Source organism: Panicum virgatum, chromosome 3K (genome assembly GCF_016808335.1).
Source record: "Panicum virgatum strain AP13 chromosome 3K, P.virgatum_v5, whole genome shotgun sequence".
Taxonomy (NCBI): Eukaryota; Viridiplantae; Streptophyta; class Magnoliopsida; order Poales; family Poaceae; genus Panicum; species Panicum virgatum.
In genome coordinates, this window is record NC_053138.1 from 44,993,990 (window position 1) to 45,065,597 (window position 71,608).

Consider the following 71,608-nt stretch of genomic DNA (forward strand, 5'->3'; position numbering starts at 1 on the left):
CCGTGTAAATTTCAATCTGGACCACTTGATCAACATCCAAGGGGCATGGAGGACAATTAACTGCCCGCCTCTAATCACATTTCCAAATCCCCCCTCCCACTCCCCCTGTGCACCCCCTTGGATGTTGATCCAGTGGCTCAGATTGAAGTTTGCACGGAGGGATTAGTTTTCACCTGATATATTCCCTTTTTCTACACAAAGAAGCCTTGCATTAGGAAAGAGAGTATAAAACGGAATCATGTGAATGTTTGAGGTGATAGCCGTTGGTACAATTTTTACTGCCCGGCCGGTCCGAGGGACAGAATATAGAACCTGGCCTGCTTCCCCTTTTCTGCGTCTATTTAAAGGATCATCTCCATTCGCGTTTACATACTATGCAACGGGAGTCAGGATTTATTCAATACTTGTTTTCTCCCTCCACAGACTAAGATACATGGTAACTAACTTAGATGCAGCTAGATAATAAGATACAAGATCTCAATACCATATAGATGCTTTGCTCTTTCAATAATACTTACTGGTGGTTGCGCTATGTTATGGATGTCCAGTACATGTAGATATATTGATGTTGCAGCTGTTCTTTCATCTCCATCCTCCTCGATCTTTCCCTTACGTCTTTAAAAACTTCTTAATGTTCAACTAATGATCATATTAACATGACTGAATTGTTTCGATATATATGTGTATGTGCACTTGGCAGGGTGACATCAAGACCGACCTTCTGGCATGGCGGCAAATAACTTATGAGCATCTTGACCCGAGGGACCTTGCTACTGCTATCAAGCAAAGGCTCGGTACCGGTAAGAGCAAGAAGCATCCCCATCATGTTCTTCCCCAGCTGCTGCTCACAGTAGCTCACAGGACCCAATTAGTCCACGCCAGCCTGCTCGATTATCCGTAAACAGCATAAGTAAATATTTGTTGTTACGTTGCAGGTGTAGAAGGTCACCCTGTATGCACAAAACTGGGCTCGACTAACGGTGAGGTTCCATACAGGGTCAGTGTGCGAGGGAGGGTGAACTTGATGAGGCTCTGCGAGTGCCTGAAGGAAAACAGATTCCATTTTGTGGAAGTTGAAGCCTTTACCCGGGTAGACACCATACGCACCCACACGCACATAAATTTTATGATGTTCTTTGCTTCATGAAAACAAATTACCTTCGTGTGTCATGCATTATTTGCTTTGCATTTCAGGGACAGGCGGCATCATCGTCGTCGGTTTCAGGTCGGACCGACTCCGCAACTGTGCATTTTGATGTCAATATCAACTATAAGTAGCCCCAGCACCGTATGAAGTGCTGGCCCTGCTGTGGTTTGTCAAAGGTCTTTCCATGATAGATATCTATCTACATCTAGCCCTGTGTTGTGTAGTACTATCTACCGAGTCAGTATAGTCTAACAAAAAGCTATGCTCTGATGATGGCTTGTCATCTGTGCAATTGTGTGTGCTGCAATATCTTATTAGCTTGTAATTCTTCCGGGGAAGGAAATTATCAAATTATGCTAGTGACTGCTTGGTCGTGTACTCGACTACATGCATGTATCAGTTGTAACTTGATATGATCAAATAAAACCGCTTGAATTCCCCAAAAGGTGATGTCAAAGTTTGGTGTCCCTCCTATACATGTCTTTTTTCTGTTAACTTTTTGTTTCTTTGAGGGCATCATTTTCCTTCCCCCCGTCCCCCCCTCGTGCTTACCTCCAAGCAATACTTTACTCTAGTGAGTGAATGACTTGCGCCCTTCCGCACATATATTGTTTTGGTGATGATTTAACTTTCCTAAATTATAGTTTGTTTCCAATTTACTCAATTCCTTCCCATGATTTTTGAATCTACCTCCAAGTGGAAACCCCACTGAAGGTGCTCTCAATAAAAATTGAAGACAATAACATCCTTATTCAATTTTTTTATTAAACCCGGTGGTATAGTAGTAGTGGTGGCTGTGGCAGCGTGCTACAACTTATGCACTTGATGGGGAATGGGTCCCAGAGGCCTTCTCATTACTAGCATAATTGTCACATTAAAGACAACGAGGATGCTGCAGCCATAGAAAAAGGAGTGAGGAGATTATGACCTCACAGTGGTGCCCTAAGGTACACGGCTTATATATAGCTACGGGAACAAGGGCTTCTAATTTTGGCAAGCATTTTGCAAAATTCCGGTCATCCTGGTTTAGCGATTTAGGGTGCATCAACAGTATTTTTCTTATTGATGTTCTATGGCACTATTTACCTTAGCGAAAGACAACTATTATATCACTCTAGTCTTCTTGCCCTAGTTATGAGATTATTGCTTGGCGGCAGTGATGTGAGGATCTTCTGGACCCGCTGTTGGGGGAATGATGACCTTCAGAGCCATGCCGAAGAAGGTGTATGAGGAGCCTCGGGGTAAGAATCTAGGTTCCTAGCTATCTAATATCCCAAGTTGTTGCTCGGTGGTTCGTGTTTTTAGGTTCACCGAAGGTTTGAGTGGTCCGAAGGGTACATGGTGACAAGACCAAGTGGGGGCCTAGGAGCGCGGGTGTGAAGGGTCAACACCGAAGGTTGTTGGTTGGACCATCAAGGCTTGATGGAAAAGTGGGAAAGAAGTGGGTGCGGGGGTCTTCGGGGATGAATCACTTATGAAGGGCAATGAAGATCTGAATGTGGAGTTCGATCGTGAAAAGTGAGTGGGTCACAAGAAATTACATAAGTGCTCTGGAATCTTTTGGAATGTAGTGGTTGACATGTATTAAGATGTAATTGTATGCATGTAAGTGGCAGTTAGTCTCCCTATAAATAGGGAGCTCTGGTAGATGAAGAGATGACTTACCTTACCTTAGTGCCTTCGTTTTGACTTCCTACTTCTAACGTAGTGGTAGAGGTAGGCATGGAAGAGGGGGAACTCGGAAGGGGGTTGAAGTGTCGTGACCCTTCATTCCTGTGTTAGCTGTTGTGTCGATCCACCACCACACACCTCTAGTCTTTGTTGGGGGCAAAACACTTTATTGAAGTTTGATTTAATTATGTAGATGAAAACATTTTGCAAACTTATGGACCTTCTGCGTCTAATTTTGCCAAATATTTTGCAAAGTACTTACAAAGACATGATGAGAGCACTATTATGCAAAAGGTAATCTCAAACTTTAGTAAGATTATTGCTTGGCCACACTGATGGCTCATTGTCTTGGCCTCTTCCTTAATCCCTGCCACCATGAAAGAATATGCAGAAATGATATGGGTTTTGATAAGAAAAATATTTATATCCTTCCCAGGTTATATACTAGATTATTAATCTGTGCCTTTCCTAGACTATACTACGCACGCTGGGTTCAAAGGAGTTATCTCAAGATGGTTGTATCACTTTAGCTTGTAATTATCTTGACTTCAATAAAAGCTTGTGTCATGAGCTGGGGGGGGGGGGGGGCGACCAGCAATGCATTTGGCTGTATATCTATATATCGTAGTACACTTGATTTTTATGCTCTTACAAATATTAAGGTGTGTCTTCCTAACTTAATAGAACATGAAAAAAAAACAGAGTATGAATCTATCTCTGCATTAAACTAGCTTAGCCTAATGTTGCTCTGGTGATGACTTTCGCACTAGTGAACGAAACACTATATGCCAGGCGGTGAAAAAAAATTAAATAGTAGGTTTCAGTGTTTCCACTGTTTAGAATTTTGGAGTGATGAAATGCGTTCAAAATCATTTCATTGGCTCTTCCGAAATTTGGTCAATTGTATATCAGAATACCAGCAATATCTATTCCTTATGTTTTGGGGGACCTGAACTTGAATGTTAATGTCAGCTAAACAAAGAAAACCTTTGCCTTGGCTTTGCTCACCTAGCTTAAGCCATGCAAATATATATTTTGCCTGGCAACACTATTATTGAAGCATATGAACCAAGGTTTTAAATATCCGGCTATAGCTTTCGCTATCTCCTGCTATAGCTGTTTGCATTGAAGAGAGATTTAGCTAAATTTTTCATATACAACTTAGCTCTATGTCACACCCTGAAATTTTTGAATTTCAGGATGTGATTAAAATTAAAAATAAAACAACAATTTTCTCATAATTTTAAAATTTTCCTAACATTTGTTTTCTCCACAGAATTTAGTAAAAATAAATAATGATTGGTTGGTTTTATAAAATTAAACGAAGTTGTTTTGTTGTTGTGCATCCAAGCTACCTTGCATTGTTTTAAATGTTTGTGGTTCAATTTGAATTCAAATTCCTTGAGTTTGAATTTGATTTGAATTTGTTTAAGTGAGTTTAGAAAAAAAAAAGAAAATTCCGTTTTCGGCCCAAGATCTCAGCCCTGTCCTTTTTCCTTTCTTCTATTCCGCCGGCCCAATTCCCTCCTCCCGGCCCAGTCCGCCTCCCCCGCGTCTCTCTTCCGCGGCCGCTGCCATGTGGGCCCCGCCCGTCGGATTCTCCTCTTTCCCGTGGCCGACCTGGACTCCAGAGTCCGGCCGCACCCCGTGCGTCGCCTCGACGTGGCCCGCACGCCAAGGCGCCTCCGCGCCCCTATAAAAGGGACCTGCGACCCCCCCCCCCCTTGACTTCCCAAGCCGCAACCGCCGCCTCTCGCCCTACGCTAAACCCTAGCCGAGCTTGCCTTCGCCGCCGCCATTGGAGCTCCGTTCGAGCTCGGGTCGATGCGGACCTGCTGCTCCGCCGTCGCTCCTCGAAGACCACGCCTCCCGGAGCTTTGCGTGGTGGTGAGCTTGTTCGCCAGTCCATTTCCCCTCTTCCTTTCCCTCTGCGCCATGTGTTCATGCCCACCGTCGCCGGTGCCCCGCTTCTCGCCGTGGCGCGCCCCGTCCCGGCCCTGCGTGACCACGCCGACGTCGCCATCGCGTTCGCCACGGTCCCCTCGTCCTTCCAGTCCCGAACCCGAGCCAAATGCGTACCGGAATCGCGTTTACGCGATACGCCGGTGACCCGCCGCCGCGCCCCTCACCGCCGGCGACCGTGCGTCGCCACCGGCTCCACCCAGCGTCGAGCCGAGCCGCCGATCCGCTCGATGAGTCATATCTCTGTCTGCAGTCGAGCCATCCCGCCAGCTGAGCCGCGAGCCGACGCCCGAGCCGCCCCAACCTACTTCGCGCCGTCGGATCAAGATCCAATGGGCGAGATTAGATCTAAACCCGAGTCAACAGCCTGCATACCGGTCAACCCTATCCAGTTTTGCAAAAGAGCCCCTCACTTTTCTAGGAATCAAGCCGCAGTCCATGCCAGTTCAAAAGTATTTATAAACCAGCCCTGTTTATTTTGTTTTAGCCCCTACACTTTTATAAATTTGAACCCGCCATCCAGAGCTCGAGTTTTTGCATGTTAGCCCCTGCATTTAAGGTTTAATTATGTTTAGATCCCTGGTTTCTTCAGATCTAGTCCCTGGAAGCTCTGTTTCTTCACAAGTGAGCCCCTAGAACCCTGTTTTGGCTATAACTTCTCTGTTTTAACTCCGTTTTCAGCGATTCTCGCGCTCACGTGATCCTTGCAACGTGTGCAATAGCTTTATGACCTTATTATCCTCTGTGAGCATAGTTTTTTGTGTCTTGCAAATCTTTTCCGCTAGCTCTTAACTCTATAATTAATCACGACTAAATTCATGAAGCACCGTTTATCTCATAGAATCGCCGTTTTAGCTCTGTTTTCCGTATTTCTTGCGCTCTCGTAACCATAGCAATGAGCCCTATCCTTTAGTACGCTCTTTTAAAGTCTTTCTTCTGTTTTGGTGTATTATTCTTAGATGTATTTTTTTTGTTTTGTATGGTTGCTCGTTGATTGCTCCGAGTAGAAGGATCGTCGTTTGAAGATTGAAGATCAAGAATTCCAAGTGAGCAAAAGCTGAAGAGCAGTAAGAGTAGCTTTTCGTTGGAGAAAGGCAAGTGACCCTAACCATACTTCTATCTATGCTTGTTTACAAGAATACTTTGTTCAATTGGAACATGGAGAACCACCCAAGAAAACCGTACAACCACAATACTATATGGCTCTGGTCTTGGCTGATTAATTAGAGACTCTAGCTTGTGACAATCTTACCAAAAAGGCAAGAGGGGACGCATCGACGGGGTATAGCTCAGTCCTCTTGGGGCAATTGATATTGTTTAATGGTTCTTTGGCAAGGTACCACCTCATTAGGATAGTGTTATGACCGCTTTGACTTGAAACCTTAGCGGATTGTCATGGGTTAGGGAATCTTTGTAAAGGCCTCGTAGCGTCCCTATGCAATCACACCTCGGAAGTGTGGTATTGTGCCTAGCTAGCACATTGCGTGGTTGGGTTCAAAGTTCTTCGGAACTTTTACGCGAATTGTGGTGAAAGTGTACAACCTCTGCAGAGTGTAAAACTGATATATCAGCCGTGCTCATGGTCAAGAGCGGCTTGGACCCACACATGATTAATAAACTTAAAGATGGATTTAAATCACTTTCTGGTTATTTCTTGTGGCCTTGCTGAGTACCAACCATAAGTGTACTCACCCTTGCTTACTGCTGCTCAGAAGGGAAAGTTGCTGTGGAGTATTTTAAAGATGATGCTGAGTTCTAGGCGTACGCAACCCCCAGTCGATTGCCTGTGAAGTTTGAAGCCTTCGTTTCCAGGATAAGCTGTATAACTCTGATAATCTTTTAATTATTGCTTTTACGTGATATTGTTACTGATTAATCACTTATAATGTCTCTATATGTATGAAACTTGATCCTGACATACATATAATTATGCATTCGGTTTTGTCCTTAAAACCGGGTGTGACACTCTAGCTACCGTTATAGCTCACTATAGCCGGCTATAGGCCTTAGCTGGCTATTTAAAACATTGATATAAATACATTCTTCATTCGGCACACCACAAGCACCATGCAGCAGAAGTGAACCTTGAGATTAAGGTATGGCCACAAGACAATAAAACACAATATTTGCTGTTACTGTTCACACTAAATAAATGTAAAATATGTTTTTCTGTTTAACCGTTAGCCTGCTAGCTGTTTGCTTAGGGGTGCAAGTTAATATCCTTTAGAGACACTTCCAACCCTCTTTAGTTCAAAATATTATACTAGTTTTTCAAAATATAATATTATTTTGAAGAAGTAGTACAAAATTTTGAACTAAAGAGAGTTGGAGGTGCACCTAAGAGTCACCTCTTTTCACCCCCTATGTTTAGCTTTTCTAGTCGTTGTTCTGCTTCTGCTCTGCCAGATGTTTCTCTGTTCTGCTAGTGCTAGCCTGTTAGCTTCATCGTGCTACCTGAAAACAGAGGCACAAGTCCATCAACAACACATGCTCCATCCATTCGTTTCACTACACACAAATAGACCCTTCTAACTGGAATTTCACAACCATATGCTGAATCAATGTTCCTCAAGCCAACAAGTAGAGGCTGATAGCCAAAACTCCCCTCATATCCAATTTCCCGTAAGTGTGCATATTAAACACCAAGTAATCTTATGGATTAGGCCTTTGGGGTTACAAAAAACACAATAAAGGTGCTGCCAGTGCCACGTGGCTGGCGCACCCTTTTGTCCCGGTTGGTAACAACAACCGGGACAAAAGGTCCCTTTTTTCTTATTTTCATTTTCTCAATTCTTTTTCTATTTCAATTATACTTTTGCATTTCAATTAAACTTATGTATTGGAATTCAGTGTGTATGATCTTATATATATATATATATATATATATATATATATATATATATATATATATATATATAGTTACTTATATAATATTTGTCCTAGATAGTTTTCATATATAAATTAATTCACTTATATATATATGTATACACATATCTATACATGTGAATTCCTCTACATATGAAAATATCTAGGACCAATATTATATATATATACACACACACACACATATTATTGGAGTGCTTATATATATATAATACATACATACTCATAAATAGAAATTTAATACATACACACACATATATATTTACATAGGTATATTCATTCTTAATTACATATATACGCGTATATTATCATATTTGCTGCGATTGTCAATATTAGATAGTCCATCATAGTAGAATTCACCTTTTGGATCGAGGACTTGCTCAACAATAAATCTGGACAATTGTTCTTGAATCGCCATAATCTTTTCCTCCGGTATGAGTTTATCGCGCATCTCCTCGACCTATGGAAAAAGGGGATAATTAATTTCGACTAATTAAAATACGAGTTCAAATATTAACAAGTTTTTTACTTACTTCCTCCTCCCAATCTGTCCAGGCCCTTGGAGGACCTACCAGACCATGAATGTTCTCGCATACATAGTATGCGCATAAATTAGTGTCTTGTTTCTGCCTCATACACTTTAAGAGAGAAGAAATTATCAGGTATTTACATGAATATATAATAAAACTAATGAATCGTGCAACGAATCATCCAAGTGTGTACCGCAAAATCTGTCTTGATCTTCAATTCCTTGTCAATTTTGCCTGGATGATTTTTAGCGAATTGTTTCCAAATCCTGTGCATGATTAGAACAATTATAGTAAAGTAACAAAGTGATTCAAATTATCGGTCATCGACGGAGTAGTGGTAGAATTACTTTTTCATCATGTTAAGAAGATTTTCGTATTGTTCTGGATTTCTCCTCAATTAGTCCATTACCGCGAGTAGGCTCTTCTCGGGAATTATGACAATTAGGACCCAGTGTTCACTGCAAAATTATATGGAGGCAGTTCTTGGTAGTTAAATTTTAAACAATTCGATTACAGAATAGAAAGAGTTAGACGGAAGGAATCACTCACGCAAAGTTGTAAGGAAACAATATCATTTGCTTGTTGTGATGAACGCTTATGTACTTGAACAAGTTTTGGAATAGCTCATCGGAAGTGTCGCGTAGAATCCTCCAATTACAAGTAATTGGGTCGATGAAGCCGAGGTGAGAGTATCCCTTTCTCCTGCAAGTTTGTATCTCCATTCTACATGATACCGAATAAATCAAGGGATCAGTATGATGAGATCATGTAAAATAATACGTAAGGAGAGTAAAATACTTACAGAACCCACAAGCCGACCATAGAGATGTCGAGGTCCTCCTGATGGAATAGTTGGTAAATTTCTTCCCAGTTTATCCATATAATGGCCTACCCCGTAAGAAATTGTCATCTTTAATCTTTGAGCCCTGCATGAAGATGCAATCAGCCATCGCACTCATGTAGTGCTGGTGCAGCTTATACATTTGCGTTGGAAGCACGGACACTACTTCGGGGGGTACAAGAGATTTTCCCAACTCATACGTCCATTTGATGACCACATCAGCCTTTGGAATATCTTCTCCCCCTGTAATCTGAGCCGCCGTCAGATTTGATTCTTTCAAAAATGTAACAAAGTCTTGTTGTTGCGTCGTCTGTCCCACTACGAGAGGCTCTATTGATTGTTTCTTTTGGCCTCCGAGCTGTGGAACGTCGGACGATGACGACTTTGATTGTCTCTTCTTTTTCTCAGTAGTTTTGATAATTGCGCGTTCGTAGTCTGAAGGCGGATCTCTCGGAATGAATTTTCTCTTATTTGCTTCGCACATTCCCTTAAAAAATTTCAAATCTACCGGATTTATCACTTTCTCGGGCTCTGGCTTCGGCTTCGGCTTGAAGTACTCTTTAACTCTTTCTTGAGTTATCCGATCGCATTCTTCAAGGCTCATGTCCCAGGGTTTAATAGGAGCCTCCTTGGTTTTCTTCTCCTTTTCCTTCTTCTTTGGTGGCTCCTTAGCCGGTGCAGCTACCTTCTTTGCCGGCGGCTGTTTCTGCTTCTTTGCCGGCGGCGGAGGGGGTGACCATGGAGGCGACGGTGACACTTGAGTGTTCATCGGCGCATGAGATGATAGTGATGGAGAATGTGCCGGTGAACCTTGCCGAGACAGTGCTGCCCTTGGGGAGTTTTGCGGAGATGCCGGCCTTGGATAGGCATGCTGAGATGCTGGTCTTGGTGTTCGATCATCCGACTTTAGGACAATGTAGCGCTTATCCCATAGGATGTAGCCATGAATGGCTTCTGCTAGTGTCCTCTCCCCATCGCCTCCAGGAATATCAAGCTCGAGCGTCTCCCAACCCTGGCACACCTGCTCCACGCCAACTCTTGTGTATCCTGGCAGAATTTGCTGCCCATGGTACACGTCGCGTGGTTGGGTTGGCATGGCAGTACCGTACACAACAGTGAACATTAAGTTCTTAATGGCAGTCTGCAGGTCACAAGGTGTCCGCTGGGTGATTTCATCCACTGGAAATCACTGCGGTGCCGTCGCTTCAACTGCGGCCTGGATCCCCGTTGGCTCGACGACGGCGACGTCCGTGGAAGCGCAGCTACTTTTCTGCTGAGACAGATGATCGGCTGCGACATTAGGCTCTGGAGGCACCGTTTGCGCTTGTTGTTGCTGGCTCATTGCTATGGCCACTTGGCGTTGAACCTCTTCCTCTAGTCTTTGATCGTGTGACATGAGCCGTTCCTCTAGCATTCGCAAGTGCTCCCGCTCATCATTTTTTCTTCTTTGCCGGCTTCTATATGATTCAATGTAATCCCTGAACCCATACTTCCATGGAACCACGCCTTTGCCTCTTGTGCGGCCCGGATGCTCTGGATTTCCAAGGGTGTAAGTCAGCTCGTCCCTCTCTCTATCCGGCTGGAATGTTCCCTCGGCCGCTGCTTGTATGGCCTCCTGTAGTCTCTGGGCTGCTCGCTGAATGTTTGGCCCATAGATGCAGTCCCCAGTCAATGGGTCCAAGCTTCCCCCAGTGACCATAAAACTAGGTCCTTGACCTTTCAGGCCAGTTCATGGTCGCAGGTTGGATGCCTCTGTCAAGCAAATCCTGCTCCATCATCTCCCATTTGGGTATTGCAAGCTTGTAGCCTCCTTAGCCTAGAGTGTGATGGTACACTTTCTTCGAGGCGTTGTCTTTGGCCTTCCGCACCTTCTGAAGCCCAAGCTCTGAAGACTTGTATTCCACAAATGCATCCCAGTAACCCCTGAGCATTTTGAGCTGCCGATAAATACGGGTGTGGTCCCGGTCTTGATATATTTCTTCGTCAAAATTTTCTTGAATGATTGCAGCTGTTCGGCCATCTTACTCAGGGTCCAGCGCTTGCCTATCTCTTCGGATTCAGCTAGAACCGTGAAGTTTTTCTTAAGCTCCCGCCAACACCATTCTTTTTCTCTTTCGGGTACCGCATCTCGTCCCTCGCTTGGATTGGAAGCTTTCCAGAGCCTGAAGCTGATCGGGATGTGGTCCCTGACAATACATCCGGATTGTCTTATGAATTTTTTGGCGGCAGCTTTTGGAGCGATCGGTTCGCCATCTGGACCAACTTCCGTTATAATGAACCGCCCTTCCAGTTTTTTTGTTGGGACTCACTTCGTCTTTTTCTGCTGCGACGATGATCCAGCCGGCTATAAAAAAAACATTCATAGTATTCATATAGATTCAGATGAAAATATGATTGTCACTACAAATAAGTATAGTTGTGATATGTACATTAGCACTTTGTTCAGCAGTAGCGTCATCTTGAATAGATGGTGGCTCAATTCCATCACCGGACATACTCAAATATATGTCGGTATTGCTGCCATCATCAGCTTGTTCAGGGACATCTCCTTGACCTTCGGCAATCATATTCAACAGGAACTGTTCGTCTTCCGCATATGTGTGTCGTGGGTCCATCGTAAGTAAAATATGAATACAAATAAAACCCTTAAAAATTCTGTAAGTAATTCACATCAATATTAACTAATTAATTCTCCAAGTATGTCACTAAGTAATTCAATGAAATATTCACTTATTAATTCACACAGTATTTCACTAAGTAATTTACTAAGTCATTCTCCAAGTAATTTACTAAGTCATTCTCCAAGTAATTCACTAAGTCATTCTCTAAGTATTTCACAAAGTCAAAATGCAATTTTCTACAATATTTTGTAGTCGCTAAGTAATATACATGAAATATTCAAGAAATATTATAAACTTTTGACATATTTGCGCAGTATGAAATTGTATTTAAAGGTGATAAAAATGTTCATGTTATACTTGCCTTCCTCAAACTGCTCCTGCTGCTCGAAGTGCCCCACGGAAGGTGGCTCCTGGTACTCCTCCGAAGGATCAACATCTACTCACGATCGCAATGCCAAAACAAGGTCAAGCACATACAGATACATGCAAACAAAGACAAATGCTAAGAAACAGTACAACAATACATAAAAACAGCAAACAAAACTGAGCTAGAACTATTCTACACGTCACAACGATCGCGTGGACATAAAGAACACCTAAAACAGAGCTAGAACGCGAAATCTAGGGCTAAAACAAGGTCTAGGGACTAAACTACGAGAAAACTGGAACTACAGGGGTTTCTGCGCAAAAACCAAGGACTAAAACATAATTAAAGTTTAGATCTAGGGTCTAACATGCAAAAAGACAGGGACTGGACGGCGGGTTCGAAAACTGGAAAGCTCAGGGGCCTAAACGCTAAAAACAGGGCTGATCTGGAATTATTTTTGACTGCAGTGGATCGTGGGTTAATTCCCGAAAAGTCCAGGGGCTCTTTAACAAAAAGGGCAGGCTGAAGCAGTATCTAAGGATGAGGGCCGTCGGATCTGGATCTGGCGGTTCAGGTTTGATCCGATCTCGATCTAATCTGGTGCGTTGGTTGCGGATCGGGCGGCCGGGACCTAACTGGCGTGGGACGCGGTGGCGCTACGTTGCCGGAACTCAAGTTCCGCGGCGGCGCTCGGCTCAGGCTCGCCGGAGCTCAACGTTCTCGGTGCTCCGGGGGTCGATTCAACCTGTGCTCACCGGGGGCTCGGGTCGGCCGGAGATGCAGCGCAGCAGCGTGCAACAGGGTCGACGGCGATGGCGAACGGCGGCGAACGGGCGAAGCTCGTGGAGGAGGCGCTGCAGGGGTCCTCCAGGTTCCTGGATCTCGTGATTCAACTCGTGAGGGACCTGCGAAGGTGCAGCTGGCCGGGGGTCAGGGCGGCATGGAGTCCACCGGTGGCGAGGAATCGTGGCGGTGAAGACGAGGTAGCACGGGGACGGGAAGGACGGCGACGCACCGGTGAGTGGCCTGGCGGGGTCATCGTCCAAGGCGGCCGGGGCGTGGAGGCAACGGAGCTCGGGCGGCGCTCGGGGACCGCGGCGGAGCAGGAGGCGCGACAGGAGACGACGGCGGCACGGCGCAGATCAGGAATGCCCAAGTGTTGGAGGAAGGCGGAGGAAGAAGGGACATATATAGGGGGCCCCCCTTTTGTCCCGGGTGAAACCACCACCCAGGACAAAAGGGTCTTTTGTCCCGGGTCGTGGCTTTACCTGGGACAAAAGGGGGGGCCTTTTGTCCCGGGTGGAGCCACGACCTGGGACAAAAGGGCCTTTTGTCCAGGGTCGTGGCTCCACCCGGGACAAAATGTGTTTTTGGGCGGGCCGGGGAAATTCCCAGCCCGTGGCCCACCTTTAGTCCCAGGTGGATTTACCACCCGGGACAAAAGGGGCCCGTTTTCCCTCATTCCCGCCAAATCTTATGTTTGTTTTTATTTCTTTTTACTTCTCTTTTAAAATAGGCTTTCATTTGTTAATTTAGTTAATAAATTTTGATTCCAAAAATTATGGAATAAAATTTCTTATCTCTATATAAACTTGATACACGCAACAAAAATAATTAATTTTCATTCAAGTGATTGGGTCAACGAAATATCTAACTTTTTTGAAATCATATTTGTTATTTTGACCATGCAAAAATATATTAGGTGAACAAATTTTTTCAAACTGTTGCTTTTCGACAGAAAGTGGATTCTATCATGATATTAACATTTAAAAAGTGAATTTTACATAAAATTAAGCAATTTCATGATATTAATGAGTAGTGTGTGAGTTTGAGAGATAGTGTGTGTATGTGTTAGTGAGATTGTGTGTGTTAGTGAGAGAGTATAGTGTGTTAATGTGAATGTAATTTCATGAAATAAATAAAATTAGTTGAGTAATCCATTATTGAATGAAAATTATAATTGAGTGTGGTAATTAAGTGAAAAATATAAAAAATGATATATATAACACATAAAGTATAATTGTACATTACATATATAATAAAAGTATTCGAATTGCGATTACATTTTTATACAATAATATAAAATGATTCAAGTACATGAAGGATTAGCGGTAACAGACTTTCTCTTCACAAATGTCCCTTGATTATGATCACGGCGCAAGTATGGAGCACCATCATTGGCTATCAGGATGCATGGATCAGCATTTACTTCGAAAGGTGGAATGGCAACAAAATTATTATATTCTTCTGACAAGTCTGTCTTGTCCTCCACTCCAATGATGTTTCTCTTTCCTGATAGAACTATGTGTCGCTTAGGCTCATCCTTTTGCTTGTTTATTTCCTTCTTTGGCTTGCTGGACATGTCCTTAATGTAGAAAACCTGAGCGACATCCTGGGCTAGGACAAATAGCTCGTCTCTATACCCAAGATTGTTGAGATCAACTATTGTCATCACATACTCATCTTTTGTTACCCCTCCTCCAGATAGTTTAACCCATTGGCAACGAAATAGAGGCACCTTGAAATTGGGACCGTAATCCAGCTCCCATATCTCTTCAATATAGCCCACAAGCCATTGCACCACATCGTTTTGTAGCTTTATCAAATTCTCCGGGTCAATTATCTTCTGAGAAATTGCGTTGAGGAAGGCACATAGCTTCACGATGGTTAACCGGACGTTATCAGGCAGAATCCCCCATTGCACAACCGGAAGAAGTTCGGTCATAAGCACATGGCAGTCATGGGACTTGAGATTTGTAAATTTTTTCTCTGCCAAATTTAAGATTCCTTTTATATTGGATGAGTATCTAGATGGAACCTTTATACTGCTCAAGCAGTCAAATATGGTTTTTTTTTCTTCCTTGCTAAGAGTATAGCTTGCAGACTTAAGTATTGTCGTCTATTATCTCGCTGTTGTGGATGTAAGGCATCTCGTTCTTCCATACGTTGCAATTCTTGACGTGCTCCTACTGTATCTTTTGTCTTTCCGTACACTCCCAAGAATGCTATCAGGTTGATGCAAAAATTCTTCGTGAGGTGCATCACATCAATTGCATGACGAACATCTAAGCCTTCCCAATATGGTAGCTCCCAAAATATAGATTTCTTCTTCCACATGGGCGCCATTCCGTTTTCGTTCGGAACAGGTTGGCTACCAGATCCCTTTTCCAAAAATAACTTCTACATCTTTTACCATGTTGAAGACGTCTTTACCACTACGATGCATCGGTTTTGTTTGGTGGTCCGCTTGGCCTTTGAAATGCTTGCCCTTCTTTCGTACCGCATGCCTGATGGGAAGAAACCGACGATGACCCATGTATACAACCTTCTTACAGTGAGTCAACCATATATTATCGGTATCATCTAAACAGTGTGTGCATGATTTGTATCCCTTGTTCGAATGTCCTGACAAGTTACTAAGAGCAGGCCAGTCATTGATCGTTATGAACAGCAATGCTCGTAGGTTGAAGTTTTCCTATTTGTATTCATCCCACATTCGTACAGCTTCATCGCCCCAGAGCAATAAGAGTTCTTCGACCAATGGTCTTAGGTACACATCAATGTCATTTCCGAGCTGCTTTGGACCCAGGATAAGCACTGGCATCATGATGAACTTTCGTTTCATGCAGAGCCATGGTGAAAGATTGTACATACAAAGAGTCACAGGCCAAGTGCTATGCCACTGCTCATCTCACCAAAAGGATTCATGACATCCGTACTCAAACCGAACCTTATGTTTCTCGCATCCAAATCAAATTCAGGGTACGTTCTATCTATTTTTCTCCACTGTGACCCATCAGCGGGGTGTCTCAACATCGAGTCTTTCTTGCGTTCCTCTTTGTGCCATCGTATCAACTTAGCATTATCTTTATTTCTAAACAGACGCTTCAAACGTGGTATTATAGGCGAATACCACATGACCTTCGCAGGAACTCTCTTCCGGGGAGGCTCCCCCTCGACATCTCCAGGAATCTTTTCTAATCTTGTAACGCAATGCACTGCATACGGGATATGCATCCAAATTCTCGTACTCGCCTCGGTAGAAGATGCAGTCGTTGGGGCATGCATGTATCTTTTGCACTTCCAATCCTAAAGGGCAAACAAGTTGTTTAGCTTCATACGTTATGGTAGGCAATTCGTTGTCCTTAGGAAGCTTTTTTTTTAATAAGTTTGAGTAATTCACCAAATCCCTTGTCGGATACACCATTTGCCGCCTTCCTTTGCAGCAACTCCAAGGTGGTGCCAAGTTTCTTCAATCCATTTTGACAATCTGGATACAATAACTTACGGTGGTCCTCTAACAACTTCTGGAACTTCAACCTCTCTGTTTCACTCTCACAATTTGCCTGCACATTGTGCAATGCCTGCCCCAGATCGTCGCTGGGATCATTTTCTGCTACATCTACTTTGGGCTCTTCCATGGGAATATCGTCATCAAATGCACCGATTCTAGCATTACCGGGAAAGTGATCGTCAAACTCTTCTTCTTCATTGTCTTCCATGGTAACCCCCTGTTCTCCGTGCTTCGTCCAACAAACATACTTCTCCATGAAACCATTTGCGAAAATGTGGCTGTGTAGGATTCTTGAAGATGAGTAATACTTGTTATTGTTGCAATGAACACACGGGCAGCACATAAAACCATTCTGCTTGTTTGCCTCAGCCACAGACAAAAAATAATGCAGGCCATCAATGAATTATTTCGAACGTCGGTCAGCATTGTACATCCATTGCCGATCCATCTACATTTTAAATAAATAGATTTGAATTTTTTACACGTATCGAATAAATAAAATATATCAAACATAAATTAAACTAAATGTGACATAACATAAATAATTAAAAGATCTGCAATATCCATCATACATCTTGATTAATTAAAAGGAATACTTAATCCATTACAGAACTTAACAAAGGAGTACTATATATGAAACTTAAAAATTAGGACAACAACACATAGGTTTTCAACCGTCCTTGCGTTGGAACGCAGAATGCTCTAACGGATTTCTTGCTGGCGCAGAAGAAAATGGCGGAGGTTCCTCGCCCCTTGCCATGCATTCTCTATATTCTTTTTCCAAATAACGGAGCGTTGCCCTATGAAAAGCACTAGGTTTTTTGGACCGACGACCTACTCGAGTTGTGCCCTTCTCTCCAGAAGGACAATGATCACCCCCACCGGCGCCACTCCCTCTAGCTATTGAAGCCATATTTTACTGAAAAATACCTTTATTTTCCACAAAATTATAAATTCTTACCATTACAATGCAAATATTATTTACTATTACAATTACAATGATCAGATTAATAACTCTTGCAAATAACAATGAAATCATATAAAAAGACGAAATGTATCATTAATTGAAAGAAATCTCTAATTAATTGAAAGAAATCTCTATAACTTCTAATTACTTTGACACCCTTCAGTTCCAGGAGTACACTCTTTTCAATATCCAGAAACCCTCTAGAAGGAAAAAAATCTTTATTTCTGAAAATGTATATGTCAGTAACCTCAACCCTGCGGTGATGACACTGCCTTTCAGAGGGACACGGTGCGGTACAAGGATGTCACCAATCGGCCAGTCGCAGCACCAACATTTACGATTAATAGGCACAGCACTTGGCACAGGCAGCGTGCTCGTTGATATGCTCTCAGTACAACAACGGTCATGCTGACTGCGTCAAATGCTGTCTTCTTATCAATCGGAAGTGCTGGTGATGCGACCAACCGATTCGCGACGTCCTTATAGTGCATCGTGTATCCCCGAAAGGTAGTGCCATCACCGTTGGATGGAGATTAACGACGTATACTTGTTTCAAAATAAAGATTTTTTTTAGCTTCTAGATGGTTTCAATGTGAGCCTGAATAAATACATCACTAGAGTGTCAAAATAATCCATTCATAATACAAAAAATTCTAATATACTCATTTCATTAATTCATTCGTGAATACAAAAATCAACTATCCACAATATGGTCATATATACAAGTACATCACATGAAGTGTCTACACTCATTCTAAAAATTTCTACTATCCACATACTCATCTAAATATAAAAGAAAATCACACCTACATATGCAATCTAAATGTCCAAGAAATGAGCTAGCTACACATTTTCTCTATTTCTAAAGCATGAAATGAGCTATACAAACCAAGAAAGAAGATAAAAACAAGCCTCAAACCTTTAGCGCCGATGGATGGACGGGGAATCAAAGATCTTCACAAAATGTGGTGAAGAAATGAGCAAGAACTCCTCTCTCCCGAGCCAAGAACAGCAAGAACAAGTGAGCTGAATGGCTCGGGCGGGGGAAGAGGGAAGGGGATAAGGGGGCCAAGGAGTTTTGTCCCGGTTGGAGACACCAACCGGGACCAAAGGGGGGCCTTTTATCCCGGTTGGTGACTCCAACCGGGACAAAAGGCCCTTGTCCCCCGCTGGCCCGGCTAGCCGTTGGACCCGGGACAAAAGCCACCTATTGTCCCGGGCCCAAAGGCTGCCGGGACAAATGGCATGGAACAAAGGCATTTTCTGTAGTAGTGATGATAACCTTGGAAATTGGTCGCTAATGTTGTATCATTTTTATTGTACAAAAGAATTAGCTAGTCTGTTTGTTCTTCATTGTAACATACATATTTCACAAAGTTCAGTACTATGTTCCTAGTATAATTATATCTCACAATCTAAAAATGAAATAAATGTATTTACCACAGTTGGTTTTTGCTCTAACTATGTATTGTTTATGCATGGCTACTTCTTTTTTTAGAAAGTTGCACTTTTTGCATAGTGTATACTAAAACCGGAATCGCCACACCATGTGGATTACAATATACTACAATTAATTACACATTATCACATATAGATATATGCATCATATCTTTTGTGTCAACGTTAAATTGCATGATAACAACGTTTTAATATTATAATTAATTTCCCTGTGTCACTGTACCGGCAGGCTACAGGGATGAAGCAGGAAGACCATTTTGTTTCTTAGGATGCCACACATTAAAAACCAGATCAGATTGTCAAAGAGACACCACACAACTAACACACGGTAGCCACCATACTGCTCTAGCTAGGGTTCCTTCAACTCCGCATAGACATTTTCAATCCATCCCACAACATTCCAATAACTACCAGGATTACCATTAGATAGTATTCCTAAAACTCGAGGCTGTAATTGTCAAGACCATTGGTACGTACATGCATCTATATTGTTTGTTTTTTCCATCTGTTTATATCATTTTTATCATCCATTTATCTGCTTTATTTGATATTTGTTTATGCTTGAGTAGTTAGTTTAGTTCTTGACATCAAGGGATATCGGTGTGGAATTATACGATATAAATCAGGGATTAGCTGGAGTATTTGTGTGATTTATTTCTATATTGTTTCTCCCCAAAGGAACGTCGAAACATCAATTCATTTGCAAGCCAGGAAAACATAGCTAGCTAGCTGACATGAGATTATGGGTGGAAGATTGGCAGCCCAAAAACCTCAACACACCTCGCATCACTGGTACGGTGCTTGGTAATAATGGAGATCCCTAAAGCTCGATACTATAGCTTTATAAGGAATAGCTTCCCTTATTTTGATCAAGGTGATCATATTTGATTGGTGATTGCAGGTTATTACATAGAGAGGTAAAGTTCATGAAAGAACTTTCTCATATCAGACCCTGCCCTCATATAGATCATTGGGTTGATACTACACAATATACCCATTATTGTACTCATCAATTCTATACAAGGGTGAACCAACACTACCACAAAACAGTTTTCCCCCAAGGTACAGACTAAACCCTCGGTTGCGCAACTTCCTTCAGGAGCGTAATAGAATCCCTCGCATATGCTGAATAACTCCAGGGAAACTGTCTCCCGTTGGTGGGACACCAACAAAGGCTCTATTCTCAGCAACTGCAGCATCCTTCTCGCGCTATCTAAAAACCACGACGATTTCCCATTCATGCAGTTGTCTAACCAAATAATCGCATGTCGTTGGTATTAATATTCATATATTATTGACCCAAGTATTAGAAGATCAAGGCACACATATATATGTATATAAATTGAACTCCATTGCAATTGTTCAGAGATTTTGCAAAACGTACAGCAATTGCATACAATACATAAGTTCAGTTTTGGTGAAATCAAAAGCACTACTGCTACTACTTTGATAGCATGAGCCGTTGAAGTATACTAGCTAGCTGGATCCACACACTGACACTAGAGAGAGAGAGAGAGAGAGAGAGAGAGAGAGAGAGAGAGAGAGAGCTAGATAATATATGCTTGATTGCTTCTGATGGTTGGCCTCCGATCGATCTCCTTATCAGCTAGCTGCCTGCTGATGGGTAATTAAGTTGTTCATGAGCGCCTAGCGTCAGCCGTTGTGCGGGCGCGGGATGTACTTGCGGAGCCAGATCTCGCGGTCGCGTATGAAGATGGCGGCGCGGTCCTCGCCGTTGAGCACCAGGCTCACGAACGCTTCGCTCTTGAAGATGATCCGGCCGTACATGGGCTCCGCGCCCCTGGTCGTCTTCTCCAGCAGGACGCGGACGATGCAGTCGCCCCACTTGCTGCATTTGATCATTTAGTTATTTCAGGCGTTATTAATTGTTATTCGATCGGTCAATTAAGCAAGCTGCGGCACATGGAATAATCATGCATGGATCGACGGATTATTACCGCCTGAAGTAGTCGAAGATCTCGTCGCGCTCGACGGACTGGCCCCTGGAGAAGGTGATGAACATGGAGCGGCAGTCCTCCGGCACGGCAGCCGGGACGCTGACGTATGGCTCCTCGAGCTCCGGGTGGCGGCCGAGGAGGCCCGTCTGGTGGCGGTGGTACAGGCGGTAGAGGCGGTCGTCGAAGATGAGGGTGCCGACGCCGTCGAGGATCTCGGCGACGCCGCGCACGATGACGTCCTGGCTGAAGGCGAAGGCGGCCGGGTCGATGCCGCCGCCGTCCTGGCAGCAGAGCGCGGACATGAGCGGGGTCGGCGGGAGCAGGAGGCTGTCCTGGTGGAGGCGGTCGAGCACGGCGCCGGCCTCGCGCGCCAGGTGGACGACGGCGTCCCTGGTCAGGCCCGGGACGTGGCTCATCACGTGGTGGCGCCCCTGGTCCAGCCACAGCAGCAGGGCCACGGCGTTGCGCGCCAGCCCCGGCTTGCTGCCGATCTCGATGAACCGCTCGTACGCGGCGCGGGCGTTGCTGTACAAGAACAGCATGTCGCGGACGGTGGCACCAGCCGCCATTGCTGCTGGAACGAAGCAATCAAGCTAGCTATTTGCTGCAATGGAGAGTGGATGCTGGATGCCTGGATCGATGGAATGCAAGAGCTCTGGAGGCCGGGTATTTGTAGGCTGCCGGGGGGAAGAGGCGACGCTGCCTGGCTGGAGGTTATTTGGTTAGTCGTTTTCTCACTCTTGGGTCAAACCAGCCGCGGCCCAGAACGGGAGCGAAGATTAGTAAGGGAAAGCGCGGGAAAGCGGGTGGGAAAGCAACCGTTTCAAACGGGCGCCAGGGCGCTGGGCCAATGGGGGCGCGCCACGTCCTGGAAGGTTACGCAATAAACCCTCTCCTGCGAGCCTCCTGATTAAGAAATAAACCCGCAAATATGCTTTGATAGTTTTGCGCCCATTTTGTCTAGTTTAGCAGACAATGATTACTGCCTGAAAATGACGCTCTTCCAATTGGACTGCAGTGATGAGCATCTAATGCATCTCCGTTTCATATCTTTCTTTTGGCTATGCCTTGTGATTTCTTGGCATGCAGTCAATGCTCCCCAAAATTTATGGAGGGAACTCGGTTGGAGATATGTAGGGTAGTCATCCATCAAAAGCCCATCCACACAGGCCATGAATGGCAGAAAATGATGAGTAGCTAGCTTTGCAATCGACATTCATATGTGGTATTTATTTATTTTGTGCCTTTCATATGCATAGAACCATTGGACACATACCATACAGTCTTTAATTAACCATCAATTTCATAAAAAAAATCCTAATTTCAAATTGGATGGTGAGATCAAGCCAATGGACGTCCTTGATCCTCAAGGCCAAATGAGTGTGATAAACAAACTATGGGTCATATTTTTTCTTCTTTTCTACATTCTTACACGGAGACCCCTAAGAAATACTAAAAATTACATATAGCTATCTCGGCTCTAACATATCCCCAACATATCCATCTCTGATCTATGCATGACGCCGCCAGATCTGGCAGAAGCGAGAACTCCTCTTAGATCTGGAAATATGACTCCGACCTTAGTAACCAGCAACAACATCCTATAGTTTCCAACAACAGCTTGCAAACCTTTCAATAATAATTATCCATCTTGTTGTCGGAACAAGGAATAGATAAATTATGGCACTGCCTCTTGATTGAAATCAAAAGGACACGCCAAAACCAAAGCCCCAAATAAGAGAAGAAATAAAAAATAAGTATTGTACTGATAAATACATACCCTCATATAGCTTCTCTGATGCCTTGTTAGCTCAAGCAATTAACGCAGTTCTTTGCCTAAATCTTAACCGCCATGGAAGGAAACCTCCCAAAGGGTAATCATTTGAAGACAGGACTACTAGATCTATGAACACGGTCAGTCCACACTCCTCACCATCGGATCAGGAGGTGAGACGGGTATGAGACTCCTGGCATACAAGCGACAAGAGCCATCATGTGGAGGAGTAGAATGAGACTTTGGTTCACAGAGGGTGGTTCTTCTATATATAGGACGCATTCTTATAACCGCAACAGTTGTCAATTAATCGGTACCTATAGTAACCGCGGACTTTGTGGAAGCCCAACCACTAAAAAAATGACACCAAAAGCATAGTCCGAAAATAAGGAAACAAAATACCCAATGTAATCTTCTTATGTAGAATAAATATACCTTTACCTCCGCTAGAGCTAATGCTGTCGTTATGAATATTTGCAAATATTAAACCCAAATCATCCACTAAATCTTAAGCAAGGAAAGCTTAGGAAGGTGTTTATTTGGAGATGCCTACTAGATCTATGAATATGAAGAGGCCTCTCTCCTCCTTACTACTGGGCACCGGCAAGGTCACTGAATCGTGAGGTGGGTGACAAATATGAGGCACCTAGGACTCGAGTTAGAATGACCAAAACTTTGGTTTGCATAGGTTGATTTTTTTTTATGTATGCGACATGTTTATAACTACAATAGTTCTCTCCGCTATGGTAGATTAGGACACTTAATATAACAACTATTCCCAACCTCCAATCAAAAACTTCCTTAAGATGAACATAAACATATCTATATAGATGTGCCCAAAAGTTTATTGAATTGTATCGACTCTATTGAAAAAAGAGTCTTCAGCTATAAAGAGATGAGCAAGAGAACACAAACTTGGCACATGGATTTATCCTTAGGTATAAGTAGGCAAACTGTCATCCCTAGTTCACAACAACTACACATGTTTAGCAAGTTCTTGGTGCAAGATTAGGCATAAAATTTGTTGCTAGCTAGGTGTGGTTGCCTAAACAAAGGATCAAGTAGTGCTCCAATCTTGCAATATGGTGTGGGCTGCACATTTGAGCCTCGATAGCTCATTGCATTGTCAAGTTATTTATTTGTGGAGTCTCTCAATTAGTGTGGAGGAGCATTGATCTCCCATCTTAGTGAAATATGGCAACAACTGACAAGTTTGAACACAAGTCTTGGCTAGTAGAATGACAAGGCACCATCTTACTACTAGTGGCATCAAAGCACGGACCACACCTTCATAAGGGATCTCAATTGAATTAGTAAATTGTCAAATCAACTAATTTTGAATGGGTTAGACTTCACCGCCAAGTAAGTTATGATTTTTGAGGTTGGAATGGATATTGGTAGTGTTCCACATGTCGATAGGATCGGGGTTATTTCTTGATGGAAAGTTCTAACACGCTTTCTCTAAGACAAGGGGTTAGATGTTTAGAGGGTCAGTAATGAAGGTATGAAGATAAATTGAAATCAGGGGTAGATAGTTTGGTGCTAGTGTTCTACGTCTAGAAGTATTTTGATATCCTCTCTTGAAATTAGTGTTTTTAATCATGTTTATCCTCATAAGAATACACAAGATATTTGGCTAAGTATCAATATAATGAAAATCATGAAAGCACAATGGATATGTACAATAAGACACCATGTTCCTATTTAGAAAGACAATAAGTCATGAAACTTTTTTTTACGAAGGTATAATCACAATTGCAATGCAAAGTAGGGGCAAAAACACCAATATCTCAGTAATATATTCTTATGATTTAACACTATATTATTGCCAACATGATATATGGACTAAATGTATTGTAAATCAATTGTGGGGAAATGAGGAGGAAGATAATTTTATCCTTTCACCTACCCAGCTGCAAGATCATATCCATTCTCCATTGATCATACCGAAGCTGAACCAAGTAATGAAGATATATATGGACCCCAATGCTGCTGATCTTATTGTCAGATTGGGGAAATACATCAAGAAGATCATTGATAAAGGGTGTTAAATCACTACTAGCGATGTCACCTAAACATGGCAACACATCAAGAAGGAGAGGGCCAATAACAACAATAAGGAGAGCCAAGATGAAGACAAAAGGTTTTCAACTAGAGAATGGCTCCGAGTAATAATGAAGAATCAAGTGATGATTTGGCCAACAATTTCACAATCCGCTCCTTAAAGAGAAGAATATCTCTTAAGCTCACTACCTAGCTTGTGCCTTATGACCAGATATATGAGTTACAGCAATGTAGGTGATGATGAATCCAACCCCAGATCTTCCTTTCAAATTGGATTGTTTCAGCTGATTAAATATTAAGGAATTCAATTTCATTAAATGACATTCAAGCTACCTTTGTTACTAGTTATGAACAATTGCTTATTAAATTCAATTTGCCTGATAAGAAGCATTATATCTTAAGTCCCTACTTAAGGATATTGAATCTCAGCCAAAGGCTGAAAAGAAACCACCTGCCTCTTTCTTTCATTTCATTCCCAAGGTAAAAGCTTCTATGTGTAACAATTTGATTAAAATATCTCGCCTCTACGGAATAAAAATTATGTTAAGAATTGACCAATATAATTTGATTCATGTATCTATATCTCCTCTCCCGTTCTTGCTTAGATTGTGGCTTCGGTCTATTTGATTCTCCATTTCATAATAAATCTATCATTGTTGGCTAGGGATTTGGCCAATCTATCGTTGTGCACATAACTGAGCCCAAGACTCGGTGGTTTGGTTTATGTTTACCCCTCTTTTTTGAGTGAGGGAAGGATTTGGTGGGTCTATCTCACAGCACGCTTTCATCAACTTCTTGCAAACGACTGATGCCTACCTCCTCTTTGTCAACGCTATGGGTAGAAGCTGCACTATCACACTCTGTCAATGGCTACATATATAATTATATATACACCCTCGGTTCGCCTGAGGTGCCCCTTCTCGATAGCTTATGCACCCCCTCTTCAACCTCCACTCAATGAGGTCCCCTCTGCCCCGACAACATGCATTTTTGCGCCTACTACCCTTGCTATGGCAAGCTGCACTCTGGCAACGGTGAGCATGGCTTCTTCAGCACCTCTGCTACCCTTGCAATGGCAAGCTGCACTCCGGCAATGGTGAGCATGGCTTCTTCAGCCCCACACTTACCACATGTGTGTTCCTCAGCATCATCACCGGCCAGGGGCGGAGTTACAGCTGTAACTCGTTGTTAGCCCTGGCTAACAACAATTATTTTAGAAAAGTTAATGTAAAATATTGTTCAAGCATTGTATCTAACAACAAATGATTTTAGAAAACTTAGTGTAAAATATTGTTCAAGCATTGTATCCAAGGTTAATGACACCAGTAGAAAAAGATGATGACACCGGTGGATCAAATGGCTTGCTTCGCCCCTGTCACCGGCTAGGTGTCATCATTGACGGCACGACGAATGTTCCATATCCTGCCCTCGTTTGGTGGTACAAGTGTATTTTGCCCTCTGCGGACAGGGGGACGGCCCTTCTCCCTGCTCTCCCCGCTCGCCCGCCCGCTCGCTCACCATGCTGCTCCACCTCATCACCTACTTTTTTTATTTAATTAATTCGATTTAGTTATTTACTAACTGTATTCAATTTGAACTTTTTCATTTTCCTAATTTTTTAATCTTTTAATTCCAAATTTTACTATTAATATTGGAGCTGAAAATGTTGACCGAAATCAGCAGAAGGACATGGTTTTGGTGCGGTGAACAAGGCCGCACGCGTGAGCACACACAGGAATGGCTGAACGGGGTAGAGACTGGGGAGAAGCAGTGCGGCCACGCCGGGGGCCCACAGTGGCAAAAATGGGCTTCTTTTTGCAATCAGGTTGCTGTCTTAATATAATATCTACTTTTAGTTTTTTTATAAAAGAAAACGAACCTTCAAGAGCAATCACTACATCATCAACAAGGACCACAAGAAGTTGGTTTCTCAAAAGGTTAGAGCAAAGAATGGGGATGGAACTGGGTGGGTACCCAAGTCACCAAAAGGATGGGATTATCAAACTGTTTGGATTCCAAAAGGAGCTGAATGCACATAACTCGGGCCGAGTGATTTGGACTTTGGAGACTTGACTCCAACATGAAGTTTTAAACCTTGTTCACATGTTTGAGCATGTTGATGAAGAATATTGATAACTATACACCCCAGATCACCCATTCCAAACATAATTGAGGTTTGCATTTTGTACCTATGCTCATGTAGGATTGCATACAATTCTTTTGCATCTTGTACCTATGCTTGTCAAGGTATATAGACTTGCATCTCAACAATATTTCTAAAAAGCCAGCCCCTGCAAAGAACTGAATATTCAGCAACCATGAATTTCCTGGGTTTAATCCTCCTTATCACAAATGAGCCTCCTGCAACGAACACCACAGGGAGCCACCATGGCGAAGGTACTCCAACTCATTTGATGGACGATAGAGCAGATTAATAGTTGTATGTATAAGATTATGATATATAAGATTATGGTGTTCAACAAAGTATACTGGCGGAGAACAAAACTTCCATTTCTTACTCTGTTTTCTTCGTGGACATGCTTTTCAGTAATGAACATATGTACATCAGTATATACTACTACCAGGGAAGTTGGTAGCTGGATGCCTGCATCAAGGGATGAGCGAAGTATGCACCCAAGGTTAAAGCTGTGATTGCAATATAAGGTAACCGGAAGAACTCTAGGTAATAGTCTTTGGGTAGCTTCTGCCGTCCATCGACAATTGCAGCAAAAGGAACAATACTTGTTCTCTTCTTTAGGACTTCAAACGCTTCACCATAGCGTGACGCCAACCTCCTGTCACCGTTCCAAGCACCGAACAGGTGGTGGCCAATCAGTCCAACGGAGGCTGCGACAGCAACCGAGTTGCCAATCCATAGTGTGTGAGCAAGGCACCAAATTACCTGGCCAACCATCTATACAATAAATGAAGGCATGCTATAAGTCAAAGGTATAGTAAACTTTTATGCACTTTATAGAAAACTTACAAAGAATAATCTACCTGTGGATGTCTGGTGATACGCATTATTCCAGTTTCCCACATATGCAATTTGGGCTTGTCCACAGCTGCCACTTCCAATAGATTGAAAGTAGATGGGTAAAGAAAGAAGAAAGAGATGAATGATGAGAGCCAAACGAGTTCATGGATGCCACTTATGCCCTGAACTTGCCACAATTGAATACCGTCGTAGCGATGATTTATGAAGTATACCTAACATGGTAAAACAGTGTAATAAGATGCATTAAGATTCAGTCGTTGAGGTACCATCTACCTGAAGGAAAAGAATGCCTGGTACTCACAATAGTAGTAACTACTAAAGGCAGTGAGATTCCAGCAAACAGAACGCGGAAAGCACGCTCCCCTATTATTTTTTCCCCACTTTCCCGTAGGGTTGCCATACCACTATGGAATACAGCAAAAATGATGGTAAGGAGCAACATAACGACCTGAAATGGAATTGGACATAGTCAGGATATTCATCTATTTGATTATTGACAAGTAATACAATTAACCCCACCCCCCGCCCCCCCCCACCCCCCAAAAAAAAAGTTTATCATATGACCATGGAAGAAAAAAAATTAAATCAATGACAGCAGCAACGCAAAATGAAAACAGAAGCATAAATCACAATGTGAAAGAAGAAGAAATGATGGAATGCAAAACAAGAAGTAAAATAAGAATACAGAGCACCTTGAGTATAAAGTCCCAAAACATTGTGAAAAGAACCACGGTTGTTCCTAAACACACACTAACCACGAAGCTGAAGCTCAAGTTCTGTGCATCTCCAACAAATAACCATCAGTTCTACATCATTATCAATGGCCATGGGCAATCCAGGGTTAAATGGATATGGAACACGGGAGGGAATAGAATGGCCAAACATAACGTGTATTTGGCTGCAAACAAGAACTGGTGTATCAATACCCTTGCCACTAAGAACAGGGGCGGAGGGCTCAGTATGGCAAGGTATGGCCTTCGCCATACCTTGATTTTGCTGCAAGACCCCACAAATATTCCCCTTCCATGGTTGTATTGTATCTCCACACTGGTGGCCATGACTGCATGTCCAAGCTACAAACTGATGAGCGAGATGCGTAGGAAGGAGTAGTAGTCAGGCTGCGCTGCAAGGCTGAGTGCTTTTTCAGGCCACTTCATCTGTTGTTTGCTGCTGCTTTGCATTTGCAGATCATCATATATTACATGTGTATAGATTGTTTTCAATTTGAATCTTACTTTATGGTCTACTATGTGAGTTTGCCATACCTTAAATTTATTTCGTCCTCCGCCACTGACTGAGAGCCCTACATAATGAGCTTGACTTCTCAATACCATGGGATTACAGTTACTGTTAGTTTTTGCCATTGATGTCCAATAACATGGGAGAAATTTTCAGAAATGGCATTTTCTGCCCCTGGATGGAATGGGAGCGAGGGTATTGTTCACCTGATGGCAACAATCACACAGGGGAAACAGAAGCTAAAAGCAAGAGCAGGTGTCGGTTGTTGGATTGTCATGTAATGTCACCGGCTCACCGTTAGGATAGCTGGAACTGTGGCAGTACGAGAATAAGCACACCCTATGAAGTTGTAGACATGTGGTTGCCATAAGATCACCATGGAGGTGGGGAAAGAAGAGAGCAGATTTTCAGGAAAACAAGATAGTGGCGTGGTTCTATCATGCCAGTGCCACCACCAGCTCAACAAGTGTCAATAACACTAGAGTGATCAGGGAGGTCGCCACAACTTTGTTGAGGTGAATCCTCAACAGCAACTCAATCAAAAATAGGAGGAAAGCAGAGGCATGACAAGAGCTCTCTATAAGTGGCTACTTTTGGAGCAGAAAGAACACTTGAGAGGGGAAAGAACATACTTGATGGGAGAACAGTAGTCTTGGTGGAGCAGTGAAGCTGAAGCAAGGTGCAGAGATGGTTGAAGAGGAGAAAGCTTAAAGAGCTCCACAGCCACTTCTAAGTTCTAACCCCACAGACAGAATTAGCAGGAAACCTGAAGCACCAGCGCTTTGGCAATGTTTGCTTTCCAGAAAAAAAAAAGGGGCCATTAACAACTGCCCCAGCCTTAACATTCAATATGTGCAGGTGCCAGGGCTCAACCCCTCACTGGCAACCTCTCCCCTTGGTTATTTGCAATGGTATTTGCATGCTAGAGATATTCCTCCGTGCAAGCATGCTTGAAAAAGATCAAGTTGTGTCAGTGAGAGAAGTACCACTGCAATCTAAATCAGCATGCAAATACACAACAACAACAACAACAACATAGCCTTTTTTTCCCAAGCAAGTTGGGGTAGGCTAGAGATGAAACCCGAAAGAAATAAGATAAATGTGCTTGAACCTTGAACTTATTTCTTTCGGGTTTCATCTCTAGCCTACCCCAACTTGCTTGGGGAAAAAGGCTATGTTGTTGTTGTTGTTGTGTATTTGTATGCTGATTTAGATTGCAGTGGTACTTCTCTCACTGACACAACTTGATCTTTTTCAAGCATGCTTGCACGGAGGAATATCTCTAGCAATGAAATTCTATAAAACTAAATATCTGGGATTATTTACTTTGTATTAAAAAAGTTAAGTGAAACAACCATATTTGATTTCTACAAAGTGGAAAATTCAATAAGGTACTTCATGCCAAAAGAAGCTTGTATTGAGCAGTTATTATTTCTCTCTAGAGAAATTGACAGCATTAAGGATCTTTTTTTCAGATACATTGACAACTGACTTTTGTTTGGAGAAAAAAGATATTGCTCGTCTACATAGTTACACAACGTGCATACTGATGAATTATAACCATTCTTAGCAGCATGTGCTGCATTATGTAGTGAAGGATCAAGTTTGCTAAGGTTCACACAGATTGCCTCACGACCAGACTTTCAGAAGCCTATGTAATGAGTTCGGATCATTTAGTTGCAGGGAACCCACAGTTACCTTCCTAGGTGACAAAGTTGAGCTCATAACTGAGCATAGCTGGTCAGCGACCTTGGTCATTCGTATTCCAATCCACTGTTAACTAATTGCCACCGCAAGATTGTTGAGCACATTGACTAAGCATAGTTGCGTAGCAAGAAAAGAAAACATTCAGACATGTTATCGAAGTAAACCGTTTATGTTTGCATTAAAAAATCTTTGCAACTTCAACATTAGCAGACCAATTCAATCCTGGGAGGCATCATTTTAGTTGTTGAAAGTACTAACCTACATCAGTAACTACATTAGCTAGTACGGAAAGGAAGATTCAGGGGACGGACTCCAATAATCACACTCAAGAGCTATATATCAGCGCCAAAAATGTCGTCGTTAAAGAGCATTCAAAATTGAGCTCCCTGTCACAGGCTCACTGCGCACATGTACAGAAGATAGGACAGTTGGATAACAATTAAACTAGTAATAAACTAAAAATAGTCTTAATGGTCCCAACAAAAGCAGCCCGGCTTATCCTAATCCATCGCCAACACTAGAACTGTAGTAGTAGGCAGGGAACTGACACCACGAAACTGAATGAAGTCCTCTGAACTTAAGCAAGCCAAAAGGTAGGCGCGCACCTCGTGGCTGTCGGAGACGGAGGCGACGGCGTCGAGGAACCTAGTCCCGACCCCGGTGTCGGGGTCGATCCACAGCACGTTGAGCGCCCAGAGCACCGCGGCGAGTATCACGGCGAAGTAGGCCCACGACGCCACGCTCTGGTCCCCGAGCCGGAACGCGGCGGAGTCCTCCCCCACGAGCCCGGGCCCCCCGCCGCCGGCAGCCTCCCCTTCCCCCTCCGCGCCGCCCCCGACGGCCCGGGCGCGGGAGAGGAGGAGGGGGCGGGGGAGAGGGAGAGGGAGGAGCGGCGCCCTGGCGGGGCCGCCGGGCGGCCGCGGGAGGTGGACGCGGCGGAGGTGGGGACGGCGGTGCGGGAGGAGGAGAGGCGGTGGGGCGGCGAGGTGGAGGCGGAGGTGGGAGGCCATGGCGGGGGAAGCAAGCGCGCGCGTGCGGGCGAGTGGAGCTGGCTGGGGTGGTGCGGTGGCGGCAGCCGAAATGGGGCGGCGAGGTTTAGAGTGGTGGTGGCGGCATCTCGGTGGAAGGGCGGGCGGAGGATGCGGTGCGCGTGGGATTTGGAGGGTGGTGCGGCCGGACGTGTCGGCTTGTCACGGCGGTAGTAGCAGCGCTGGCAGCAGAGATGAAAATGGTCGGGAATGGTCGGGAAATCCTAACTATTCCCGTAATTATATTTTTTGATCGGGAATAGAAATAGGAATGGAAAAATTGGATGGAAAAACGAAATCGGTATTACAGGATATCGGGAACAAAATCAATCGGTCGGGAGCATGCCGATTACGATCGGGAATCGATAACTCAAAACGGGAAAATACATACAACCACTTCAAACATTTAACTCGATAAAATAATTACAACTATGCATAAATAACATGGAAACAAGACTCATATAACTAAGAAACACAGGTAAAGTGAATCACGAATTCACAATTCACGTTGTAACACATGCAAACAACAATTCACGTTTCCAACACAGGTAACACAGCCGACTACGACAAATACGGGAATTCCCGCGGGAATTTTCCCGGCTGAAAACGGGAACCGTGAAAACGGTCGGGAAAACACCCCAACCGTTCCCGTTCCCGTTCCCGTCCATTTCCCGTTTTGTTTTCTCATTTTTCCTATTTTTTCCGCGGAAACGGTTTACGGTCGGTTTAAACGGTAAATGGAGCCGGTCGGGACGGGATTTTCCGGTCCCATTTTCAACCCTAGCCGGCAGGGAACCGAAAAAGATGTAAACGACAAACGAGCTTGACCCTCCCAAAAAAAATTGTACTCAAATTTGCAAATGTTTAATTTAATGCATTTTTTAGGGCATGTTTAATTTAATGCATTTGATAAACATCTTTTCTCTTAATTTACGTGGATTGTAGTTGTAGTGGACAATGAAATGATTTTCACATCAATCTTTTTTAATAACCAACAAAAACATTGTCTGTTTTCATGAGCATAAAACCAGGTCAGGCATAGCCGGTTTTCTAATTTTGTTTGTCAAGAATCAACTCCAAACAAATTTCGGTTTCTTTCTCTTCCACGAATAGCTTTCTCCAATGATAGTTCGACTCTGGATGCCCACGTCACAAGAAGATTCAGCCACTTGACAAAGGTCTTGGAGCATCCGCAATAGTTTTAGTTACCTCTTCCATGTAACGTTGTCCACGTAAACCCAATAGGATAGAGTACAGTAGATAATATGTACAACGTAGCATGGTTTCCAAAAAATTAAAAATGGGACGCATATGTCAGAAATTGTTTTGTTTTCACGGTTTATCCTGTCTTCTCTGTGTCCCCTCCTGAGTCAAGACCAGCCTTTTTCCATGCGCCTCCGTGCCCGCGGCTTGCTCTCATGCTCTGCCTCCGCAGCTTGCCGGCCTTGCCCGCGTCGGTCGTCTCTGGCTCTCTGCCCGCCTTGTCCCACGCCGGCAGCCGCGGCGCACAGCGGAAAAGGATGCTCCGCCTTAGGGATATAAATGGTACAGATATTTTCCGATCGTATTCGAATTCGATTCGATTTGAAATAGTTTTTATTCATCCGTATCCGATTTCGAGTATTCAATATCCATAATCGATCCGTATCTTAATGTTCAAAAACTATATTTTTATGATGTCGATATCCATTACAATATTAACCGACAAAAACTAATACTATCCATATCTGACTCTATCAAATACGATATCAGTGATATCCATCTGTATCCGATCCGTTTTCATCCCTGCTCCGCCATAGTGTCTCGTCGCGCGGCACGACGCCGTGCTTGCCGGCTGGCTCTGCCTCCGCGGCTTGCCGGCCATGCCCGCGGCTGTCGTCGCTGCTAGCCTTGCCCCTGCCCCAAGCCGGCAGCCGCGGCGCACAGAGCTTAATCGGAAATGCTGATGTGGCTCTCGCGTGGAGAGCTCATAACAACCCTTGCGTTGCGGGTGCCCAGTAGAACATTGTCTGACAAGTGGCAAGTGAGCTAGTATAAACAACTTCAGGCAAGCACCCCCAACGTTTTACCACACGCTGCTGGCATTGCAAGAGGCTACTCGAAGAAATTTCTACATAAATTTTACTTAAACTTTTAGACTTGCTGTTGCTGACTGAAATATTTGAAGATGTGATGGGCTACATCATGCCTAAAAGAAACACCCGTAGGAACTAGCCGATTGATGAACAAAATTCAGGGTTAGATGAGATGGCTCAGGTCACAACCGCGCTCGGTGTCTCTTATTGAAGAAATAATTCGGTGGGTCATACATAGATTACAATTATTACATTGAAGGCAGGGTATTATTCCCGCTGTTTTGAACATGCAGACTTGCACGAGCAGCACGTCCTGCCCTCACACCCCAATTGCCTAAAAAGGAATAAGAGCAAAAGGAAAGATAGGAAGAAGTTGCAACCCCAGTACAGTCAGTTTGGTAAGCTTTGTTCACCGCAGGTCACCTGTATAACTACAACAAAGGGATCAGGGAGTGAGTGTATCTTGTGTCTGTGTACGGACGGATAAATATGAATGGTTACCCCATTATTTTTCAGAGGGCAAACGGGCACCAGGGTGGGGTGAGCAAGAACTTTTTCCTGCTTGAATGTGATACATGGCGAAGCACCGGAATGCGGAAGCTCAGAACAGCGGAGGAAGGATGGACGAGGACCTGTACAGCTTCAGCTCTTTGAATGTGTTGGGAGATAATTACTGAAGAGACAAGAATGGGAATAAGCATGAGGAGGGTTGAGGAGGGCGGCTTATGACGCCTCTCTCTCAGTGCTTCCATTGCCGGAGGGTATTTGCTGTGAATCAGTTTGGGAAATCCTATGAGACCTTCCGGACCCTCCGTCGAGCAATCTTTCAGAATGCCCTGGTGAGGATGCCAACTGGTAGTGCATGGTTGGCGCATCACCTGTCGGTGAGGTTGCGGTTCCGTACATAAGGGTTCCCATAGGATGGTCAAATTTGCAATTTGGACCGAACTTGCAGATGCCGTAACGAGAATAGAAGGTGCAGACAGGTTCTCCCTGTTATAGCAGCAAAAAGGAAAAGGGTGGTTAGCATAACGCCCACAGATCTTACCTGTAAATAGCTTAAACACTCTTTAAAAACAGGTCATGTAGAGAAACAACATCCAGTGACAAACATATACCACATGCACTCAATATTGCTTGCTAAATGCTTGATAGACATGAGAGAATCTAATTGGCAGCAGACTAATAGAACAGACATTTTAGAGGAATGGTTGAACAAGTTGCTACTACACTAATATGGGCGATAAATCAGTCCATAAAAAACCGAGTCAGGCAGTATGATAAGCTCATAAACATCCTAAATCCTAGGTGCGGGTTTGATAGGCTAATGGAGATCTCTTATCCTTCTTACTGTAAGTAGCTTCTTGTTAAATCTGGTTTTCCCTAGATTCCTGTATAGCTATTTCAAGTTCATCACTAATTGCAAAGATTATAAAATACTTTCTTTGCCTTAACTTCATTTAACACGATGTCAAAGCTGTTCATCTTCACATTATCATCATTTCATCGTATAATAAAGACCCAAGCAAACTTTGCTGAACATCTGAATCCATGAGAATGGTTTCATTTGTTTGTTGTCAACACTTCTTAAAGGGTCAGTTCTGAAAATCGTATCATTTACCCAAGCTACAAGGACTAGAACAAACACACAAGAAATTTGTCTTAAATATTTTATCAGTGGAATCAATTTCATAATTTCTGCTGGGTGAAATCAACACGAAAAAACAACATTACCGGGCGAAGTGGAAGACCTAATGGACTCAATGCACAGTTTGGAGCAGGAATCAGACGCTCCTTAGGGTGATTAAACTTGCAAACAGCACCAAACTTGCAGTCTCCGGTTTTCATATAGAACTGACACTCAGGCTGGTCAGGTCTCTCAGGAAATATGTTCTCTCCTTGTACTGCATAAAGTCCAAGAGGAACAGAACCTGGTTGGTATGACGGATACACTCCATGTTCACCCATACCAGTTGTTTCACTTTGATGTGAGCTAGCATAGTATTGAGTTGTTCCAGGTGTTCGTTGTTGATCATCTGACGAAGAAGAGCCCATTTGTGCCTAAGAGACATAAATAAAATGCTGATCATGTATAAGTCCATAAGAGGAATACCAAATAAAACTGCTAGCAAAAAATAACTGTATTACAGATGTCCTGGAAATGATATTGCACATGGCATGGAATTGCTTTGATCACAAGGTATAAAGGCTCATTAGAAGTATCAACTGACACTTATCCGCAATTCAAGTCAGGAAGTAGGGATATACACAAGGTTTCAGTAAGTCAGGCCAGTTGGAAGACCCAACTGCAACACACTAGATGGGATAAGCTCAGTTTGACAGGTTGGGGATGGGGGATAAATAGGTTGGATTAGGTAGGTTGCACGAGTCAAACATTTTGATTGTAACAGTAGGGTGGGATAGTTCAGTGCATGTTAAGTAAGGTAGGATGGAGGTGTGACAAAAAGTAGTACACACTCCTAGATAGAAAATAAAGATCATTATCTCTGATGCACTGGAGGTCAACTAGTAAACAAGGCTAGTATATTGCATGACAGATAGTGGCTGAGTTGTGCATGATGAGCATTTCACAGTAAAATCCCTTGTTACATATTGCCTTTGGTATCAGTACCACTGTGTCACAATAATAAATATGAAGGGAAAACATATTATGCATTAAAATAGATCAACAGCATACAGATTTGACAAAGAAAAAAAAAGGAAGAAGCTATTGAAGTATGAAGAGAAAGGGTTAAAGGACATACAGCATAAGGATTCCACCTGGGAACTTGAACAAGGCCCTGGGGAACAATCACTTGTGCATAGCCTGAATGACCAGGCCACCGAGGACTTGCAATAAATGATGCAGATCTTGACAAAGTCCAATTAGTAACAGCCCCAGGATATGTATGTTGACCAGGAGAGGTTGCAGATTGCCCAGGTGAATAAATAGAGCCGCGTACAGCAACCATCGTATTGGAGGGCGGTGGATGATGAAACTTACATGTGCTTGCAAATTTGCACTGCCCTGTTCGCAAATAATAAGCACATTCCTTCTCATTCTGCAGTAATAAACTGCAAGTAAATGAAAGCTAATCACGCAGACAAGCTAAGAGATTTTAGGCAATTATTGTTAAACAATGAGCAATTGAGCAACAACCAAAAACAAAGGAATTTTAGAACAGACCGGCCTTATTGGGTAACCTAGAACATTCAACTGTACTCGCGTTGCAATCGCAGCCTTTTCTCGGGGGTGATGAAACTTGCATGTTGCTCCAAACTTGCATGTCCCGGTCTTCAGATAGTACTGTAAATGAATCGATATTAAAATTTGTAGGACCATAGTTCATCTAGGACCAGATTGAAACACCAACCCAATCAAAATTGTAGTTAAAACAATGTGGAAGATTGGATGTTTGATAAGTTTAAAACCTGAAGTCAAATTTTAACTCTAGCGTAGCAATGAAATGTAAATAAAAAAACATATGCCCACAGAGAGGGGGAAAAGTGTGGGCAGATAGACTAAAATGGATTGGCAATTCTACAAAGAGGGAATGATTTATAGAGTTGTAGGCTTAAACAGAAGAACATACAAAGGCATGTTATGATAATTTTCATAAAGCTAAGCTGAGCAAAATTTAGATCATTGGGTCATGGCATCTGATTAACACCCAATCTATAACTATAAGAATTATAAGGAGCTTGGCTAAAAAAACTTAAACAAGTAAATGATCATGCCATTCGCCCACAACTTAGGAGTTAGGACAACTCTTCAGGTTACGTCTACCAATAAACATGGTAGTGCAGCTTTGAGAAAGGAAAACATGTATACAGGTACTTCTCAGAATGTCATTATCTAAAGCTATTTTCTGTAGACTAAGCAGGGGAATCAAGCAAAATGTCTGCCTGCCTGCCACAAATAACCATCTAGAACAGCATTGAAAGACCATATATAACATAAGATTGATGACCACCATCAGAAATATTTGATTCGGGAAACTGGCTAATTTTATGATAAATCGTACATCACATGGTTTCAAAAATTTAAATGAAGAGAAAATAGTGATCTAACCAGCTACTTAAAACTAAAAACTCACTTGACACTCTGGTTGACCAACTCTATAAGGATACTCCCCTTTCATCCTTGCAGCAGCAACAGCCTAATTTGACCAAAAGTAACTGAAGTCAAGACCAGAATTAAAATCAAGCAGCAAGTAACAATTGATAAAACTATATGCCCTAAAAATAGGATAAAAGCTACCACAAATTTCCCATACATTTAAAATGTAGGCAACTGCATCAAGCGTATAATAAAGAAAAGAAAGGAAAATCCTAAGCTAGAGTACTTTGTGTTATGAGAATAGCAAAATTGCCCATGCATTCAACGGCACAAGAAATCAAACAATTACGTAATTCATGTGAGATGCTGTCACAGAGGAATTATAAATGACAAAATATGTAGATAATTAATGATTTAATGTTATGTGCAAATGCCAGCAAAATTCCCAATAATCAGACTCAGGGGCAAGGATGGGTAAATAATGAGTTTATGGGTAGATCACCACCACCACCAGCAACTCAAATGTTTTAACTTTTAAGTAGTAAAGATAAAGATACTTAGCAGACCATAGAATATACTGCAAGCTGGATGCATCAAATAAGACTATTATCTTCATTATAAGAGTGCACCAGTTAAGCCAGCGTACATGTAAGTCGTAACAATCTAATATCAGATAGAACATGTTAAATGAGTAACGGAAAAAAGAAAGTGATGTATTGCAACATCACCTTGCATTCTTAAGGTGAATATAAGGAAAATTATTTCACAAAAAATCATGACTGATCAAATTATATGGCCTCATTCTAGCCCTTTACGGTAATAGACAGAATTCTAGATCACAAATTTAAGGTTCATTTGTAAGCGTATCAAATGAAGGAAAGACAGAATTAGTTTAGGCCAATCCCCAGCACTGAATTCAGTTGAATTTGCATTTCCCAACACTAAGGTATCATGCTTTAGAACGTCACCTCCTTAACAAACTAAATATCAGTAGAAATAAGCAAACTTGGCAACTATTTTGTTGCTCTAATGAATTTGGTTAAGCTACTTGGTTTCTTCAGAACACGGTAGAAAGTTGGAAGAATCTATAAAGCTCTAAAGAGACTCATACATAAGTGATAACTTATGAGCCTACAGAGGAATGGCCAAAGGGGCTAGAGGATGAATGGAACTAATGAGATCATGACACATTATAAGTAACCTTCCAGCAATCTATACTACAATAAGGTATAGAAATGACAACAAGTCTCAATATATTACAGACAAAGATATAGTTTGAAGCTACCAGCTTCCTGTTTGGCGGGTGATTGAACTTGCACGTTGCCCCAAATCTACAAAGTGCAGTCCTCATATAATAACTACAGTCTGGTTCTCCAATTCTCTCAGGGAAGGGACCATGTTCCATAGATTCTCCTCCTCCTAAAGTCATTTGCCACATGACCTCTGCAACCATTAAGAATTTGCTTTAGCAACTAGCTATCACTCTACATATTCATATTAAGAATCCATGCTTAAGAAGAATGAAGCTGAAAACTACATCAACATGTGGCAAAGAAGCCAAGCAACTAAACACTTTGATAATACTAGTGTCCAGCCATCCATTTCCAAACTAAATAGGAAGTTCATATCTTTTTACCAGATTTCTATAAAATGTTGTCCAACATGCTAGTCAACAATGCACTGAAATTTTTGGAAGGCATTGTTATGAAGTATCCTTTGTTTCATTGAAAAAAGATGTAATAGCACATTGAAACAGGTGCATTTAATTTATTAGTCCAGCACCTACTACTTATACTGAAATGGAAAAAGGGACACTATAGGCAAGAAAAGTGCATGGCACCAGCACATGTCAAGTGCACTAAACAGACAAATTATCAATCAGCCTAAAGGTCTTGACTTTTCCTCCAGAAGACAAAGAAACATGTCAGTACACTCACCAATTCGGTCAGATGCTAGACTAAAATGAACAATATTTCTGCTTCAGAAAGAATGGCAAAGCTTTTTTGAAACTTTTTCAGACCCAAACCGACCTGGTTTGACTAATATGGAGCACAGATGATAGAGAGCACTTCTCATTCAGTGGTGGTCACAAAAACAGTTGAGCCCACTGATGCGCCTACTAATTTCTAGAAAGGCTAACAAGTGAAAGTGCAACTAATAATCAGAAGCTAATGCACCTGCACAAACGAACTAAACCCAACTCCACTCTGTCCAGAAAGATAATAATAACAAAACTTGGTTCTGAGCACCCAGAGCTTCATAACACAACTGAGACAAGCAGTCCTCCCAATGCTTGAAGCAGAGGCAAATTACCATCTCATCCAACAGCCGAAAAGGCAGGGTACACCATGCCCTCCGAGTGGAGGGCAAAAGTAAATCCACCAAAGGGTGGCACCTTTAACTAAAAGTCAAGCATCTGTCCGCCTGTCCCCTAATTCTTCAAACTGGAACTGTAACCAAACACATTTCAGTATGTAGTACTTCCTTCTTCCAGCAATCAAACGAGGATCGAGGAGTGCAGACCTCTGCTTTTCCCAGGATTCTCATGCTTACAGTTACAGGTGCATGCCTAAGTGTTACTACCTTGAACCCAAGGGACACGGACGAGAAAAGCATAGACGGAGTAAAATTTTATATCCCCGACCTAGCACGATGGTCGCAAACATACAGCATTGAAGCCACCGACACAGAAGAAAAGACAACCGAGAGGCCGCGACAACCCGAAGCGACGATCACGAACCAAGCGCCCCCCCATCTAACCCCCACCGAATTCCAATCCAGTCCAGTCCAGCACCGTCGATGCACCTCCCGCTCGAACCACGAAAGCAATGCCAGAGCACCACGCGCGTAGCAGCGCAGGACCGTCGCAAGCGCGCGCCGATCCCCAAGGCCGTTCGGCCCAATTCCGGTCCCCCGAATCCGCCGAAATTCTCCGCCACCGAGCCGCGAGCTAATCGCCTGCAGCGTCACGATTGGCGACACGCATCGAGCTACACGGCGGACCCCCGCACGAACCCCCCGCTCCCAGCCCCGCGCGCGCGACATTGCACCGCCGGCGCCGCGGGACCCCGGAGGTGGCACGGGGGAGAGGAGGGGCACCAGGCCCCCGCGGCGGCAGGAGCTAGAGTAGTAGCTGTAACCGGCGCTCACCTTCCGCGGCCCCGTGGTGGTGGGGCCCGATCGCGACGCCCGCCGGGGAGGAGGAGGAGCCCTCCCCGCCCCCGGCTCCCCCGCCGGCCGCTCCAGCTCCCGCCGCCGCCATCAGGGCCTCCCCGGCATCAGATCAGAGGGCGCCGCGGCGCGAGGGGGGGTGGGGGAGGCGGAGTGGAGTGGGGGAGAAGCGACGCGAGGCGAGAGGAGGTGGAGGTGGAGGTGGAGAGGAGCCAAGCCAAGCGGCAGGCGTCCGTCCATCCCCGGCTCGGACAGCCAGTCGTTTTTGTTCCGCGCCCACCTGCACCTCCCCCGTTTCTCACCCGCGCGCCCGCAGCCGAAACCACCCGCGGGGGGCAAAATCCCGGGCGCACCCCGGCTGCGCACACAGCATATGGGATTGGGATGGCGGCAGCCGCGGAAGAAACTTCATTTATGCCACACCAACGAACGAGCTACTACTAAATTGAAAGCGCATTGTTTTGGCTGTCGGTTTTGGGCGTAGCAGCTCCATTTTTTCGACGGCCAAAGATATTTTTATTGCAGACCCAACTGATGTTTCGAAATCGAGATGCATTGAATCGCTAAATTTGCGGATCGGAATTTGAGATGGATTGTAGTATTGATGCGGTGGTGCGGCGGTGGCGGTGGCGGTGGTGTGTTGCTTGAGTGGAGCACTTATTGTGTGGGTGGATGGATGCCATGATTGTGATGCCACCAAGCCCTTGCTGGCTATATTTGTGCCGCACGGTGGCTACCCATGATATGGCTGGATATGGTAATGAGTTGGAGGGAGAGCAAAGTTATGAGGTATATGAACTTTGTATGCATTTCCACTACTATTTCTAGTGGTACGTTTGATTGTGTTGGCATGCGGGTTCAGATAAGGACTATCTATGACAAACTAGTGAATCATATATTTTCTATGTATTACTCTAATATAGTCGGGCTGTAATTGAAATAATGTCCGTCTCAATTGGAAAAGAGAAATCAAGAGTGGGGTTATCCTTGATGCATGAAAGAATAGGGCACGTGTGCAAAAAAATAACACCACATTTTATTTATAGTTCTTGTATGAAAGGTCAGTATTATACCTTAATATTTTTCAGACCAGGCTGAAAAAAAAACAGCCTAATTTCAGACCTAAAATTCATACACAATCTCATCTCATGGGTAACTTTGGGGTAATTTTTGGACCAGATCAGAGGGTCGGACTCAGTCTTTTCACTCTTTTTTATGTTATAAAGTAATTAAATTAAATTATTGTTCCGAGTCTAGTTTCTTCTAACCAAGCCCGGCCCTACAATTGATATGAACGGGCCAGAACCCAGCAAGCTTGGGCCCGGCCGAACCCACAAACTGGACCTAAAATGCTTTGATCTAGTCTATATGAACATAAATCCTTCTTGGGTGCTCAAATTTACTGCTAATCAAGTAAAACCACATGAATGAATTGAGATGTGGCATTTTAATTTTTTTCATAAATCAAACATTTTTTAACTTTGACGGCCAATTATAATGATTTACAATATAAAAATACTAGCTACTAGATTTATCATGAGACCAACTCTCATTATATGTGACTCCTATTTGAAATACTTTATATTTTTGTACATATTATTTGTGAAAAGTTTACAATATTTGACTTGAGATAAATCTAAAAGTGTTTATACATGTGGATCCATCGAACTTTTGGTTAAAAATTAGACAAATAACCTTTTTTGTTTGATCGTTCAAACGAGAAAGCCTTCTATTAACATAGGAAAACAACGCCGTGTATGCTAAGCCATCGCCATCCTATGCATGACGGGGGAACAGTGATGTGGTACAATGTGCGTGGGAATCTATCACTATCTGATTATGCGAAGCACGCTTTAGCTTAATAAGTATGGACAGCAACTCTCCTCTTGATTACTTAATTTCACAAATCCGGTAGCATGTATACAGAATAGGCCTTTATTCCAGGCCATTTGTCCCAGTTACCTTTGGGCCTGGGACAAAAAGTGGCTTTTATCTCGGGTCCAACGGCTAGCCGGGCCAACGGGGGACAGGGGCTTTTTGTCCCGGGTGGAGCCACCAACCGGGACAAAAGGCCCTTTTGTCCCGGTTGGTGGCTCCACCAGGGACAAAAGGCCCAACCATTTTTATCCCGGGTGGTAACACCAACCCGGACTAAAGACCCAACTCTTTTATCCCGGGTGGTAACACCAACCCGGACTAAAGGGTGACCCTTTTGTCCCGGTTGGTGTTACCAACCCGGACAAAAGGCCCCTCCACGTGATAGTTCAAAAGGAGATTGTTCTATACTGAGTCACGTGTACTACTTAGGTGAGTTGGCAAGGAAACCATGCGCTAGGCAAGAGGTCTTGGGATCGAATCCCGTGGTGTACAAATTTTTTTTTAACGTCAGCCACCTTTTGTCCCGGTTCTGCCACCGGGAGGCTTTTGTCCCGAAAGCCTTGTCCCGGTTCCAAAACCGGGACAAAAGCCAGTTTGGAAACGGGACAAAAGTTTGTCCCGGTACTGCCACCCGGGAGGCTTTTGTCCCGAAAGTCTTGTCCCGGTTTCAAAACCGGGACAAAAGCCAGTTTGGAACCTTGACAAAAAGCTGAATCTATAGTATAGGTATAGGCAGCACATTTTATATTGAGCCTAATGAATGTCTTAGCTAATTCCTAACAACAAGACCTTTTCCTTCTTGCAACTAATTAACGGCTCATGCCAAAGGTGTTTGTGTGCCGACGTGCGCAGGGTTGAAATTCAGAGATAATAATAGTCCGTGGATCCCAGCTTGCTCAAGAAACTAGCAACACTGCCGTATCAATTTGTTCCACGGGTATTATAAATTGGCATGCAGGTTTTTGACACTACTACAGAATAGGTCTTTGTTCCAAATCATTTGTCCCGGTTACCTTTGGGCCCGGGACAAAAGGTGGTTTTTGTCCCAGGTCCAACAGCTAGCCGGGCCAACGGGGGACATGGGCTTTTTGTCCCGGGTGGTAACACTAACCCGGACTAAAGGCCCAACCCTTTTATCCCGGGTGGTAACACCAACCCAGCCTAAAGAGTGACCCTTTTATCCCGATTGGTGTTAACAACGCGGACAAAAGGCCCCTCCACGTGATAGTTCAAAAGAAAGTTATTCTATACTGAGTCACATGTACTACTTAGGTGAGTTGGCAAGAAAACCATGCACTAGACAAGAAGTATTGGGATCGAATCCCGTGGTGTGCAAAAAAAATTTTAACGTCAGACACCTTTTGTCCCGATTCTGCCACCCGGGACAAAAACCTCGAGGCTTTTGTCCAAAACCAGTTTCGAACCGGGACAAAAGGCTGAATCTGTAGTAGTGTAAAAATCAATTTATTCCACATCAAATAGCTTATATCTTACTTAAATTAGGATCAGGGTTTATGACTCGGGATTGTTGGAGTGCGGATTACCATAAAATGGCTTTGTATGTGGATGTCCATGGCAAGGGTGTTTGTGAAGCACCATAAGAGCAACTCCAAAGGAATAGCTATCATTCTAGCTAAATTTTGAGTTTTTCTAATTCTGTAAAAAAAATAGAGAGCTTTCCAAATGGTGGGGAAACCAACAAACTAGCTAAATTTTAAAAAGTAAAATTAAAATGAGGTCCCTGTATTTTGCACTAAACACCCTAGAAAGAATTTGGGGTTTGCAATGTAGTCCTCGGGACATGACTGTGGTGGCCGAGGTGAAATTCCGGCGAGGGGAAGGCTTGATGGAGGTGAGGAAGTGGTGGGGGATCATGAGGGGATCACCTGCGATTGATTTGAGGCAAGAGCCGAGGTCGGAGGTAGTCGGAAGACGATCGTTAGCATACAGGAGATCGCGACGGCGAGCGTCTCGAGCGGCCGAGGCAATGCCCACGTGGGCGGCGAGAGCGGTCGCGGGCGACGGTGGCAGGGCGCGCCCTTCTTGACGGCGAGAGCGGCCGAGGACGATGGCGGCAGGGCGCGGTAGTGGCTAGCGAACATACCGACCACTTCTTGCTTCTTGGTCTGCTAGCGTGAGCATGAGCGAATCCCCCCCCCCGCGCGGCAGTGTGGTAGTATCTTGCGAACCGCGCATGCGCGGCGGCAGCGCCCGGGAGTGGCCGCGGGCGACGGCGGCATGGCGCGGTAGCGCGATGGAGGCGTGGGAACGGGGCCGACGAGCGTGATCGGGCTAATGGCGAGCCCTCGCAGCTTTGTATAGATGGCTAGCGGATGGGGATAGCGATCTAGATGGAGAAGCGAGGCAGATAGGCAGCCCGTTGGAACTCGATTTTAAGGGTAATATTTCAAATTTACAGAACAAAACGAGTTTACTTTGACTGTTGGAGTTACTTCTCCCGATAAGTACAATTGTGGGAGGCGAAGTAAGGTAGTGGGGTACGCATGCTGCCAGACGTAGTGACCGAAACCAATAGTTCGGAACGAAGGTATATATGTATAGAGTTATAGAAAGAGTCACAGGAGAGATGGAGGGATAGGGTGGGATGAGACAAATTATTGGAGCTGAACCGAAAGATGTGAAGGATAAAAAAAAACATCACGTTGGGAGAGGAGAGGGGTGTCGTGTAGATGGGTCTTATTTCGTGAAGTCTATTCATCGCACGTGCGACTAGAAGTCATACTATCGCACATGATTATATTTAGATAATATTATTTTTAAATATTTTTTTTGTTCCGGAACAATTTCTATCTCTAGATATTTCTTGAAACATTTTTATTTGTTCCAGAACTTATCTTTTTTGAAATATTTTATTTTGTTCGGGAACAATTTCTATTTTTTATATCTCTAACCGATGTGTGCGATAGTATAGCTTCTAATCGCACGTGCGATGAATAGACACCCCCTCTTATTCAGGACCTCTCCAGGAATTTGGGGATCCGGTGCGAATGCAAGTGGACCCCTAAAATCCTTAAAGGAACAAACGTCTATTTCAAAATCAAAGAAAAATCAGTTAAATTCATTCATTTAATTCGGCCGGCCGTGATAGGGAACGCTGCTCACCTCACATTAAGTCTTGCTGAGCCTATAATTGCCACAGTGTGCAACTAGGAGTCTTGCTAAGCCTAATCATTGGAGTGCGGGTGGCTAACCACTGGCGCTGGTTCTGGTGATTGGCTAATTGGGACTTGCGAACTATCTCCGCCCGCCCAGAAGGAAGGAAGGTGGAAGAGACTCATACTATGCCATAGCACCGGCAATGTTTCGATAACCGCGAATCTGTCGGCCAAGTAATGGAAAGCAATAGACATAGTATAGATGTTTGGAGTGCTAAAATTTAGGAGCCCTCCATTTCTGGGGGCCTGGAGCGGTCGCTGACCTCGCTCGCGGCCTTCAACGGGCCTGGTCTTATTGGTGTTGTTGTAGACCTCACTACAACTATCAAAAGCGCCGCGAGGTGGCAGAAGGTGGATGAGTGTGGCTGGCTGGCTGCTACCTTCCTGCTTGGTCTGTGAGTGATGGTGGCTTATGAACATGAGGTGTGTCTGCGAGCGTGGGCACGCTATTCATGGTTGCATGGTTTGAGAACGTGAGGATGATTTGGACGTTGGATGTAAATCCAATATCAATAAAGATTACATTACAAATAAAAAAAAATCAAAATCACTAATTGAGAAGACGGGCCCTATTTGGTTTGGACTAGGGAAGTCTGGGCTAGGAATTTTATCAACTTTGACCGCTAATTACGGTGTCAAACAAAGTCAGTTTACAAAACCAACTCCAGAACCCCTGCGCTATGAACCGTGAAGTATCTAATGAGGTCTTTGACTGCGTGATTAGAGGATGGTTACTGTAGTATCACTGTAGCCAATCATCGATTAATTACCGTCATTAGATTCGTCGCGAAAAGTTACACCCATTTCTAAAGAGATTTTGCAAATAGACTTTATTTAGTACTCCATACATACGAGATTCTTCTCTCGAGAAATGTGTGCGCACTGTTTCTAGAATTCTCCGAGACCGATCCAAACACAGCCATAGTTCAGATGGAATGATTTTTTTAATTCGTAAGAGAGCTGCACATCATCTCATTAAGAAGAAATGTACGTAGACTACAATACACACACAAACACCTTGCAAATCAAACTTATTTACGAAATTACGAGCAACTAACTATATTTATCAATTTTCAAAAGTTAGCAATAACAAATGGTTATGTTATCAGAAAATAAATACGAGCAAGTTGAGTACATTTCTATGACCTTGGAAGCACGCAACAATAGAATTGTGTTTCTATTATTCCTCGCAAAGAAATGAATGGTATTCTAGTGGTTTATTACTCCCTCTGTAACATCCTCTAGACTGTGTGCCGCCAAACATCCTAAACTTTCAAAGAGGTATTTATCGTATAAAATCAATGCCATCCGATTTCTCATGCGTTTTCTTACGTGGCACAGTGATTTTCATTTTAATTAACGGCACTTGTCTTGCCTTTTCTGGTGTGCGCTTAGCAATAGAGCTGCCTCCCTCCCACCCATCGCCGCCACGCGGAAAACGCCCGCGCGGAGCCGCGGATGCGCCGAGGACCTCACCGTAATTCCAGACCGTGGTAGAGCAGCAGCCTGGTGCATCCCGCCAGCCACGGCTTTGCCCCCGCACCGCAAGGCGTCCCGGTTCCCACCCCCGTCAACCGCCGCTCGTACCCCACGCGTCCGATCTCGGATCGACGGCTGTGGGCGACGCCCCACACGTCAGAGCCAAGCGTCGCTGCCGCCGCTCGCCACGTGCGCCCGCGCTGACGTGGCCCGAACGCGATGCGGCGCGGCACGCGGGGAGGGGGCCAAGTGGGCCACCTTAAAAGCATCCGGGGCCCACCCGGGCTCCCGCCGATGGGAAGCCACCTGCACCAGCGCCTCCACCGACGGTGCCTTGTACGGTACCTCACTGACAGTGGGACCGACAGGAGCCGTTGTTCGCGAGGGAGTGAGGTATGCGGAGGTCTCAGGTCCTGTTGGTTGGGTTTAAAGGGCGGCCGTGACAGCTCCACGTGGCAGCTAGGCAGAGGAGCATGGTGCGGCTAGGCAGTAAAACATGTTGAAATCAAAAGTTGTTAATATAAAATTTGATCGAAAATCAAGTTGTTAATATAAAATTTGATTGAAAATTTAAGAACTACAACTTTATCATAGAATAAATTTTAAAATTCAAGACGCTCCCACAATTCATTCGCGCAAATGCTTAAATATGATCCGTTGTACCTACAATTTCGACACCAAAATATTTTCAAATTAGAAAGTGTCCAATACAAAAGTTGCTCATAATTTGAGAATCTACAATTTAATATATAGTACAACTTCAAATACAAAGCGCTTTTACGATAAAATTGTAAATTCAAAGCGTTTTCATAATTTGTTCAACAGAAAATCCTATTTTGCTAATTACATAATATTGTACTACTATTTTAATATAACCACTACTTCCTTACAAAATACCACCATGTATATTAACTACCACATCATTAAAAGTCGAAATCTCCTTATTTCTCGGTTATAGCTAATTCTGCTCTGACCTCTCTAATAAATTTTACCCCTCCTTTCACCACAATAAATATAGCAAATAAATATCATAGATCAATTTTGATACCCAAAATAATATACTACTTAAATAGCAGCGCCACAACAATAAAATGCACAAAATATATACCAAGTGCCATAGCTGGTTGCACACCATGACACCTATACGAAAATAATAAAGCAATGGATTTATCTTACCTACATTGCTTACAATTTTTTTTATACATATAATAATTACTATTGCATGAACTAAAGTCCACATCAACTATAATACTACAACATGAGACAACTGCCCACGTAATTTCGTTGGGACCTTGCTGCTATCCCACTGATATGCTATCCTTCCTCTTTTATGGGCACAAACATAACTTTTGAAGGTTCAATTTATATGATTCATAATTTTATATTTAATATGTAATTTTATCAAGATATAATACACTATTTGCAGGCACTTAGAATTCACGAATTATATAAATATAATATTACCACAAATGTCTCAAATGTGTATAGCTCTGTTCAAAAAAGTCTCCACTCACATAAAAAAAAGTCTATTAGTAATGTATAATGCTTCCTATTCTCCCATCGTAAAACACTGCTCAACTCATCGTCGTAGCGGGCGACTTGTTCCCTGACGGAATTGGCGGCGCGAGACTTGCCGTGTTTTGCGGCTTAGGCTGTTTCCAGCAAGTCTCCTAAACGAGCGCGGATCGGTATTTTGCGAGTCCGGGACGCACTGTAGCACCTCCAGCAGAGTGCGGAAGCAGATACGCAAAATCGGAGCCCCTCTCATTCGACCCGCATATCTGCGTGTTCTCTCTCTTCATCGCATCCGGTCCGCGCCGCGGTCGTTGTTGCCCTCCCGCGCGCGAGAGGCTGGGTGGGGCTGGAGGCTCTCACTCGGCCTGGCCGCCGTCCCCGCCGCGCTGCTCACCGCCGGCGCCGTCTTCCTGCCGGAGACGCCCAACAGCCTCGTCCAGCGGGGCAAGGACGTCGCGAGGAGAGCTCCCAGGCACAGGCTGAACTGGAAGCCGTTGCTGAATATCCCCCGGTGGCGCGGCGGCGCCATCTCGGAGAGGTACAGCGGCACGGCCTGGTTGGCGAAGCCGAGGCCGACGCCGAGCAGCGCGCGGCCGAGGATGGCCATGGACACGCTGGCGGCGCCGCCGAGGGCCATGGACGGGCGGCGCCCGCGGCGCGCCGTGACCCACGACGCGAGGAGGGCACCGACGCCGTCGACGCCGAGCTCGACGACATCGTCGCGGCCGCGCAGCAGGGCAGCGGCACCGGCACCGGCGGCCTGCGGCTGCTCCTGACGCGGCGGCGGTACCGCCCGCAACTGGCCATGGCCGTGCTTATCCCGTCCTTCACGCAGCTCCGCGACGCCGTCTTGCTTGCCCTGCTCGATCGCCCGCCGCGGCAGGGATGGCCGCCGCGCCGCGCCCTGCTCGCGCCGCGGAGCCCATGCGCCCGGCGGCGGCACGCTAGAGGGAGCAGCGGAGCGAGCTGCTGGCGCTGCCGTCGCGCGGCCCGCTACTGGCCGAGGTGGCGCGGGCCCGCGCACCCCACCCCAATGTCCTCGCGCCCTCCGACCATGCGCCGCCGCCGGCCCTTGGAAGAGGAGGGAGGAGGGGGCGCTGCCGCCGGCCCATGGAGGAGGCAGGAGGGACGAGGGAGGAGGAGCCCACCGTCGTCGTGAGCAGCTTGGTACCATGGAGAAGCAGGGTCGATGTAGAGAGAGGGCAGCGCCGCCGCCAATGACGAGATCCCGTCCTGCGGGTCTGGACGGGAGAGAACTGTGAAGAAGATAACCCACGGACAGTTTTTCCGCGTTTGTATTTGCGTTTTGCTGTAACGTTGTTTTTTTTACGCGTTGCAAGAGATGGGTTTGTCTGCGGAAAGTGCTCATTTTGCGTGTTCGCATCCGCAACTCGCTGAAAACAGCCTTAGGCCCTGGCGGGGCGAGTGACGGGAACTCGCCGTTATGGCCGGTCACCTCAACGGATCACATCAGAGGTACCCTTGCCAGTCCCCACGATAGGGGTTTGACTCCCAATGCGGTCTTCCGCTCCGTGGACCCTGAGGGGACCACACCCTTGAGATGCCCCGAGGCAAAACCCATCCCCGAGGGGTCAAGCGAGGCTGTCCTTTCCCTCCCAAGGGTTGGGTGAGGTCGAGTCCTCACTTTAGTGGTCGGACGAGATGCCCCGTGCCTCGGGTCTTGGTCTGTTGTTGGGCCACCAGGGCCCCTTCCCCTAGCGGGTCGGCCGCGACTGCGTGACAATTTGGCCGGGCCGGGTGTCATGGATTAAGGTGCTAACCCATGGTTAATGTCCTAATGACCGTAATTAGGTTTTCTGTAATATTTGCCCCCGTCAAGCCTAGATTGACTTTCATCACTAAAGACGAATGTTGAGTTCAAATGTTAGTCGGGATATGTTTTAATGGACAGTAAGTCATCTAACAATCAGTCGGTATAGGACTATCTCTCTGTATAGTTTATACTGACGCAACTTTCAACGACCTTAAGCCTTTGGTACAAGTCTATAGCGACTGAAGGTTAAGGCTTCGGTACAAGTCTATAGCCACTGAAGGTTAGATGTTGATTCGCTCTTTGCCGACCAAGTTGTTGTCGGCATTTGTGGGGCTCCGGCGTAGTGTGCATGTGAAAAGGTGTCAAAATACATGCATGGTCTACATCCTCATCAAGCATGTAATTACCCAAGTTGCTGATCTCAAGATGCTATTTGAGATCTCCAGGGGGGTCAAGGTGAGCCCCCCTCAGCAGCAAGAAGTATATCCTAAATAGGGGTGGAATCGAGCCGAGCCTCGACTTTTTTCGAGCTTTCTTCGAAATCAATATATTCGTATTTATTATAGTCTCCCGCGTTGTTTGATATGCAACTTCAAATCGAGCATAACGAGCCGAGCCTGCCAAAATTGACTTTTGTTCCAAATCAACTAATCTTTATTTAAAAAAAAACAAACGTAATCGGAGCAATTTTGAAACGAGCCACCGAGCTAGCTTAACGAGCTTTTTTTTCCAGCCCTAATCCTAAGTGAACCAAGTAAGCCTGGTAATGATCCATTAGTGATCCAGCTGCTGAATTACACATTTACACGGGATATATAATCTACTATTCCAAGGGCTATTGCTGCGATCACAGATGTGTGGTTGAGGCTGCTCTTCTACGCTGGCGGCAAATCATGCGTTGAGGTGCACGCATAGCAGTTGAGGAAAAGAGGTGAGCTCCAATCTGTCATCCACACCACTCTACTCCAGCTCCGATTTTCGGCAAACATGAGCCAATGATTCACATATTTTGGTGTGTTGCGTGTGTGAGCAAATGAGACTCTTGATGCTGTTGAGGATGACATTCCGGTTTGTGCTTTTGGTCCTGCTATATAAACTCTCGCTCTGTATTCGCTACCACATTGCAATCCAATTTAAAAACAAGCAGTTTACCCAACTTAGCACAACGGAACTTAACAGCGAATTATTACAGTATAGTTGCTATACCCTCTAAATGCACCGGTATGGTCACATGCGGTGCTAGTACGGATTATTCGAGCATGCCAGTGTAAGCTTCGGCCAGGTCTACAATCTAGACTGTATCCCTCCAGCAACAACTATGGTTTCAGCTGTGATGAAGGACGCATCGTCAGAAGCCAGGAATGCGGCAACTGCAGCCATGTCTTCCACAGAACCCAATCTCTTAATAATGGTCCTCTCAGTAAGCTCTTTCCTCTGCAGAATAATTCAGGTTAGGTACATTCGCATGGACGGAACAACTGGATCAAGAGTTTTTTAAATGAATAGTGGTGAATGATTTTTTGTGCCAATATTATTATAAACTAGACAAGAATCTCAGCAAGTATCCGCAGGTTTTGTACTTAGGTATGATATAATGGAACAATATCCACCAAGCACTAGAAGGATAAAGGCATCTAATTTAAGTAACCCCTTCTAAACCATCTTTTTAGCAGGCCATTTCTATCTTTTGAAACATGGAAACTAAAAATAGACAATAAAAGAAAGAGACAGCAAAAGCTTGTCATTAATATTGAAGATGTCATCCAAAGGTTAGCGACCAGATAATATACAATAAAAAAATTGAAGATCCAATCAGGGTAGACTTCAAGCGGCACATTAGAGCGTTCAAAAGTGGGTTTAGTGCATTTGAAATCGAGTTCGCATATAGTTTTCTATCCTTCTAAATAAACCATGATCCATAAAGGCATTAGTAATTCCTTTCTATCTATTTCTTCTAGTGCATTGGCATGTGCAAGTAAAGCTTGAGGCCATACTTGTTGCATGACAAATTAGAAAACTATGTATAGAAGTGCATGAGTCTTTTTCTAATTAACCAATAGTCAAAATATATGAAGACAAAGTAAGCAAGCAAAAACATAGAAATCACTTACAATGGTCTCATCGTTTGTGAGGAAACTAGCGAACCGTGTAGGAACGAAACCAGGGGCTATACAGTTAACACGAGTATTGGGTCCCATCTCACGAGCAAGGGCCTACAAATACATCAACAACTTAATAATAAAGTATCCAAAGAAATTAGTTGTTATGTTCAAAAACTGTGTACAATATATAGTTTTTTACTTCTCCATCTTGTGTACTTCTCCCTAAACTCTGAAGTCTTAGCATCAAACTAAACTTCATTCCTGAGGAAGTCTAACATGCAGCCCCTAACATAAGTACAAAACACCAAGCAGGCACATCTATGTGCAAACTCTCCATGAAGCTAGAGAGAGGGAGAGAGAAAGAGAGAGATGCTTACTTTGTTATATGGCACTGAAAGGATCACTTAGACTACCAGACTTATCTTTAGTTATGTGGAAGCATATATGATGGGAAGGGAATCTGGAAGTTTTCATTCCAAGTCCCATCCGGTTTTGTACCAAAGGTAGATTAGATGAAACCTCATGTGCTTTGCTACCCAACCAAGCGGAGTACAATGAAATTTCCATACTTTTAACATATATCAAGCCACCTCATATGCTCCCAAGGGCCATGCATGAGCACTTATACAAACCTCTCAAAGTGAAGATAACTTGCTTATGTATACTTCATGAACCCAGCATTATTCAGTTAGCAGCTTAAGTCAAACATGTTATTTTGCATTATACTTTTACAAAAATTGTAAGTATGAAGGTGTACTAAGATTTATGAGAACTTTCTATAATGTCAACAATAATAACATGACTTTGACATTGATCAAATATAGTGTCGGTGTTTCGTACACTCACTAGTAAATATATGTTGTGATTCTCCGTAGCTCGATGCCTAACATTCAGAACATAAGGATCTATACTAGTTCAGGCGAGCGCCCCACATCTAGTGTGGGTGTCTGTTCTTGTTACTTGCGCTCGAGTGCTGGGTGCTTACAACGGGGTGCTTGCAAGCGTGCGAAGGTGTGGTGTGTCAAAAGAGTGAGAGTTTGGATTCAGTGTCCTTGTGAAAAGAAAGCCTAGATCCCCTTTTATATGCTTTGGGGGCTGGGCTATAGCGAGAGAAAGGGGTCTCTCACCCCTAGGGTTGACATCCCGTGGGTGAGGTCGGGAGCGCTACCACGTGTCCTAGCTAGGATCTCATAGGGGTGTTGTGCTCCGTTGCGTCGTGACGGGTGACGAGTCAGCCATAGTGCCAGGTGTTGCTCTAATTCCATCCGCCAACTCTGTCGTAGGACATGGTGTGGGCGTGGTCATCGTACAGGCGGCCTTGACTTGCGGAGACTCGCTCAGAGGTCTTCGCTGGCTCCCGTACTGAGCCCATGCATGGTGGGTCCGAGTACAGCGGTGCGTCTCCGCACCCTAGGCCTAGTGGAAGGGCATGATGTCAGGTGCCCCGTCCCGTTGATCTAACGGGGCGTTGGCAGGCGGCGTTGGTGCCGGTCAAAGGTGATCATGATGGCGCAGCTGACGAGGGGCGCGCGTGCCGGACCTTTGGTCCGTAGCTCGCTCCCCTGTCCCTAGCGTGTGGGCTCGCGTGCGCGTCACATCGCTCTAGGGCGCATTAAATGCTCTCCCTGGGTTGCCCTTCCCTTGCCCTCCCGAATTGCAAGGTTAGGCTCGGGCTCGGTGGAAGCGGGGTGCGTTCTCCCGTGCCTTTTGCTAGGTGGTCCGGAGAGCACCATGTGTCCATATCAAGTTGCTGGTCGGGGGATCGGACCGCAGCTTGTCCAGCAGGCCCCAACTGCTGCCGTGGCTTGTTGTTGGACTTTTCCCTGTTGGGCCGCTCGGCCTGTACGGCTTGGCCCGAGAGGAGCCTTCCTTGGGGTACCCATGGTACGTACTCCCGTCATATAGCAAACAAAGTGAAAAATGACAAAAAAAAGAAGATGAACATATACCTTCGTGAGACCTAAGAGAGCAGTCTTTGTAACACCATACATTGTCAATCCTTGTTCTGGATTGTAACCAGCAATTGAGGAAATAATAATCACAGATGATCCCTTACGTAGGTGGGGAGCAGCATCCTGAAAAAAATTGATACAGGAAGCAAATGATGTTCAACATTATTTGTAGAGAGTGTAAAGCAGGAGGAAGAATTTGCCCACCTGAAGAAGAAGAATAGAAGCCTTGACATTAATATCCCACAGTTTATCGAGAACAGCTTCTTTCATTTCAAGTATGCCATCTACAGTAGGATTTGCAGCAGCATTCGAGACAAGAATATCAATGTGTCCGAAGTTCTGCAATAACATAATCAGTTGATTACTACTACAAGAACAAGATCAAGAACAGTAACAATGTTACCTGATAACTACTTTAAGTCCTCAAATGCAATGTAATCTGTAAACATAACAGTTTGCAAGATGCTGTATGAAACATGCGATGTGGGATATGTAAAGGCACACTTCTAGAAGCACAGAGTAAGACTAGGTATGGCTCCTGCATGTGGAAGTATTAATGATTTGATGCAATGTTTGAGAGTCATCAACCTGAATGTCAGAAGATAAAAATGTAAAGAGAATTGGCACAATTCTTTGATTTGAGACTTGCACAGGATAAAGATATGCTATGTTACTGTTCACTTACTCATCAGCTAATAGAGAAGTATTATGCTCATTAGTGAAACACAAGTAGATGCTGGTACTACTGAGCTTCTCTTTAGTTCATGATAAAGACAATGTTAACTTTAGTGCTGTTATTTGCACTTCTGCGCAGGTAGATGACTCTCTGAAATTACACCCAACCATAAATCCATGTTTTCTGTTAGCTGGCAACGCTACTGCACGAAGAAATAGATCAAGCAAGCAGCTAGAAATATCAGGTAGTAAACCAATCCCAATTTCGCCATTGACAGAGAAACCATATGGGGGCAGGCAGTTAAGGTCAGCTGAGCAAAAGCCAGTCAATAGCGTAAAACAACTAAACCAGCGTTCCTGATGCACATTTGCAATCGTCGAAGCTTAATTCCCAATGCAACAAGGATCGGCACAACATCGACCGCCAGGAGGCCTGACAGCATCGCTGAGCAACAAAAGAAATCTGACTACGCAATGTAACCCATCTGAGAGACTGAAACCCCCTCCCCCCCCCCCCCCCCCCCCCCCCCAATTCTGACCTTGACTGCCGTGTCGATGAGGCTCTTGCGCTGCTGGGCGTCGGAGACGTGGCAGACGGCCCCGACCGCCGTGATCCCCTGTGCCTTGAGCCTCTTCACCGCGTCGTCCACGTTCTTCTGCAACACCACCCCACCCGTCAAAATCAAACCACAGAAATCCCCGATCCGAAGGACGATCGAGGGGAAAACTGGGAGCACGCAGACAAGCAAAGCAGGGCAAACGAATCGGGAAGGAGGGCCTATGCTCTGCTCGGCTGGACCTGCTTCCGGGAGGAGATGACGACGGCGGCGCCCTCTAGGCCGAGACGCTCGGCGATGGCGAGGCCGATCCCCTGCGTGGACGCCGTCACGACGGCCACCTTCCCCTCCAGGCGCCGGCACTTGACCTCCATCGCCGCGCCGGCCGAGCTTCGAGGTCGCTCGCTGATCCCCTCCGCCGCTGCTTGCACGGTAGCTGCCCCGCGGAGGAGTGGAAATTTGCTTCGATTTGTACAGGGATGTGCAGGGAGACCCGTCGATGAGTGTGTATATACATCAAATTAACAAAAAAAAAACAAGGACCCGTCGATAGACGCGAGGCAGGACGGGGCAGCAGGGCATATTCGATCCGGTTCCGTCCGTAGCCCGCGCACGGGTAGCTACTCTTATAGTATTATACCAATTTTTATATTTTCTAGACTCTATCATTGTAATTCTTTTTTCGAGGTCGTTGTTTAGTTCGCAAAAATTTTTGTATTTTGATACTATATCACTTTTGTTGTTATTTGTCAATTATTTTTTAATTATTAACTAATTAGGTTTAAAAGATTCGTCCCGGTGCTTACAGTTAAACTGTGTAATGAGTTCTTTTTTTCAACTGCATTTAATGCTTCATGTATATATCCGAAGATTGTGACGGGTACTGTCCAAATTTTTTTGGAACTAAGCATGGCCCAAATAGCTCGAACCAAGGATCGGCTATTTTTTTTACAACATTCATATTTTATAAAATATTTTTTTCAACATGAAATTAGGAGAAAATAGAAAATCTTATGTATAAGATATATTTTTATATTTTTTCAAACATCATGCTTATATTGCATTAAACTAATTTTATAGTATGAATACTTTTAAATTTTTGACTGGCGATGATAGTTTCAATCACCATACAAGAAAAAATATCTTTAGATTTTTGGAAGAAGATCTAGATGAGTGTCCAATATATATATGCTAGTAGAAGTAAGTAATCTTCTTTATTTTCTTTATTCTCCAAGCATCGTTCCAAAGTTCCATTCATTTTTTTCCATCGCATATAATGCACTGGATTTACAAATTCAGTGTTGCAGTTGGCAAGATACAATCTTCAGCTTTATGCTCACCACCCTCTATTGTCGTGATGACCCTCTCGGGATATGACATATTTTAACTTTTTTTCTCTCCTTTATTTATGTTTTAACCTTTCTCTCTCCTTTATTTTGATCGTAGTTTTTTTCACTTAAAATATAAATTATAAATTATATTTTCCCATAACTACTGTAATGATTTTTCATGGTTATTGGCATGCTCTCTAAATTGCACAAGGATGAGAGCCTGTTTGGTAGGGTTTCAGATTCTTTTAAAACGGCTTTAGCTTTGGCTTCAATGATAAAACCATTTTTAGCTGAAAATTTATTTTAAAAAGCCCAATGGTAATTCTAAAAACATTCTAGAGCTCAAGGAGGAAGGAAAAGTCGGTGAAACTATTTTTTAGCTCCCCTCTCTATTATAAGTTGGGTCTGAGGTTTCATCTGCCCTTATTGTGTAAAACTGTTTTATTTTTTTACTTATTTGGTAGGACTTTACCAAAATTTGTTGGAGAAGCCTATCAAACACACCCTAACAGTCGTGAGATCACTTGTGGTATCGTTAACGACATTGATGTTTGAGATATTGACAATATGATGAAGGTCATATCAAAGCTCGATGAATGCTATGGTCAAGCCACTACTTAGATACCGATCCATAAGACCGTCCACAGTGGAAGGAGGAAATGAAGGAGCAAATATACTATTTGGCACTGTAGATACACTGTTTTGCACTGTAGACAGAGAGGGCGTGGGAAACGAGGAGGGAGCAAATTTGCTCTTGCTCCCTCCGCTGTGGTCAGCCTAACAACCTATCTATAACTTTTAATATTTTTTTTGTTTATTTGTAGCTCAATCGGAAAGGGATGCGTGCCTTTTTCTAACATTTTGAAACTAAGACTGTAGTAAAATTGGAGGTTAGAAGGTGACAATCGCTATGACGTAGTTGATATACTCTGCAGTACTGAATAATTTCTCAAGCAAGCAGTACACATAAGTAATCGAGGCAATGATTAACTAGTTATAAAAGTAGTAAATGAAGTAATTCCAACAGTGGCAATAGCACGAAAAATTTAGGTTGATATGATTTTTATTTAAATAATTTTCTTCCAAATTTGAATGGAAACTAGAATATCATTTTTTCATAAAACTTAATATAGTTATTTAGTTATTCATTACTTATATGGAATATTTACTTTTATAATTCCTTTCAAATTCATGTAGAGTAGTGCAAATTTTGTGTTATTTTATTTTCAAGTTAACGTGTATATTCATCATATTTAACGAACCTTTTACACTAACCAAATGATAAGATGATTATAGAATTTAATGTTGTAAATATTTTTTCTATTAGCTTGGTGATTTCATCCCATACTTTTCAATACAGAATAAATTTATTTGATATGACTATTAATCACATAAAAAATTTAGTGAATTTGTAATTTCTTTTGAATTCCAATTTTTGTTATTTATTAGTTGTATTAGACATATACTATTTATTAAGCTATTTTCCTTCCTAATTTGCATCTTAATCGTTATATATATCAACTACTAATATATATACATTTTTAATTTTTTAATTTATCTATTCGGTCAGCTGCTAATTGTCTTATATTTAAATTTTTTAATTTTCGAGTTCAGCCATTCTTATCATATTCGTAATGGAGCCCTTGGTCAAGCCTTACTTTTTTATCTTTAAAATTCCAAATTTAGCTTGTTACTAATAGCATTTGGCCAGGACATTTAATTATTAATAATATTTGACACGAATTCTTGGGTTAGTTTGAACCGTCAGATCTTAAAAAAAATACATCGCCTTCTCTATTTTAGATTAATGTGGGAATTTCTAACTTCTCTTGGAGAATGTGGGTGGCTTTTTTAACACTCTTTTATTAATACTAGCAGAGACGCACGTGCGGCACGCACATGTCCAGGAAGCAAGCAAATTAAAGCAATCTCATTATGGTATGGGCCACATACACCTCCATGCGGATTGCAACCGGACACGTGGGCTGCCGCCGCCCTAACCTGTTGAATGCGAGCCACCGCGAATGCTACGTGAGCCTTCGCTCGATGATTGGGGGCCGTGGGGTTGCATGCCCGCAGGCAGTCGTGGCTGGCTTTGCCTTGCCGCCGGCGAAGGTGGGTAATTTAGATATATATTTAGCAGATTATTTTAGTTTATTTTTATATAATGACAGAGATGAATAATTTATTAGAAAAGCTAACAGATCCAGTGATTATTATGGTTAGTTGTCAGATATTGATGGTCGGATTTTATGATTTTTGTGAGAATTTTTATGATTTTTGCATCCACCTAGAAATCTAGGTGGCTTCACGGGAGACATCAAAAGAAGGCTCCAATTAGTAATGGTAAGAAGTGTGACCTATATTAATTAGGGCGAGCGGACTATATTAATTAGGACGAGCGGACTATCCGTAGAATTTGTTAACTGTTGAATTCCAAACAGCTCTGCGATTTCGAAAAGTGCATTTCCTTTCCTGTAAAGTAGCAATTGATTGAAGAAAATGATAAGCATTGCGATTAATGATCTTCAGCGATTTCTCTATGCCTGTGTCATTGGTCTTCGGTAGTTTGGTCTGATCGATGCTAATAAAAATCAAAGGCCATGAAACAACGGTGCACAAGAGATTTTGGGCAGGCTTGCAGCCAATGTCACACCATGATCACATCTGAACAATATATCGTCAGTAAAGAAACACGAACACATCTGCGAAGCAGCAATCCATCTTGCCACTGCCAGCACCTGTTAAAACACAATCACCATGCCTGATCTAACAAGCAAGCCTCATCCACAAACGAAGCTGATCCAACAAGCAAGCCTCATCCGCAACGAGGCCGCTGAGACGACTCGAACACCGGACCGGCCGCTGGCCACGCTGCTGCTGCAGCGATGTGCGCTGCGTCCACGGTGCAAGCAGTTACCGCCGTTGCCGGATCCGACGCGCGACCCCCGGCCGCTGGTCTTCGGCTTCTGCCGGGTCTGTTCATCGGGCTGCAGCGGGCTGCGTGACTGCCAGACTCGACAACCTCGCCGCCGGTGCTCCACGTCCTGTCCGTGGACTCCACCTAGGTTGGCTCCCAGGAGGGCGTCCACGGGTGGCCGGAGACGCGCTATTGCTCCCGGCTGACTGCTGAGGCTCACGTGGAAGTCCCGCACCGGCTGCACCGCCTTGCGCGCGGCGCTCGGCTCGACCGGCCGTCGCTGTCTCGCTGCCCAGCGGCACGTTGACGGAGCCCTTGTTGTCGGTGGAGAGGCCGGCCTCGTATTCGTAGGTGCGGGTCTCCGACGACGAGGAGTTGAGGTCGGCCACGGCCAGTGGCGGAAGCAAATTTTCAACTTAGGGGGGGCTGGGTTCTTCTTCCTCTCTATCTCCACTCATTTCTTCATCTTTTTTTCTTTTTTCTCTCATATTTTTCCTTTGATTTCAATGGAAGTTTGGGCAGTAGGGGGGGCTAGAGCCCCCCTTAGCCCCCCCTGTAAATCCGCCCCTGGCCACGGCCTCGACGATGGAGCACGTACGCCGGCGACGGAGAAGGCCGGGGTGAGTATCGAGAGGGAGGGTGCGGCGGGTACAGCGGGCCGGTAGGGGATGTCGCGGTGAAAAGAATAATAGGTTTTGGGCAGAAATTGTTAAAACTAACGGATCGTCTAGGCATAGGCATAGATCAGTGGGTGCTACTCTATTAACTTGCATGAATTGAGTATAAAGTGAGAGACTTTGGTCCTAGTGTACGAGAACTAGATAAAGAAGGGGAAGATGCGCAGACCAGAGGCTTCGGCGTTGTTGGCCATGGAGTCGAAGTAGTGGACGAAGTCGACGGCGAGGTTGGTGTAGTGGTGCAAGGCGCGACGCAGGGGACATCGATGTCGCTGCACAGGGACGGCATCGAGGTGGTCGGCCGGAATCGTGGACGAGGGACACCAGGGTGGTGATGCAGAGGCGGTGGGACGGCGAGGTTGACTACGCTTCCCGTCGCTTCAGCGCCCTCGCCGATCAGATCACGAAATGTTGGTGGGTTTAGATGACACGGCGAACCATGGCGTGTGTACCTCCGGCCCCCACCCTTGCTTTTATTTGGCGCTGCACGACGAGGGCCTGTCAATCACGAGTTGATTGAGCGCCCCCGATCGGGGCGCGAGATTTAGGGATTGACCAACCGTTGGGCCGGTCAGGAGATCAATACTAACATTCTCCTCCTTAGATCAATACTAACATTCTCCTCCTTGATCTCAACTTACTTTCTTACTACTCACATTCCATCCCATCATAGATAAATGCATAGAGCATGCCTCGTCACAATGGTTAATACTATTGGATTAACAGCTACAACGCACCTTTCTACTTGGAACAGAAACTTAACTTTTGAGCCCTTGCTGTCCAGGAATCATAGGCCTTCCCTTAATCCCATGCCAGCTAAGTGTTCTCTGAACACATTGGGTGGGAGGCCTTTTGTGAGCGGATCCGCTAACATCCTCTTTGTGCTTATATACTCAAGACTAATGATATGATCTTGAATTTGCTCTTTAACAACATAAAATTTAATGTCAATGTGTTTGGCAACACCACTTGACTTGTTGTTATGAGCGTAAAATACTGCGGGCTCATTGTCGCAGTACATCTTAATTGGTCTCTCTATGCTGTCGACTACTTTCAAACTGGATATAAATTTTTTTAGCCATTTAACCTGCCCCAAGGCCTCATAACATGCCACAAATTCTGCATACATCGTAGATGATGCAGTAACTGACTGTTTGGAGCTTTTTCACGATATAGCTCCACCTGCGAGAGTAAATACATAACCTGACGTGGATTTTCTATCATCTATATCTCCCGCAAAGTCTGAGTCTGAATAACCCTCTACTTGTAGGAATCAGATCTGCTATATGTCAACATGAGGCCTTTTGTGCCTTGCAAATACCGCAAAGCTTTCTTAACCATTTTCCAGTGCTCTATCCTTGGATTACTTTGGAATCTGCCAAGTACCCCGGTAACAAAAGCTAAGTCAGGGCGAGTACATACTTGAGCATACTGTAGGCTTTCTACAGCAGAAACATATGGTACCGCTTTCATCTGATCTATCTCATACTGATTTTTGGGACACTAAAATTTCCCAAAACTATCGCCCTTGACTATAGGAGCAGGTGTTGGCTTACTCGCATGCATACCATATTTCTTTAGTACTTTTTCTAGATATGCTCTCTGCGATAATCCTAAAACCCCCTTTCTTCTATCTCGATGAATCTCAATTCCTAGAACAAATGATGCTTCACCGAGATCTGTCATATCGAACTTGGAGGACAAGAATTTTTTTGTCTCTTGTAGTAGATTAATATCACTGCTGGCAAGCAGGATATCGTCCACATACAGAATAAGAAAAATATATTTTCCGTTCTTAAACTTTGCATAAACGCAATTGTCCTCCTCATTTTTTTGAATCCAAACTTTCTTATAGTTTCATCAAATTTTAAATACCACTATCTGGAGGCTTGCTTTAATCCATAAATGCATTTCTTTAGGCGGCATCCCATTCTTTCTTTTCCTTCCACAACAAAACTTTTGGATTGTGCCATGTAAACATTCTCATAAAGATTCCCGTTTAGGAACGTCGTTTTCACATCCATTTGATGCAACTCTAAGTCATAGTGTGCCACTAGCGCCATTATAATTCTGAAGGAATCCTTACATGAGACAGGAGAAAATGTCTCATTATAATCTATTCCTTCACTTTGTGTAAAGCCTTTTATCACAAGTCGCGCTTTATATCTTTCTACATTTCTTTGGAGTCACATTTCGTCTTGTAGACCCACTTGCAGCCTACTATTTTGGCTCCTTTAGGAATTTCTTCTAAATCCCAAACACCGTTTATGCTCATTGTTCTCATCTCATCTTTCATAGCCTCTAACCATTCAGATGAGTGAGTGCTTCTCATGGCTTCTTCAAATGAAGTGGGATCACCCTCCATTTGAACTTCCTCGCTATTATAGACTTCATAATCGTCTGAAATAACACGTTTTCTTACTCGTTGAGACCTTCTAGGGGCCTCCACTACTGGTACTTCCTCTACTTGCACTTGGGGCTGCTGTTCCTCCCCCTCATCTGCAGCAACTGGTTCTAACAGATCCTGAAGGACAGGTTCCTCATTCTCATTTATTGCCACAACTGGAGAACTAACAACAGGTGCTGGCACCACAGTATCATGCACTGTTGGTGCAGCAACGACAGGTACAGAGAAAAAGGGTTCCTGAATCATTGGAGTGGGCGCATAGACCCGCTTCTCCTCAAGATCAATTTCTCGTGGTACCATGCTCCCCCTGACCAGCTGTTCCTCCAAAAAAATAGCATGTCTCGTTTCTACAAACTTTGTGTGTCTATCTGGACAGTAGAAATGAGAACCTTTTGACTTTTCTGGATAACCAATGAAATGGCAACTAACTGTCTTAGGGTCTAGCTTTCCAATGTTTGGGTTAAATACTTTCGCTTCAGCTGGACAGCCCCACACATGCAAATAATTTAATGCGGGTTTTCTCCCTATCCATAACTCATACGGTGTTTTAGGCACCGACTAGCTTGGTACACGATTAAGGATATGAATGGCGGTTTTTAACGCCTCCATCCACAAATTAATCGGTAACGTGGAGTAACTCATCATGCTTCTCACCATATCCATTAAGGTACGGTTACGTCTTTCAGCTACTCCATTCTGCTGTGGTTCGCCCGGTGTAGAATACTGGGCTACTATTCCATTTTCCTGTAGAAACCTCGCAAAAGGTCCAGGAGCTTGGCCATATGGGGTATGTCGACCGTAGTACTCATCTCCACGGCCGGATCTTACTAGCTTTATCTTTAAGCTGTGCTGATTTTCTACTTCAGCCTTAAATATTTTAAATTTATCCAATGCCTCTGATCTTTCTTTGATTGGATAAATGTAGCCATAACGCGAATAATCATCTGTAAACGTTATGAATGAATCATAACCGTCCACAGACTTTATGGGAAATGGACCACAGATGTCTGTGTGTACTATCTCCAAAACCCCTGCACTGCGTTTGGCTCCTTTTTTTATTTGCTTAACATATTTGCTCTTAATGCAATCGATGCAATATTCTACATCTGAAAAATCTAATGGATGGAGGATATTTTCTTTAATCAAATGCTCAATTCTCCCCCTCGAAATATGGCCTAAACGATAGTGCTATAATTTCGCTGACGTCTCGCTATCGCATCATTTGAGCTTATTCTTTCCATTCATAGACGAGAAAGGCTCACTATTGCATACAATATCTCTATCATTGCATACAACATTCACATTCTCATGCATGGACAACATATAAAGTTTGTCTCGTCGGAAGGCGAGACCAACACACTTATTATTAAACTGAATTTCACATAGTTCTTTGCCAAAATGGCAATCATAACCATCATCCGCCAAACATGAGACTGAAATTAAGTTTCTAGACAAAGAGGGTACATAAAGAACTGTAAGGATCACCGGGGTGTCCGACCCTAGAGGGGGAGGGGGTGATGTAACATCCCCAAATTAATAAAATTAAATTGTTCGACAATTAGTTTCAAATTTGAGTATTCATCGTTGAGCCCAAAGTTTTCCCTAACCCTACTGTGTCGGGAACTCTCCCGATCTCTGTTAGAACCAACCCCAACAACCGAATCCATCGCCCTATTACTCCCTCGACCCGCGCGTCGCGCTCACGCGCGCCCAGGCGCCGCGCGTGGCCGACCGAGCGCCGGTGTCGGCGCGAATCTCTCTCCCTCTCTCTTCTTTCCCTTCTCTCTCTCCCCTCCTTTTCCTTTTTCTTTGTTTTTTTCTTTTTCCATTTTTCCTCCTTTTCCTTCTTTTCTTTCTTTTCCCCTCTCCTTCCTCCCTTCGCTCTCTCCTCCCGCGCCCCGGGCCCGGCTCCTCCTCCCCGAGCGTGCTCGGCCCGACCCCCCCTCGCCTGCCCCGCACGACCACGACTTGGCGCCACCAGTGCATGCCCGCGCACTCCGCCCCCGGCCTTCCCTCCCTGGCCAAACCGCCTCTCCTCCGCTATAAAGCGACCCCCGGCGCCGCTCTTTCGCCCCACGACCGCCTCTGCCGCCTCCAGCTCGCCTCTCCTAGCCCGCAGCACCGCCGCCGCACGCACTGCAGCACGCCGCCGCCGCTCCCGTCGCCCCGCCCCCTCGTCTCGCCCCGGCCCAAGGTAGGGGGCGCATTGGGTTCCTTCCTCCCCTCTCTCCCTTTGCCCCATGCCTGCTCACCCCGAGCCGCCCCCGCTCGCGCCGCCCATGGCCGCAGACCTCCGCCGCGACCATGGCCGTCGCGCCCACCCCTGCAGGACCCATGCTCCGAAATTGGAGAGGGGAATCAAACCCCCGAGCCTCCACCTCCTTTTTCCCCACGATCCCGGCCACCCTAGCGCCCTGAACCACCGGACCAAGGCCGCCGCCGGCGAGCCCTCTCTCCCCTGTTCTCCAGCGCGTGGGGAGGAAGGAGACAGGGCGTTTTGCCCATAACCCCCTCCCCTCCTCTTTATTTACTAAAGAAACCTCCCACCTTTTACTATTTTGCATAGGAAACCCTGCCCTTTACCCTATTTCAAAATAAACCCTTTCCACATACAAACATAATTCTAAATATATCCTTGACCCTTCCAGAATAGTCCAGATGTTTCCAAAAATTACAACCAGGCCCCTACCTCCTCTAGATTAATTACAACTAGGCCCCTGACCCCTTATCCGACCCACGAACCTTTATAAAACCTATCATTTCATGTACCAAACAACCTCCGATCAACCCGAAACTTTACCACACCTCTCATAACCAAGTTTTGGCCATGCCATTAGGAAACCACTCGAAAATATTACTCTGTACTCCATATCATATGTGTTTCCGATTCGAGCTCAACGATAAATCTTTATTTTTCTGTGTCATGATTGTGTGCTTGTTTGTTTGCGTCGTAGACCACGGTTTGAATGAAGGAGAGCCCGCTAACGAGCAGTACTGCGAGCAAGGGAATGAGGACCAGTTCCGCGACCCCGAGCCCGAAGGACAGGACCTCCCCGAAGGCTACAAAGACGGCAAGTTCTATCTCATCCTTTGATGCATGTTTCTGTCCTAGTTTTTAAAAACACAACCCAATGGCCTGCTTTATAAAAATTGCATATGTTTTGCTTGCATGAAAACACGGTTGGATAGCCACCCTTGATTTGTGATGACCATTCCTTGACCACCTAGATTAATGTCTGGTTTTGCTTGGACGTTAATCGATACTAGAACGCTTAGGACCTGATACTTTATACAACTTGTTTTATAAAGAAAAGGTGTGTGTGTGGGAAGGAATAAAAGTGGATTTTAGAAAGATGAGTCTAGACGGGATGGATGGCATTTTAGTGTGATTTGTCGATTGGTGTGCTCGTGCCGGTGTGGCAGGGCAAGGAAGGGAGATATCCATCTTGTCACCCCTAAGGACCGAGTTGGTGTTACATCTCACCTAACTCCACTTTCGTGCAAACCACTCGACCGTTGAATGGGCAACGGCTTAGCATAAATCCCACTAGTTAATTTGATAGCCATCAGGAGAGCTGAGAGCAACGGGTGACTAAGGAGAAGGGATAAGCCCCGAGTGACGTATGCCCGGTTATACCTAAGTGAACGGTCGATGACCCCTTGGTGCATCCCGTGATGGCTAGTCAGGTTTAGCTAAGGTGGGTAATGGCTTTGTTGGGATCTGCACCGACACTAAGGTGGTCGAGTTGCGGTACCCCACTTGTGGGTAAAGTTGCACATCTCTGCAGAGTTAAGAATCTATTCGAATAGTCCGTGCCCACGGTACTGGGCGAGTTACGGTGTGGTCTCACAACTAGTGTTTACTTCGGGATGGGTTGGCGTGAGTTGTTTTGGAAATGTGTCCGGCAATTGAGCCGTGTGCTACTGCGGATGAGGAGTCTGGTAGCGGTCTAAAATATGGATTCCGTGTGGATCAACCCTTTGTGTTACTCGGTATAAGGAAACTGGTTTTGGAAATGTTTTCTTTCAAATGAACCCCTGCATAAAATATTGCTTTCCGTAAATCAAACCCTAGCCTTATCCTTGATTTATCCTATGCATTATATTCTGCTTATACCCTCCGTGGGTGTGGTTGTACTTGCTGAGTACGTTGTACTCACCCCATTCTTTATTTTTACAGATGAAGATCCAGACTTTGTGCCCGACGACGTTGAGTAGGGGTACCGTCCTGCACCCAGCCTTGCCTGTGGATTAGGGTCACCCGCAGGAGATACCGCATGGCGCCAGACTCTGATGATTTTCTCTTTGTTTTTAATATCGTTGCGTGTGTGTGGATTGTAATCCTCGCGATAGTGGCGTTCCTCTGCTCACTACCGCGTAGAGTTGTACGGTAATGAACCATCTGATGTAATAAATGTGTCATCAGCCTCCTGGGACTGATGTTTGTAACACATTTAAGTCTTCTCCTATGAGGGGACGCTTCAGGTGGTATCAGAGCCGTAGGTTGGCCGTAGGACGTGACCCTAGGAGCGAAACCCTGTTTCTGGCCCTTTTTCACTAGGACTTTTCTTTCCTTAATCTTTCTTTCACACAAACACTCACCACTGGTTCTTTCCCTGTTCCGAATGGCTGACAATGGATGGATTGGCGGAATCTGCCACGCAGAGCCCGGCCTTCCCAAGTTACTGATACTCAGCCTGGAACGCATCGGAGTTGTGGACCCACTAGAGTTTCTCTATCGGGAGTACGACTCCAAGGGCACACTTCGGTGTGATCTGATGATCTTCATAGGTAGAAGCGCTCGCTACCCTGATGTGGATCCTTGGTTCATCTCCACCACTGGATTCCGTTTCCCGGACACCTACCGAAAAGCCGCCCGTAAAGCCCTCCGACGTCTACGCGTGATCTACAGGCACCACCTTCAGCGGACTCCTATGGGATTTTTCCCGCCGACTGAAGGAAGAGGACGCACATGGATTGCACGGATGAGAGGACTCGGAAGAGAAGAAGAAGATCTGGAAGATACGGTCTCCCACCTGTCCGTCTACCTCACCGGCCTGGATGAGCTCTACCGCGAACAAGCGGCACAACTGAAGCAACAAGTCCACAGAGCAGAGAAGGCAACCCAAGAGCTGGATGAACAACGGACAAGAGCTGTACATGCCGAGTATTCCCTAGCCGATCTCCAAGTCCAAATGCAAGAAAAAGAGGCGGAACTGGAAGAACAACAGGCACGAGCCACACGCGCCGAGAATTCCCTAGCCGCCCTCCAAGCCCGAATGAGAGAATACGAGGCCCGCAGAGGAATTGGTGGGTGGATAGAGGAGGAAGAAGAAGAGGAACCCATGGAAACCCATTGGGATGTTGGTACTCAGACCGAAGAAGAAGAACCCGAAGAAACCCACTGGGATAAGGGTACTCAGACCGAAGATGACGTGATGGATCAGTACCTTCCACTGAAGAAGCGCCCTCTTAGGATCAAGGAAGAATCCCCATGATAGGAGTAGCCCCCTAAGCTTGAACCTCTGCCCTAATAATCGTGTAACCATGAAGTTTATACCCCACCATGTTGCAATAATAAATATCATCTACTCCCTTTGTGTACCCCAAATAATTGTGCAAGTTTTTCACCCTATCTTTGTTTTCAGATGGCTGAGGAAGGATGGGCCCAGGGCGACTGCCAAGCTGCACCTGGCTTCCCCAGCCTGTTGATCAACGCCCTGGAAAACCTTGGCGTCACGGAACGCTCAAGGTACTACAGCAGAGAGTACGAGCATCATGGCACTCTCCGCTGCAGGGTGATCATAGTCATCGCCAGAAGTGACCGCTACCCCGACATCCAGTCATGGCGAGTGACCGCTATGGGATTTAGGCACCAAGACACCTATCCCTTGGCCATCAGAAAGACACTCCGCTACCTGTGCCGGATTTTCGAAGAACACCTAACCCCCACGCCAATGAGGTTCTTTCCGCCGGCCATCAGAACCCCAGTTTGGGAAGCATGCATGAGAAGTCTGGAACGGCGCCACCATGAAGTGGACCCTCTGTACCAAGTGGCTACCTACCTAGCCGCCTTGGATCAGCTCTTTGACGAGCAAGCCAACATTCTGAGGGAACAGACCCATCGAGCCGAGCAAGCAGAGCTCGTGGTGAGACTGCAACAGGTACGAGCAGCCCAAGCCGAGGCAAGAGCTGCAGCCGCGGTCAGTAGTGAAGCGGTTGCTCGGGAGAGCCTCAGGCAAGCCCGAGACCGGCGTATGCAAGAATGGACCAGAAGTGGAACCCCAGTCCCGGCAATTGGAGAGGACCAAATTCTACTTGGGACACCCGTCATAGGATGTGGACCACTCGTGATAACCCCGCAAGCCCCACCCGAGAACCCCGAAGGGTCTACTGCCGTCAGTGAAGGAGAAGCTGCTGCGCAACTCCCGGAGAATGGGAACTTAGAGGACGGCGAGCAAGGACTACTCACACACTCCGCCCCAGAAGAAGGCTCGCCCCGCGAGTAAAAATATCCGACGTCACCATAGTGTTGTACCTCCCAACCCTACTGGCTTATATTGTACCCGTAGTGTGAACCTGTACCCAGACGTGTAGTACGTGTTTAGTCTTGCCCCGTGTTGTACCCCCTTGCAGCAATGAAGTTGTTTGCTATGTTTGTGTGCTTGCTGGATGTGTGTCTTTCGGCAGAAGCTAGGTTCTGCCTTTTCAAAAATACGATTTAAACAACTTAAACATCACTTAATCCCAAATCTCACGAAAACTCTACCCAATTTACAGATGGCGTCCCGAAGCGTTACGAGGGCCTCCCGCATTCGGAACCCTCCGGCCGCTGATGTGGGTGTGCAGCCGAATGGACAGAACCCTCCCCAAGATGAACATGAAGTAAGCCAGAACCGAGGAGAAAATCAAGAAGTGCCATTGCCACCACCTCCACCCCTCGGAGACCTGGCACAAATAATCCACAATCAGACCCTTATCCTAGAAACACTGGCCAATGCCCTTGTCAACAGGCAGCCACGAGGACAAACCATGAATGACAAGCTGACGGCTTTTCTGAGGACCAAGCCGCCCACCTTTGCTGGATCCAGCAACCCTTTCGATGCATATGACTGGCTGCGTGTGATCCAGAGGAAGCTTGAGCCGTTCGAGTGCCAGGATCGAGATAAAGTTCTGCTGGCAGCACATCAACTCACTGGGTCTGCCTTAGCCTGGTGGGAGAATTACTGCGCTACTGCCAAAGATGCCTCCACCATCACTTGGAGTGAATTCATGAAGGAATTCCGCCGCTACCATATCCCCTCGGCCACCATGAAGCGCAAGGCGGATGAATTCCGCGCACTTCAGCAAGGGAGTATGTCGGTGGAAGAGTATACACACCAGTTTATGGAGCTGGCTCGCTATACACCAGAAGAAGTGGACGACGACGAAAAGAAGCAGGATATGTTCAAGAAGGGACTAAACCCAGAACTCAAGACCCTGCTCACCCCTCAGATCTATCCTGATTTCAACACTTTGATGAACAAGGCAATCCTCACAGAGAAGGCCAAGGCTGATGAAAGGAAGGATAACAAGCGCAAGTTCCTGGAGAACAAGTCCCGCCAGCAAGATCGTTTCCAAAAGCCCAGAAGCTTCAGCTACAACGCACCAAGGTCCCAAGCCCCAATGCAGTACAGAAATCAGTCGCAAGTGACAGGACCACGAGCCCCTAACACCCAGCCCAGAAGCCAGAGCACCATGAGGGCCCCGTAGAGTAATGCAAGCCAGGTCACCACCAACAACAGCAATGTGAGGGCCTGCTTCAACTATCGTGAGACGGGACACTTCATCGCCGACTGCCCCTATGCCAAGAACAAGCCAGCTACGTCAGCCTTCTCTAATACAGTGAATGGACCAAGGCTAGTCCTGACCGGTGCCAATAGAGTGCCCATCCGCAACAACAGCAACGCCAACAATAACAGTCAGCAGATGAGGCAGCCCCAGCAGTCATTCGGACGAGCCCGCGTCAACCACATCAATGCACAGGAGGCTCAAGGAGCTCAGGGCGTAGTACTCGGTGAGTACCTGGTCAGCTCATCCCTTGCAACAGTGTTATTTGATTATGGAGCATCACACTCATTCATATCTTCGAGTTTTGTGGAAAAGCACAAAATACCTACAGTACTACTAAAAACACCCCTATTAACCCGGACGCCTGGAGGTGACATCAAGTGTCAACTGGGTTGTCTACGGGTAAGGATCAATTTAAGTGGGGTAGAATTTTTAGCAGACTTAGTAGTACTAAAGTCCAAGGGAATAGACGTGATCCTTGGAATGGACTGGCTAAGCCGACACAATGGCCTCATAGGAT

The 71,608-nt window shown here is 44.8% G+C and overlaps 4 protein-coding genes across 4 annotated transcripts; 1 reads left to right on the plus strand and 3 right to left on the minus strand.

Annotated features, from left to right (window-relative positions):
- Positions 1-381: 381 nt before the first annotated feature.
- LOC120701495 lies at positions 382-1,588 on the plus strand. Its single transcript, XM_039985516.1, has 4 exons — positions 382-436; positions 701-800; positions 936-1,090; positions 1,195-1,588. Exons 1-4 carry the CDS (start codon positions 434-436, stop codon positions 1,276-1,278), a joined length of 342 nt encoding a protein of 113 aa, XP_039841450.1. The 5' UTR covers positions 382-433; the 3' UTR covers positions 1,279-1,588.
- A 25,380-nt stretch (positions 1,589-26,968) lies between these two features.
- Positions 26,969-31,639, minus strand: LOC120699317 (15-cis-zeta-carotene isomerase, chloroplastic-like). Its single transcript, XM_039983281.1, has 4 exons — positions 31,087-31,639; positions 27,837-27,983; positions 27,538-27,747; positions 26,969-27,451 (listed from the first exon to the last, which is right to left on the minus strand). Exons 1-4 carry the CDS (start codon positions 31,489-31,491, stop codon positions 27,116-27,118), a joined length of 1,098 nt encoding a protein of 365 aa, XP_039839215.1. The 5' UTR covers positions 31,492-31,639; the 3' UTR covers positions 26,969-27,115.
- Positions 31,640-33,757: 2,118 nt separating this feature from the next.
- LOC120699318 (zinc finger CCCH domain-containing protein 66) lies at positions 33,758-41,048 on the minus strand. Its single transcript, XM_039983282.1, has 7 exons — positions 40,795-41,048; positions 38,930-39,087; positions 37,682-37,744; positions 36,772-36,891; positions 36,350-36,646; positions 35,319-35,645; positions 33,758-34,577 (listed from the first exon to the last, which is right to left on the minus strand). Exons 1-7 carry the CDS (start codon positions 40,904-40,906, stop codon positions 34,308-34,310), a joined length of 1,347 nt encoding a protein of 448 aa, XP_039839216.1. The 5' UTR covers positions 40,907-41,048; the 3' UTR covers positions 33,758-34,307.
- Positions 41,049-51,661: 10,613 nt separating this feature from the next.
- LOC120699319 (tropinone reductase-like 3) lies at positions 51,662-56,508 on the minus strand. Its single transcript, XM_039983283.1, has 6 exons — positions 56,166-56,508; positions 55,906-56,022; positions 54,896-55,030; positions 54,689-54,814; positions 52,749-52,850; positions 51,662-52,071 (listed from the first exon to the last, which is right to left on the minus strand). Exons 1-6 carry the CDS (start codon positions 56,295-56,297, stop codon positions 51,922-51,924), a joined length of 762 nt encoding a protein of 253 aa, XP_039839217.1. The 5' UTR covers positions 56,298-56,508; the 3' UTR covers positions 51,662-51,921.
- Positions 56,509-71,608: the final 15,100 nt, after the last annotated feature.

Coding starts and splice junctions, on each gene's coding strand:
- LOC120699318 (XM_039983282.1), bottom strand. CDS start 40,906: ATGGCGGCGGCGGGAGCTGGAGCGGCCGGCGGGGGAGCCGGGGGCGGG. Junction 37,745..38,929: donor ACCCGCCAAACAGGAAGCTG/GTAGCTTCAAAC, acceptor TGGTCAAATTAG/GCTGTTGCTGCTGCAAGGAT. Junction 35,646..36,349: donor CCAGGTGGAATCCTTATGCT/GTATGTCCTTTA, acceptor TATGTCTCTTAG/GCACAAATGGGCTCTTCTTC.
- LOC120699317 (XM_039983281.1), bottom strand. CDS start 31,491: ATGGCCTCCCACCTCCGCCTCCACCTCGCCGCCCCACCGCCTCTCCTC. Junction 27,984..31,086: donor CCGTCTCCGACAGCCACGAG/GTGCGCGCCTAC, acceptor ATTCCATTTCAG/GTCGTTATGTTGCTCCTTAC. Junction 27,452..27,537: donor GTATCACCAGACATCCACAG/GTAGATTATTCT, acceptor TTTATTGTATAG/ATGGTTGGCCAGGTAATTTG.
- LOC120699319 (XM_039983283.1), bottom strand. CDS start 56,297: ATGGAGGTCAAGTGCCGGCGCCTGGAGGGGAAGGTGGCCGTCGTGACG. Junction 55,031..55,905: donor TCATCGACACGGCAGTCAAG/GTCAGAATTGGG, acceptor ATGTTATTGCAG/AACTTCGGACACATTGATAT. Junction 52,851..54,688: donor CTCTCTTAGGTCTCACGAAG/GTATATGTTCAT, acceptor ATGTATTTGTAG/GCCCTTGCTCGTGAGATGGG.
- LOC120701495 (XM_039985516.1), top strand. Junction 801..935: donor CAAGCAAAGGCTCGGTACCG/GTAAGAGCAAGA, acceptor GTTACGTTGCAG/GTGTAGAAGGTCACCCTGTA. Junction 1,091..1,194: donor AAGTTGAAGCCTTTACCCGG/GTAGACACCATA, acceptor TTTGCATTTCAG/GGACAGGCGGCATCATCGTC.